At 37.8% G+C, this 72,089-nt stretch overlaps 1 protein-coding gene across 2 annotated transcripts; it reads left to right on the forward strand.

Moving 5' to 3' along the window:
* Window positions 1–4,378: 4,378 nt before the first annotated feature.
* Window positions 4,379–58,433, forward strand: UBQLN1 (ubiquilin 1). Of its 2 annotated transcripts, XM_069575838.1 has the most exons (11): window positions 4,379–5,067; window positions 35,035–35,186; window positions 36,838–36,953; window positions 42,104–42,366; window positions 42,946–43,104; window positions 43,274–43,508; window positions 50,145–50,287; window positions 53,214–53,297; window positions 54,511–54,626; window positions 54,877–55,045; window positions 56,435–58,433. In XM_069575838.1, exons 1-11 carry the CDS (start codon window positions 4,888–4,890, stop codon window positions 56,585–56,587), a joined length of 1,770 nt encoding a protein of 589 aa, XP_069431939.1. In that variant the 5' UTR covers window positions 4,379–4,887; the 3' UTR covers window positions 56,588–58,433. The 2 variants fall into 2 exon arrangements, with proteins under 2 accessions (XP_069431939.1, XP_069431940.1); XM_069575839.1 differs by lacking the exon at window positions 53,214–53,297 and having other exon boundaries at window positions 4,586–5,067.
* Window positions 58,434–72,089: the final 13,656 nt, after the last annotated feature.

The following is a 72,089-nucleotide window of genomic DNA, read 5'->3' on the forward strand; positions in this document are numbered from 1 at the left end:
AGTGTTCTTGGCTAGGAAATCCCAAGGACAGAGGAAACTGGCAGGCTACAGTCTATGAGGTCACAAGAGTTGGACACGACTTAGCTACTAAACCACCACCAGTATTTCTACTGGTTGTTGTTTGTGCTACCCGCATCTACTGAGCAGAGGTCAAGGATGTTGCTAAAACTCCTATAATGCACAGCACCTCCCCACTGCTTTAAACAAAGAATGCTGTGGTCTCAAATGTCAGTAGCGTCAAGATTGAGAACCCCTGCTGTATAGGAATGACAAAAAATGGTGAGACTGATGATGGAATAGTTCTGTACCTTGGCATCTAGTTATGGTTACACAGGATAAAATCGGACAGATACACACACATGCACAAATCAATGAAGATTTAAAAATATGATAAAAACTGAATAAGCCTTATAGCCCAGTTAACATGTCAATTTCCTAGTTTAATATTGTGCAGCAAAAATTTAAGATGTCACCATAGAGGAAAATTAGGTGATGGGTACACAGGACTCTTTGGAGTACAGTTTTTGCTGCTTCCACGTGAGTCTATAATTATTTCAAAATAAAAAGTAAAAAAAAAAAAAAAGATGAGACTGTAACAAAATAAGAACCACAGGTGTTTTCTTCAGAGAGGCTTGCTATATAACTCCTCTCGTGCCACTGGTGGCTGGCACAGCTGTGGGAACCAACTGAGCAGCTTGTATTCAAAGTGTATAGGGGCCGTAGATCTATTTGTAAATCCTACCCAGTGGTCTAGAGTTTTAGTTGACAAATTAATAAACAACCCTCCTCATCACAAACACTTCACAAGGATTAAGGCTCAGAAACTTAATGAACATTTCACCCTTTTCCCTTTGATTTGGAAGTAGCCCTAGAGATACTAATGGACTGTTCCTAGGCTGTGGACCACAGTTTAAGATCAGTGTCCTAGCAGAGTTTCTATTTCTCACCACTGCCTCTTTCTCATGAAGTTGCCCCTTTCAACACACTTAACCAAATCACATCCATTCCTTTACATGTGACTCAAATTCCTTCACTTCACTTTAAAATCCTTCTCTGACTTTCCTTCCTTCCCCTGCACCAAGCAAGAGGTGAAATAACATTTCCTTCCTCTGAAACTATTGTAAAGCAAATAAGGTTCCAGTTAAGTACTATATGTATGTATCGATATCTATCACTGCGACATAAACCTTGCAGGAGACAAAGGAGAATAAAATATGATTTACTGATTTAAATGAATTTCTTCTCTAGTGGTAAAAGGGACAGTTCAATAATCCATTAACTTTAGCAGAAAATGCTATCATGCCAAGAAATTAGCTTAGGCATTGTGTGGTACATATGACAATCAAGACTTGACCCTGTTTTCAAGGACCTTGTCTAATAAAACAAATGTGCACACAACTAAGTATAACACAAGGCCAAATGGGTAAGTGACACCAGAAAGGTAATAAAGTCATATGGGAATATACAGTATTTAGAGAACATGTCTGACCAAAAAACATTATCAGGGGAAAAACTGATAGGGAAGGTCTCATTTCAGGTAAGTCTTGATGGATGGGTAAAACAATGAAGTAAAAATGAGAGATAAGAATTTCAATTTGCAGGGAAAATGTTGTGTTGAAGCCTAGAGGCAGGAAAGCGCAAACAAGCTTGGAGTGCTTAGTGGACTCACTTGATTTAGGGTTAAGATAGGAATGAGATATTATTTTAAAACTCTGTGGAGAGCTAATAGTGACAATTATCTGGGTGTCATAATCAAAGTTTAGTTCTACAGGGATAACATATGGCACCAATAATAAATAGTTTTGAGGATGGTGACTTCAACCTGGAAGCAAGGGAATCTGGAGGAGGTTACTGTTGCAATCTAGGCCAGAATTAATGAGGGTGTGAACTAGACTGGTAACAGGAGAAATAGCTTTAGATAATAGAAGGTATGTTACAAGTGATGAATTGTCAGATGACGTGTACAAATAATTATGGTGGAGGTCAGAGAAAAAAATGATTCTGCTTGGGTGTTTTCTATTAGGGAAGCAGCAGTAATAATGGGCACGTGGGGGAGGTGTATTGACTTGAAGGAGTGATCCTAGGTGAGAAAAATACAATGTACAAGTATTTCTACAGATGAGAATAAACTTGTTTGACTGCAGCAGATCATTTCTATAGAGTAATGGGAGTGAAGCTTGAGAGACTAGGAGTTAAGTTGCGGAAGGCCTTGTACCTACTTAAGAAGCTTGGGCTTCATTTTTGAGACAATGGAAGCATGATCAATGCCTGTTATTTATACCACTTTTGGACATAGGTACCATCTTGTGTTACTATGTAAGTTCCTGGACACAGGATTAAAGTTTGCTCAATAAATTCTTGTTGACTGATTGAATCCATTGACTCATTTTATCAAGGAAAAATTCTTCTACCATGTGAATAATAACCTGTTATTATAGTTGAATTTTGAATACTGAGATTTAAAAAATGGGATCTATCCACTTACAGATGGCTCATATTCACTTATGAAAACTTAATGATAAAATGTCAGGAATTTTGTGAGCAAGGACCTCAAGTTGGTAGCTTGAGATTGGCCATTTTGCAAGCATTTACATCAAGGGGATTGGGAAATGCTAAAAAAAATATCAAAGCTTATTTTCTGATGAGTTGGTTTTTAACACATATCAGCATGACACTGCTTATCTCCCCCCTTCCATTTTTTACCCCACATCCAACTTGCTTCTAAGTTTTTTGAGGGCAGAGACTGAATCTTATTCCTCTGTATCTTCAACATTAATGTACTCAGTGTTTATAATGAATGAAGTATGCTCTTGTAATTTTTTTCTAGACTATTAAAAAACAAAAGATATTAAACAGAAAATGCCTCAAATAGACATTTAGACCTCCTGGGCCAAATTGGGGTTTTTTTGTAGTTTCACCAGGACACAGTGAGGCTCAGTCTTGTATGTATTGTCTATGGCTGCTTCGTGATATGAGGGCAGAGCTGAGCATTTGAGACAGAACGCATGGCTCACAAAGCCCAACATACCTAGGATCTAGTCTCTGAAAGTTTGCTAATCCCTGATCTAAACCCATGCCTCAAAAATTTCTTACAGGATAGGGCTGTTTCTAAAAAGGTCCATAATGAATTACTATACTGTATATGTTTACAGATAAATTATATTACTTCATAAATCGTGCATAGACATCAAAACTTTTTAGAAATTAATGTAAGACACAGATAATCACAGAGCAGTATCATAAGTGCAGAGTTAAACGGTTTCCAACGGTGGAACTTTCTACCTTGACGAGTAATGATTACTTCACATCTAAACATATGTAAACAGCCATTCTTTAGCAGAAAGCTCTGTGTAATTTCTTCATGTTGTTGAAAAATGCTGCCAGAAATTTCGCTGATATGAAATGACGTCGCTATAGCAATTTACACGTTCAGAACTTTAGACCCAGATTTCAGAGTGGCTTTGCTAAGAAGTGGACTTCATAAAAGAGTACTTAAAAGAGCCAGGACAGAGTTGGACGGTTTAAGAACAGAAATATAAAGTGTATCTTTGCACATCTGGGTCACGGTGTGGTGTCAAAGTTTACATTTGCGCAATACTGGTTTATAAAGTTTATGCCCAGTGTTGTACATTTCTTGCAAGCCATCTTTAAAGGCAAGTGATGAGGTCATTTCCAGTTTAATATTCTCTAGGGGAAAATTAACTTCCTGTTTCTTATTTACACATGTATTACACTGAAAATAATTTTTGAACCTTTTGTGTCACCTAAAGGCTGAAAGAGCAGTAAGTTAATTTGATAGAATATAAAATGAACACCTCAGCTACATTGTGCTGTCCCAGCCGGGAGGGCATGCCTTGGATACTATGTTTCTGCCCTAAACATCTTACGGGACAGTATTCACAGAGAATCACAGGTGGGCTAGCGCGCCATTGCCAACATAGGAGGCCTGATCACCTGACCAAACCTGGCTGACCAGGATGGGAGGCTCTGGCCCCAGAGCACTCACTACTCGGAATAGAGCAGGGTGGGCGATAGGGGCGTACTCCGTCCATGCGCACCGTGTAGTAAAAGCAAGCGTTTAAAATTTTTAAAGTACGCGAAATTTAAGCACATTTAAATATCAACTACAAAAAACCCTCGCGGGCATTTGTTCCAGACCCTCCTCCCCGTGGGGTACACCGTGAAGCAAGCTCAGGCTCCTAGGGGATGCGCACCGTAACCGCCAGAGTGAGGTGAGAGGGTGGGGAACTAGCGGGCCTGCCATCGCGCAGGCGCAATTCCGGCCGCAGAGCCCGGTGGTCTAGCTTCCTTTCCAGTAATTTCGCTAGCCGTGACGTCATCCTCGTGCGCCCTTAACGGTGCCTCCCAGAACCCCCCCAATTTATTTTTTGGTGAAAGAGATAAGAAGGAATGAACTGACCTCTTCCACCCCACTTTGTTTTTAGTCCTTCACTCTGGACGCACCTACGCTTTGAGCAATGGAGCAGGAGAGGGAAAGAAAAGCACTCAGAGAACCAAACCGCGCCGGCCAGGCATGACTCGGCGACGTCGCCAGCCGCCTTACCCAGCGTGCCCCGCGCGGCGCGGGCAGAGCGGCGTAGGGGGAGGGGCGGGGAGGAGGAAGCGGCGGTGGCAGTGGCTGCTGCGGATGTCGCTGCGACTCATCGCCGTCTGAACACACAGCGGCTGCTGAGCGCCCGACTCGGGCCTGCGCCGGAGCCCACGCCAAGCTCCGCGGCTCCTCGCCCGCCAGGGCGGCCCTGAGCCAGTTGTCACTGAGGTAGCGTGCCCCACATTCTCCGCTGCCCGGCCAGGCCGGCTCTGGCGTTGCCTGGCTCCCGCTCCCTCACCCGCTCCCTCCTTTGCGCCTGAGTCACCGCCGCCGCCATGGCCGAGAATGGTGAAAGCGGCGGCCCTCCAAGTTCCCAGGACAACGCCGCCGCGGCCGAAGGTGCCGGCGCCCCCGCCGCCACCGCCTCCACGGAACCCAAGATCATGAAAGTCACCGTGAAGACCCCGAAGGAGAAGGAGGAGTTCGCAGTGCCCGAGAACAGCTCCGTCCAGCAGGTGAGGGCCGCGCTAGGCTCGGGGCGGGGTGGGGATGGCGGCAGGACCTCCGCCAGCGGCAGGAGGAGACTGTTTTGCAAGGGCTTGAGGGTAAGGGGTCGTCTCCGGAGGTGCCCTCGGCCATTCTCCGGGGTCTGATCCCAAATTAGATCACACCCAGGTTTGTGGGTTTGCTCCTGGGGACACCGCAGAGGTTTGTGGCGTGGCCTCTTGGCCTGTTTATGGGGCTCGCCGATGCCGCTCTCCTCGGCGCCTTCCTCTTGCTCCGGCGTCCGCCGACCCCAGCCTCCTCCCTCAGCTCCCCGCCTCCAGCCGCCTCCCTCTGACTCTGCACAAAGGAAAGAGACCCGCCGCCTGGCTCGGGCGGAGTGGAGGCTGGGCGAGGGTTTGGCTTAGCCCGGTCTGCGGTTTTGTCTCTTGAAGAGGGGGAGAAAAAAAGGGGGTGCTCATTGTTTTACCTGCCTGGGGATTAAAGTAGATTTTTGGGATGAGGAGCACGTGTGCATTTAGTTCTGCGTTTTGACCGCTGAAATCTTTCCCACCTTCCAGTCTTTAAAGAAAAAAATGAGCTATGACGTAGAAATTGCTTTCAGCCAAATCTTAATAGAACTAGGCTTAAGGAGAAAGGTGGATGACTTTCGTTGACGACATGCTGGTTCTGTTTTTTTTTTTTTTCTAAGTGTATTTGTCATTCTTTAGATGCCGGTCGTTGGGGAGGTTTTTGTTTGATTTTAGAGGAATAGCAACGTTATTCACATGTTAGCAATTGCAGTCAGATGAAAGAGCACGAACCTGGAGTTAATGGAGGAAATTTAAAAGTAATTTACCGCTTAAAATCTATTTAGGAATACAGTTATTGCCGTTAATTAATGATCTTGAGGAACTTAAATCATTTTAGTTTTTGTTAAATATACGTCCCAGAATATTTCCGTAATTACTGAATTGATCTCAGACAGTTGGTCAGCAGATACCAAGACAGTGTGAACAGTTTATGAAGAAGCAAAAATGAAACGTACCTGTAAGTTTCCCTGAAGGAACAATAAATAATTGCGATATTTGTTTATATGATTATGAACGGTGGTGTGTTCTGTCAAGTAGTAAGAATGTGTAGAAACTTTGACCACCTTTTGAATCCCTATTTTTTTGTCTCTCAATTTTCCTATAAAATTCTCCCTTAATTTTTAAAGTATTTTCCAGCATACAGGAAAGTTGGAATAATTGTGCAGTGAACTCTCATGTGTCCATCACCTACATTTAGCATCTTGCTTTATTTGCTTTATCAAACAATTAATCATTTATTGGTCAATTTTATTTTTTGGATGCAATTCAAAGCAAGTTGCAAGTAGTAGTACATGTTACGCTTTTAAACTGTGGTGTTGGAGAAGACTGTTTAGAGTCCCTTGGACAGCAAGGAGATCAACCAGTGCATCCTAAAGGAAATCAGTCCTGAATATTCATTGGAAGGACTGATGCTGAAGCTGAAACTCCAATACTTTAGACACCTGACGCGAAGACTGACTCATTTGAAAAGACCCTCATGCTGGGAAACATTTAGGGCGGGAGGAGAAGGGGACGAAAGAGGATGAGATGGTTGGATGGCATCTCGGACTCAATGGACATGTTTGAGTAAGCTTTGGGAGTTGGTGATGGACAGAGAAGCCTAGCGTGCTGCAGTCCATGGGATCGCGAAGAGTTGGGTACAACCGAGCAACTGAACTGAACCATTGAGTTCAGGTTTTCAACTTAAAATTTTTGAAGGTAAATTTGACTTGCAGTGAAATGCAGTCGGTTGCCATTCCAGGAGTTTACACAAATACATACACCTGTGTAATCCGAAGTCTTCTGGTGTCTGCTTCTGAATGTGCTATCTAGGTTGGTCATAACTTTCCTTCCAAGGAGTAAGCAAGCGTCTTTTAATTTCATGGCTGCAGTCACCATCTGCAGTGATTTTGGAGCCCCCAAAAATAAAGTCTGACACTGTTTCCGCTGTTTCCCCATCTATTTCCCATGAAGTGATGGGACCAGATGCCATGATCTTAGTTTTCCGAATGCTGAGCTTTAAGCCAGCCTTTTCACTCTCCTCTTTCACTTTCATCAAGAGGCTTTTTAGTTCTTCTTCACTTTCTGCCATAAGGGTGGTGTCATCTGCATATCTGAGGTTATTGATATTTCTACCAGCAATCTTGATTCCAGCCTGTGCTTCTTCCAGCCCAGCGTTTCTCATGATGTACTCTGCATATAAGTTAAATATAGAGTTTCACATAAATGGTATACGGTATACACTCTGTTGGGTAAGGCTTTTTCATTCAGCTTAGGGTTTTGAGACTCATTATTATGTTACTCCTTGAAAGAAAAGTTATGACCAACCTAGATAGCATATTGAAAGGCAGAGACATTGCTTTGCCAACAAAGGTCCGTCTAGTCAAGGCTATGGTTTTTCCAGTGGTCATGTATAGATGTGAGAGTTGGACTGTGAAGAAAGCTGAGCACGGAAGAATTGATGCTTTTGAACTGTGGTGTTGGAGAAGACTCCTGAGAGTCCCTTGGACCGCAAGGAGATCAGTCTTGGGTGTTCTTTGGAAGGAATGATGCTAAAGCTGAAACTCCATTACTTTGGCCACCTCATGTGAAGAGTTGACTCACTGGAAAAGACTCTGATGCTGGGAGGGATTGGGGGCAGGAGGAGAAGGGGATGACCGAGGATGAGATGGCTGGATGGCATCGCCGACTCGATGGACGTGAGTCTGGGTAAACTCCAGGAGTTGGTGATGGACAGGGAGGCCTGGCGTGCTGCGATTCATGGGGTGGCAAAGAGTCGGACACGACTGAGCAACTGAACTGATTAAGTGTCATCAGTAGTTCTTTCTTTTTTATTGCTTTTTGTCTTCCATTGAATGAATATACCACCATAATTTATCCATTTTCATATTGAAAGTCACCTGGACTCTTTTCCAGTTAGTTGCTCTGAACACTTCTGTACAACTTTTTGTTGGATGAATGCTTTTATCTCTCTTGTTAATGCTTAGAAGTGGAATAATGCTTAGTGTGTAACAGGGAAGCTGAATGTTTAGTTTCATAAGGAACTGTGGGTTTTTTTCTAAGTGCTTGTACTTTACAATCCCACTGACAGTGCATGGGAATTCCTGTTGCTCCACATTCCTACAAACATTTGATAATATCAGTCTTTTTTATTTTTGTTACTCTAGTGAGTGTGTAGCCATGTTAACTTTTGAAGACCGTAGTTGTTTCTAGGATTTCAAGTTCAGGTCTCCATTATTCTGGCTGCTTAAAGCAGCCGTGTTTAAGCATTTTACTGTAAAAGATTAGAAAGAAAGTGAATATTTTGTAAATAGAAAAATTCATTTAGATCAGTTTATTATACTATTATCTGTGAGGATTTTTAAACTTTTTTGATGGTGAAACTAGAATTTCAAATTCTGTGCAAGTTTTAGTTTTACTCCTCTGTAACCAAAGTAAAATTTTAACAGGTAAAGTCTTTCTGCAGCAATTTTTTCTCATGGTAGTTGAATTTTTATTTTGATAAATACTTTCTTTTGAAGTAGAAAATGTGATAAAAATTTAAGCTTATCATTCATTGCATTAAGAACCTGAAGACAAATTGAACTACCTGTGGGCTCTGTTAGGGGAAGTACATTTGCAAAAATGTACAAGAATAAGAAAAGTAGTTTTCATGTGGTTTGAAAAATTCTACTTGAACACAAGAGAAGTTCTATCATCTATAATTTTAAGGTTTTCTCTAAGGGTTTCACAGATTTAAACTGTTTACTACAGATTAAAATTCGTCAATAAAATAAGCTTAATGACGTTGAGATTTCACTGAAAATTTTTTGTAAAAAAAATTGACAAGTATTTGGTCCTGAAAGTTCTTATCTAATTTTAAAGGTAAAAAGGATAAGCAGAAGACCTACAAAAAATAATATTGAAGGCTTAGGCTTTCTATTAAACACATCCCATTTTCTACAGTTTAAAAATCTGTTTTCTGTGTAATGTAAATTCTTTTACTACACTGTGCCAAAATAGTATTAGGGCTTCTGTGATAGCTCAATTGGTAAAGAACCCGCCTGCATTGCAGGAGACCCTGGTTCAATTCCTGGGTCTGGAAAATCCACTGGAGAAGGGAAAGGCTACCCACTCTAGTATTCTGTAGTATGTATATGAGTGTTCTAATTGATTGAATGAAATTATATTACATTTCTTGGATAAGGTATAAACAAGTTGTAAGGTGGTTACTAAGTTTCTTATTTTTCCCTCTGTTTCTGTTTGTAACAGGGGGAAACAGGATACTTTAATACAGTTTGTATTCAATTTAAACTCATTCCAGGTTGATGATAAAGCTTATAGTTTTTGAAATTAATGTGAAATTTATTTTTTCATTGAGTGCTCAATGGGGTAATGTTTAAATTTCTACCTAAAGGTTGTTGGAATATAAACTTTTACTATGTCTTTCCAAGGTGGTTTCATTAGTAAGGGTTTTCATGATATAAGTAAATAGATTTTTTTAAATGTGTAATGGCAAAATCCCTGTGTATGAGATTATGTTTTCTCTTACTTATTCATTATTTGCTATTGGAAACAGTTTGAGGATTTCTAAGTGTCAGCAAGCAAGATGAAGTCCAGAAGAATGTTGTGGTTAAAATTAGTGCAGAGAAAGGACGGGACTTCTATATACTAGCTCCTAACTAGGTTGCTCTGGGATTTTTATAGTTCTCTAGACTATAGTCTTAAGATTTTGAACTACAGTCATCTGAAGTAATCAGGCAGTGTATTGTAGTTTGGGGAAATATCTTCATCACTTGAGTCTTTTAGAAAAATATTAACATAATGTACATGTTATTAACGTACTTAGATATAAGGTACATATTGTACTGAATAGAATTGAACTTTTCCTTGATAGGGGAAATTACACTGACTCAGGGTCATTATCACAAACATCATTTAAAACAAAGACTTTATAGTGTAGATCTAGAACTTCAGTCCACAGGCATGCCTCAAGCCATGTCTAACTGTTGAGCCCTTAAAATGTGGTTGGACTGATTTGAAATGTGCTGAAGGGGTAAAATACACACCAGATTTTGAAAACTTGTGCCTGGTTTCTTTAGAAGCACAATGTTTCCAAGATTTATCTGTGTTGTAGCATGTATTTTACTGCTGAATAATATTCTAGCGTATGTCACATTTTATTTCTCCAGTTGATTCATTCATCAATTGATGGACATTTAGAGTGTCTCTGCTTTTTGACTATTATGAATAATGCCAAGGTGAATACTTACACAAGTTTTTTGAGGACATATTCTTGAGCATATGCCTTTTGAGTTGAATTATTGGGTCATGTGATAGCTGTCTATTGACCTGCTCTTGGGACTGCCAAACTGTTTTCCAAAGTGGTTGTACCAGTTTTTATTTCTGCCAACAATACATGAGGATTCCAGTTACTTGCCATTGTCTGTAGCGCTTGTTACTGCCTGTCTTTGTAGCTTTCCTGCTATGGAGCATTTTGTTGTGCTTACTTGACTTTCTATTACTCAAGCAGCAGTTCTTAATATGGTCTGGGGGTCCCCATAGCCCTCCTAGGAGGATCATAAGGTCAACACCGCTTTCATAATTTCCCGAGATATTTTTTTCACTCTAATTTTCTCAAAAACAAACTACATACTTTTTCAGAATCTGCAAGATGTGGGATACCAAGACAGATGTAAAATTCCAGTTGTCTTCCAGTATGAGACTGAAGTTATTTACAAAAATTTAAAGGTTATTCACACTAGGAAAATGGTTACGTTTGGTTAAAAAAAAATGCTTCTATTAATGTAATGAGTTTATTATTGTGAATTAATATTTTTAAAGATTTTTTAGCTTTAATTTCTAGTATATCAGTGGCTTTAACCTGCTTAAAAGCTCCATGGAGTTTCAAAAGCTCTGTGGGGTTTCAAATTTGTAATAGTGGTGTCCTGAGGCCAAAAATTGCTGCAATGGGGTATTTAATAGATTATGTAGGTAGTTTTAAGATTGAGGATTGACTTCACTAAGTTGCCATTATTGCTTATCTATAAACTATGGTAGCCTACTGGTCAGTTCCCTCCCTGCACCCCCATTAACTCCTAGAGCAGTCTCTAAAAAATATTAATCAGATCATGTTACCCTCTACATAAACTAACAACTCCCCACTGATCTTGGACTTGACTTTAATGGGGCCATGAGGCCTTGTGTGATAAGGTTCCTTTCTGCCCCTCCAGTCTGATGCCGTCTTTCCTCCTTGGTCACTTGGCTCTTGCCTTACTGACTTTTTAGTTCCTCGGTCTGCTAATCACTTTTTTTGCCCCCTGCCTGAGGATTTTTGTGCAGTTTGTTGTTGCTACCCAGAATGCCTCTCACTTCTTTGGCTATTCCCACTCAGTGCAAAGGTCACTTTGTCAAAGAAGTATCCTTGATTTTCCAGAGTAGGTTGAGATTCCCCATTGTACTTTCTCATAGTATCCTGGTTTGGGTCATAGTTTATTACAACTTAAAGCCTGTAATCATGTGATTATTTGATTAATTTTTTGTGTGTGCACTAGAGAAGATCTGTGGTGGTTCCCTTTGGTAACACTATTGGGAACCACCACAGATCTTCTCTAGCACACACACACAAAATTAATCAAATAATCACATGATTATAGGCTTTTTAAGTTGTAATAAACTATGACCCAAACCAGGATACTGTACGGAGAAGGCAATGGCACCCCACTCCAGTACTCTTGCCTGGAAAATCCCATGGATGGAGGAGCTGGGTGGGCTGCAGTCCATGGTGTCGCTGAGAGTCGGACACGACTGAGCGACTTCACTTTCACTTTTCACTTTCATGCATTGGAGAAGGAAATGGCAACCCACTCCAGTGTTCTTGCCTGGAGAATCCCAGGGACGGCGGAGCCTGGTGGGCTGCCGTCTATGGCGTCACACAGAGTCGGACACGACTGATGCGACTTGGCAGCAGCAGTACATGGTATGGGCTAAGTAAATATTTGTTTATAACTGAATCTAGACCATATGCATGATAATATTACTTAGGACTTCCCTGGTATCTCACCTGGTAAGGAATCTGCCTGCGATGCCGGAAACCCCGGTTCAATTCCTGGGTTGGGAAGATCCCGGAGAAGGGACAGGCTACCCATTTCAGTGTTCTTGGGCTTCCCTGGTGGCTCAGTCTGGTAAAGAATCTGCCTGCAATGAGGGAGACCTGGGTTTGATCCCTGGTTTGGAAAGACGTGCTTCCCTGGTGGCTCAGCTGGAAAGAATCTGCCAGCAAAGTGGGAGAGACAGGTTTGATCCCTGAGTCGGGAAGATATGCTGGAAAGGAAATGGCAACCCACTCTAGTATTCTTGCCTGGAAAATCCCACGAACAGAGGAGCTTGGTGGGCTACAGTCCATGGGGTTGCAAGAGTCAGACATGACTTAGTGACTGAACCACCACCAGTTACTTAGTGTTTACTGAGTGCAGTACAGTTGTCCCTCGGTGTTGCCAGGGATTGGTTCCAGGACCCACTGTGAATACCAAAATCTGCAAATGCTCAAGTCCCAAAGTCTCCCTCTGTGTTTGTGAATTTGGACAGCTGGCTATACATAATCTCATTGTTTTCTGCCCTCCTCTCATGGCTTCATTTGAAGCTGCTCTCCCTTCAGCTCAACACTCTTGACTGCCACAGGGTGTTCATTCTCGCTTCTAGTTACTGAAACAATTTTTCTAGAAGAGCCTTTCTTTCTTTCTTTCTTTTTTAGAGCAACCTTAACTGAGAAGCTTCATCTCAACCACAGAACCCAGAAAGATGTTAATCAGTTCATTTCAATCACTCAGTTGTGTGTCAGTTGCTGACAAAAAAAAAAAATGTTTTGAATGACTGTTTTTCCAGCCAATATGCTTTTAAATGCATAGGAGAGAAGTTAATTCTTTACCTAAGCTAAGTGGTGTGCTAGTAGATGTTTATCAGCTAGTTCTTTGGGGGGAAAACAGCACTAATTTGTAGTGTTTGCTGATTTCCATGGTAGTAAATACCTCTCCTTATGGAAGATTTTAGGCTATGACTATAAAACTGGTTTATTCGATTCCTGAAAATTAAGACTGAGCTGGTAGGAGCTGTTGCTTACAGTGAATGTCTTAAGGCAGGTGTCAGCCAACTAGCGGAGAAGGCAATGGCACCCCACTCCAGTACTCTTGCCTGGAGAATCCCAGGGACAGAGGAGCCTGGTGGGCTGCTGTCTATGGGGTCACACAGAGTCAGACACGACTGACGTGACGTAGCAGTAGCAGCCAACTAGAGTGAGCCAAATTCACCATGCCCATTCATCTCTATGTTATCTGTACTATCAGAACAGCCCATAGAGCTGAAAATATTTACTGTCTGTCCCTTTACCGGAAATTTGCTGACTCCTACTATAGGGCATTAGGTCTCACTAGATCCAGATTTTGTCACACGGTTCCTCAAAACCTTTCTTATTGGAAAATTTTGCCATGACTTAAGTTTAACAGCGTGACTGGTAGAGATACAATGCAAGCTGCATATATAATTTTTCTCGTAGCCACTTAAAAAATTAATTTTTTATTAGAATACTTAGAACATAAAATTTACCATCCTAACCATTTTTGAGTGTACAATTAGTTCAGTGACATTAAATACATTCATATTGTTGTGCAGCCATCACCACCATCCATCTCTAGAATTCTTTTCATCTTAAACCGAAACCCTGTACCTATAAACAATAGTTCTCCATTATCCCATCCTGCCAGCCTCTGGCAAGAACCATTCTGTTTTTTGTCTCTATGAATTTGACTACTTAGGTTTCTCATAAGAGTGGAATCATAATATTGGTCCTTTTGTGACTGCCTTATTTCACTTAGCATAGTGTCCTTAAGTTTCATTCATGTTTCAGCATGTGACAGAACTTCCTTCTTCTTTAAGCCTGAAGGATACTCCATTGTCTGTGTATACTATGGTATGTATATATCCCATTTTGTCTATCCATTCAGCTGTCAGTGTCACTTGGGTTGTTTCTGTCTTTTGGGTTTGTAATTGTAATATATATTTTTTAACCTAGTATATCTTAAGTATCGTTTCAACATGTAACTGCTATTTTAAAAATTAAGATACTTTTCTGTTTCATACTAGGTGTTCAGGATGTGGTGTGTATTTTACACGCACAGCATATCTTAATTTGAACTAGCCACATTTCAAGTGTTCAGTAGCCACTTTAGTTAGAGACTTCATAATTCGATAGCATAGCTAATAAGGTCTTCATGCTTTGTTTCCTACTTACCTGTCCCTGGTCATTCACTGCATTTCAGCTGTTTTTAAGTCTTTTCCTCCAACTATCACTAGCTCTTTGTCCTTTTGAGCTTTTGCCAATGCTGCTAATGACAGTAACATAATATTTACTACAGACTTACTATACTAAGGCATATTGCCTTAATACTTTTTAAAGTTTCACAACTTTATGGTGAAAGTACTATTGTTACCTGTTGTTTAAAAATAAAGAAACCAAGACTCAGGTTAGAAAAGTGGTTAAATGTATACACTTGTTATATAGTGAGCCTAGATTGAAATCCAGTGACTGATTCTGGAGTCCACACCTTCAAGATGCCTTGACTTTTCTCTGGTTGGCTTTTCAGCATTTAGGTTTATATAAGTATTAGTTCATTGAAGTTTGCTTGAACTTGCCACTGTAAATTAGATCAGTGACTATAATCTCTGATACCATTTTGTGATTAAATGGGCTTATCCTTCCCTCCCCATACTGTAATAATTTACAAAGATAGGGGCTATTTTGCTTACCTCTTAATCCCATGGTACCTGCCTAGTATTGTACTTGGCACACATTGAGTAATGCAAATATTTATAGAGTGAATGAGCAAATAGTGTGTTAAAGATTTTTTTTTGCAGTGTTTTGTGCTTAGTTGGGAATATTTTAACTGTGATTTGCTTAGAAAAATGTGATGTTTAGTCTTACTTTAATCAAGTGTCCAATAGCATTATTTATTTAAAAAAATATTTATCTTAATTTTTGGTTGTGCTTGGTCTTCAGTGGTGCACTTGGGCTTTCTCTAGCTGCAGAGAGCGAGGCCTGCTCTCTATTTGTGGTGTGCAGGGCTTCTCATTGTGGTGGCTTCTCCTGTGGAGCACAGGTTTGAGGCTTAAGGGCTTTAATAGTTGCAGAATTTGGGCTCTAGTTGTGATGCACGGGCTTAGATGCTTCACAGCAGCATGTGGAATCTTCCCAGATCAGGACTCCAACACATTCCCTGCATTGGCAAGTGGATTCTTAGCCATTGTATCACCAAGGAAGTCCCAATGGCATTATTTTAGTTGTTTCTCTTATCTGAGCAACTTCCACTGTAAAAAAAAAGAAAATCCCATTAAATTAGAATTGGGAGGTTTTTCAAGAGACTAATGTTGCTATCTCCAAATCTACTTGATGCAAAACTTAGTGAGTTAGCATATCAGATTCCGTTTATTATAGGTATGAACAATATAGATATATGTGCATCTATTTTGCAAATAATTTTCATCACCAGAACATAAGAGCTCTGGTTTGTTCCAGGTAAATTTATGCCGTTCTGAGTGAGTTTGATATCCCGTAGATATGACTAACTAGACTGCTTGATTTATGGATTAAGCAACTAATGTGTAGATTTCTAGACTGGTACGAGGTCTTTCATTAGATTTTTTTTTTAATAGCCTTTAAGACTCTCTCTAGTTTTTATAAAGAGTATGGCTTTATTAGTTTTAAAAATACAGACTGCAAGGAAAATGAAATACATCATGCATTCTGTTTAGGAAATTTCAAATGAGAAAAGTGTGAAATAAACATATATGTGTATGGCTGAGTCCCTTTGATGTTCATCTGAAACAGTCACAAAATTGTTAACTGACTATACCCTAATACAAAACTCAAAAAAAAAAATTTTTAAGGGAAACCCATTCTTAAGTGTGTATCTAATTCTGTTCAGAAAAATACTGATATATTTACCCATATGTAATTTTCTACTTATTCCTGTTAAGCAGATGGATCATTACCCACACTTTTACCTTACTCTTTATTTGTATCTTCACAGTCTTTCTATGTTGGCATATGAAGAGCTAACTCATTCCACTGTTATTTATTGATTATTTGTATTTATTAGGTTGGTGCAAATGTAATTGTGGTTTTGGACCATTAATTTTAATCATTATAACTAGGTTCAAGCACATCTTTATTAATCAAAATTGGAAACATTACAGTCAATACATTTTTGCCAACGAGAAGTAAGTTTGTTTTTTCTTGTAGTGTAAAAATCTGTGCTTTAGGATTTGATAAACTTTTGAAAAGCATTTTCTGCCTCCTGTTGGTTGTGGAAGCATTTTGCCCGCAAAAAAATTGTCGGTACTTGAAGTGGTAGTCAGTTAGCAAGAGGTCAGGTAAATGTAGCTAGTGAAACAAAACTTCATAGCCCAATTTATTCAACTTTTGAAGCATTGATTGTGCAGTGGGCTGTCGGGCATTGTCATGGAGAAGAATTGGGTCCTTTCTGTTGATCAGTGCTGGCTGCAGGCGTTGCAGTTTTCAGTGCATCTCATTAATTTGCTGAGCATACATACTTCTCAGATGTAATGGTTTCGCTGGAATTCAGAAAACTAGTGGATCAGACCAGCAACAGACCACCAAACAGTGAGCATGACCTTGTTTTGGTGCAAGTTTGGCTTTGGAAGTGCTTTGGAGCTTCTTAGTCCAAGCTCTGAGCTGGTCATTGCTGGTTATTGTATAAAATCCACTTTTTGTCACATGTCAAACAATCTAATTGAGAAATTGCTCTTCATTGCTGCATACAATAAAAGATGACGACACTTCAAAACGACGATTTTTTTGATTTACGGTCAGCTCATGAGGCACCCATTTACTGAGATTTTTCACCTTTCCAATTTGCTTCAAATGCCCAAGACCATAGAATGGTCAAAGTTGAGTTCTTCGACAATTTCTCATGTAGTTGTTAGAGGACCAGCTTTGATGATTGCTCTCAATTGGTTGTAGTCAACTGAGACCAACTGATGGCTGGCCACTCCTCTCATCTTCAAGGCTCTTGTCTTCTTGAACCACCACTGCACTGTACATTCGTTAGCAGTTCCTGGGCCAAATGCATTGTTGTTGCGAGTTGTCTCTGCTGCTTTGCAATTCATTTTGAACTCATAAAATTGCTCGGATTTGCTTTTTGTCATTTCCATAGTCTAAAATAAAGTACATAGTAGGTAATATTGCTAGCAAAAAGCAAAGTGAGAAATGCACATTTAAGTGATGTATAACATAACCACATTTAAGAATGTATTCCAGAATCAAATGGCAAAGTTTGATGCAAAGCCACAGTTATTTTTGCACCAGCCTAATGCATAATATTAATATTTTTGAAGAAGGGGAAAGGGTATTGTCATTAGGAATATTGTGGTCTGCATTTTGGAGAAAGCATTAACCTTGGAATACGACTTTACACCTCTGAGCCTCACTGGCCATATTCTTAACATGTGATTAAATACCTGCTGTACTAGATTATTTGAAGGATTTCATGAAACAATATGTAAAAGTACCTAACTCAGAGTTTATATACTTCACTTGAATTGGCTTCTAGAAAAAAGCTTAGTTTGCTAGCATGTGAAAGTGAAACATTTAGTTTGTAGTTATTTGTAAACTGTATGTATTTAAACATACAGTTTTTAAGAGTTTCCATTGATAATGCACTGTAACATTTTCGACTGTTCAGATTTATAATTATAAGAAGGTGCCCTTTTCTCATATAGCTGCTTATGTTTCTGTAGTTTATCTTATGCCCAACATGTTAATGTAAGATTTATGCACTGTTTTTTAATGAGGGTACTTTAAGGTTACTCAGACCTCAGGCATTTGGAGAATAATGCCTGAGGTCTGAGTAACCTTAAATGTATTTTTTACATTTTTTTTTTGAGAGATATAAGCAGTACTGAATAAAAAAACGATTAAAAAGTAGAGACTCTCAAAGGAACTGTGACTTAAAAATACTGAAATAGCAAATATTTGAATGCAGTATGTTATTCACACAACTATTCAGAAAATTATTGTTAAATGCTGTTAATATGTGGTTCTGCAGGAAATGAAATTACAGTGTTTTAATCTTTAGTTTTGGGGATTTTATTTTGAGCTTGCAAGATTTTTCTGTTTTTTGGTTTTTTTTTTTGGTAAGGATATTTAATATAAGCAGAGACTGGCTATTCAAAAGTAAATTTGGATTGTGGGATATTGGTAAGGGATGACTTTCATAAAGGCATATATTAACTCAGTATTTTAAAGAGTTTATAGTTCAGAGTTTATCCTCACACAGTTAGGTTAGAAATATTTAAGTGTTTGCCTGAGTGTACTATGCGCAGGTATATTATATTCATCACTTAATTGTCCCATTAGTCCTGCAGAATAATTATAATCTCCATTTTAGTGATAGAAAACTGAGGCTCAGAGACAGGTAACATCTTAGAAGTCATACAACTAGTAAGTGGCAAAAATAAGGTTTGAATTTAGGTCTAACTTGTCTCATAAACATTCTTTCCTAATATGGTAATGCTTTGTCTCCGCCCTACCCCACCATGTTTGTGTTTCTCATTTTCTTCCCCTAAACAAATCAGGAACAGGGAATAAATGAAATAGACCCTGAACAGATGAGATTTGTGTCATAAAAGTTGATACTGTATTAAATCTTAGATTTTTTCATTTCATACAGCATTCTATTTTATGTAGCCTTCTAATTCTTGATTATTTATTTGCCTCTTCTTCCTCAGATTAAAAATAGCAAATTTAGGGGGAAGAGAGTATGCTGTAAAGATAAGAATGTACTGGAAGATAAAAAGCAAATATAAGACAGTTTGAGAGTCTGGAACAGTATTTCTATATTGTAGGACAGCAGCTGATACTGTACCAGTAACTAACTCAGTATTGTCAGAAAATTAAATTGTATTGGGTAGAATGGGGAGCAGTTTTGGTTTTCACACAGGCGTGAACATTAGCTGGATAATCCACTGATGTGAAACACCTTACTTTGGATGATGTTGAGAAAATGAGAAGGCTACTGAATGTTTTGTAGATGGCTGAGTTGATTTCAGATCATTAAATAACTTACTTTGAAGTATGTTGAAATTTTGATTCTTGAGATACTTTTCAACCTTTCTAGCCTGTTGGAAGTTTCTGTAGGTTGTCAAGAGCAAGACCAGAGTAGGAAACTTACATTTATAAGAAATACGTATCCTTAGAAACTCATTCCAGTATGTTCATTTTGAACTGGTGGTGGCCACATGAGCGGAAGGACAAAAATAAGCATATCTATCAAGGTAGTATAGAAATAACTAAAGGAAATTATGAAAATCCTTTTTGGTTAGGGTTCTTCCCTAGGTATATGGAAGCATTTTATATAATTTGTTGCAATAAATTTTGTTTCTACAGAAGAATATTGTCTGGGCTGCCTCCTATCTAAAGCTGCTTTGAGAATTTTTAAGAATGCTAATCAAAGGATTCGTTTCCAAAGATATTTAAGCAGCTCATACAGCTCAATATCAGAAAAACAGCCCATCAAAAAATGGGCAGAACACCTAAATGGACATTTCTCTAAAGAAGACATACAGATGGCCAATAAACATGAAAAGATGCTCCACACTGCTAATTACTAGGGAAGTGCAAATCAAAACTACTATGAGGCATCACCCTGCACCAATCAGAATGGCCATCATCATAAAATCTACAAACAGTAAATGCTGGAGAGGATGTGGTGTTGGTGGGAATGTAAACTGATACAGCAATTATGGAGAACAATGTGAAGATTCCTTTAAAAACCTGGAATAGATCTACCATATGACCCAGTAATCCTGCTACTGGGCATACACCCTGAGAAAACCACAGTTGTATAAGACACATGTACCCCACTGTTCATTGCAACAATATTTACAATAGCCAGGACATGGATACAACCTAGATGTCCATAGACAGATGAATGGATAAAAAGTTGTGGTACATACATACAATGGGCTTGTGGACATAGCAGAGGAAGGAGAGGGTGGGATGTATACACTATCATGTGTCAAATAGATAGCTAATGGAAGTGTGTGTGTGTGTGTGTCTGTGTCTGTGTCTGTGTCTGTCTGTCTGTCTGTCTGTCTGTCTGGTGTCTGACTCTTTGCTGCTCCATGGACTATAGCTGGCCAGCTCCTCTGTCCGTGGGATTCTCCAGGCAAGAATACTGGAGTGGGTTGCCATTTCCTTCTCCAGGGGATCTTCCTGACCCAGGGATTGAATCTGCCTCCCTTATGTCTCCTACATTGGCAGGTGGGTTTTTTACCACTAGAGCCACCTGGGAAGCCAATGTATAATTATGACTGATTTTCGCTGTTGTACTGCAGAAAACACAACATAGTAAGGCAGTTTTCTTCCAATTAAAAAATAAATCTAAAAAATCAAACTTGATGCTCTTGATTTAAAGTTAAATTTTTCACTTAATGCAAAATTTTGATCATTCCATGTCGATAAATACAGCATTGCATTATTCTAAAAAAAACATTGCTAATTTTTTTTCCCTAAGTCAGTACTGCTTAGTTGCTGATTTTTTCCCTTGTGTTCAATAAAAGTATAATAGATAAAAGAGATAAGTTCAAATATTAGAGATCAAATTGGAAAATTTGAAGCCACTGTAAACTATTTCCTCTACCTTTTGTAGAGTGCAGAATAGAAGTTTAAGGATGTATGAAGTACATGCAGGATTTTTGGCTCTTCTGTAAAAATATAGCATCATATTTGGATTAAAATTTTCTGAAATGTAGCTTATTTGGGAAACTAGAGCATATCTGATTTGGTATAATTAAAATTAAGATTTACTAATTTTTGTTTTCAGTGGAGTGGCAGGCAGCTGAGAGTTATTGTTATACTTTGTTTCTGTAAAGTTTGTTCCAAGCTTTGAATAATTTGCTCAGAGTAAACCAATGTTAGTCTGTTTGGGAGTAGTTCTAATTACCTAAATTGTTTGACATCAGTTATTTGAAATTTAAAATTTATTTTTATAAGAATTGGGTTACACAATTTCTCTTTGTACCTTATCTCTTTCATAATGCTTTCCGATCTTCAACATGAAGTGCTATAAATTCTTATTTTGAATTGCCTTAGGTGCCCCTCAGAACCAAGAGTTTCATGAAGCTAGAGGATTCTAGTATCAGTGATGTTAATTTTCAACAATGCTGTAATTCTTTAGGAGAAAGTGATTTCTTTGAGTCTATAAGGACTTTGGTTTCTTGAGATTTTTGTGAAGATTGAATGAGACGATGTGGGGAAGTGGTTCGAGGCATGATGTAGCTGCTTAGTAAAATAATGATGAGTATGAGTGCATTTTGAACTGTGTGCCACTAAGATCTTAGCCCTTTGCATCTAGGATATCAGAGAAGCCCCTAGTATGTCCAGAGCGCCAAACTATCCTTCCCAACATTGGCAATTCATGGTTAGTAGGATTCTAGCCCTTAAATGTTACTAAGGGCTCAACTAAAGCATTCACTACCATTCTATGATAGAAGCTTTTAAGGTTGTGGCTGTTTTGGGATACCAGGTCTTAACTGTCTCTGCTTAATTATGCTCATGGATGACCGTCTCTTATTCTTGGGTGATCATCTGTGTTGTGATTTCTGTGTCTCATAGCCACTCTGGTCTGCTACCTAAAACTAGAATTTTTAGACAAACTTTATTTTTAAGGTTTTTATTGAAGCATAGTTGATTTACAATGTTGTGTTAATTTCAGGTGTACAGCAAAGTGAATGAGCTATACATATATATATACACACACTCTTTTTTTAGTTTTTTAAGTCCATATAGATCATTACAGAGTATTGAGCAGAGTTCCCTGTGCTGTTCAGTAGATTTTTATTTCAATAATTGTATTTATTTATTTTTGGTTGTGCTGAGTCTTTATTGCTGTGCAGGCTTTATTCTCTAGTTGCAGCCAGTGGGGCCTTGTCTCTAGTTATGATGTGTAGGCTTCTCACTGTGTTGGCTTCAGTGGTGGAGCCATATAGGCTTAGTAGTTGTGACTCTTGGGCCTTAGGGCGTGCAAGCTTCAGTAGTTGGCAGTTCCTGGGCTCTAGAGCACAGGCGCAGTATTGTGACACATAGGCTGAGTTGCTCCATGGCATGTGAGATCTTCTTGGACCAGGGATTGAACCCATGTCTTCTGCATTGGGAGGTAGATTCTTTACCACTAAGTCAACAGGGAAGCCCTGTAACAGTTTTAATATTGGACTATTCAGTGGATATGTCACTAGTTCTACTTTGCTTTTTACTTATTTATTTTTTTAAGCCATTTTGTATTGGGGTATATATGGTTGATTAATGGATGGAAGTTTGGGGGAGAATGGATACGTGTGTGTATGGCTGAATCCCTCTGCTGTGTGCCTGAATCTATTACAGTATTTTTACTTTTTTATTTTTTACATTTTGCTGCTCTGGGTCTTCATTGTGGTGCATGGGACTTCTCTTGTTGTGAATCATGGGCTCTATAGAGTGTGCGTGTTCACTGATTGCAGCACAGACTTCTTTATTTGCAGTGTGCAGGTTTGGTTGCCCTGTGGCATGTGGGATTTTAGTTCCCCAACCAGGGATTGAACCCGCATCCCCTGCATTGGAAGACAGATTCTTAACCACTGGACCGCCAGGGAAGTCCCATGTCAGAGGTTTTATTTATTTATTTATTTATTTTTCATGTCAGAGGTTTTAAAGTTACCCAATTATTTTAGGATTAGTCCCCTTCCTTTGTTTATTGGCCACTTAGATTTCATTTTTGTGAAGTTCTTATTTCAGTCTATTGACTGGTTTTCAGTTGGGTTGTATTTTACTGGTTGGCAGGCTATCTGTATAAAATCTGGGTTTCAAGATCTCTGTTGGTTTTTGGTATTGTAGATATTTTCAGTCTGTTGCTTAACATTTTACTCTGTTAATGATAGTTTAATTTATTGTGGCTTTTTTATGGCTAAATTTTTTTGTGTCCTGTCTGGGAAATCGTTTCCAGTTGAACTAGTGTTTTACTGATTTACCTTTTTGATGCTGTTTAATTGCATGGTAGGGCTTACTTTGTGGCTCAGTGGTATAGAATCTGCCTGCCAAACAGGAGATATGGACTCAGTTTGTTTCAGGATCTTCCCCTGGAGAAGGGTATGGCAACCCATTCCAGTATTCTTGTTTGGAAAATCCCATGGACAGAGGAACCTGGTGGGTGGTAGTCCTCGGGGTTGCAAAAGAGTCAGACATGACTTAGTGACTAAATAACAACTCCTCCATGGTTCTGTTTAGTTTGTGTGTGGAGTGCATGCTTTAAAAGATTTAAACTTATTGAAATATGTTGACATGCTTTATGGTCCACTATTATTATTGTTGTTTAGTTGCTGAAAAGGAAAAGTGAAATTGCTCAGTTGTGTCCGACTCTTTGTGACCCCATGGACTGTAACCTACCAGTCTCCTCAGTCAATGGCATCCCACTCCAGTACTCTTACCTGGAAAAGTCCCATGGACCGAGGAGCCTGGTAGGCTGCAGTCCATGGGGTTGCTAAGAGTTGGGCACGATGGAAGCGACTTAGCAGTAGCAACTTAGCAGCAAGTTCCTCTAAATACTGGAGTGAGTGGCCATTTCCTTCTCCAGGGAATCTTCCTGACCCAGGGATTGAACCTGTGTCTTCTGTATTGGCAGAGGATTCTTTACCTCTGAGCCACCAGGGAGGCCAGTAACCCAGTATGTAAGTTTGTAAATGTACTAGAAAAGAACACTTATTCTGTGGTTGTTGGATACAGTGTTTTATACATGCCAGTTGAGTCATCAGTTAATTAAGTTGTTCAAATCTTTTTTTTTCTTTTTGTCTGTTTTATTCTATCAGTTACTGAGGTAAATGTGCTATATAATATGTTTCTGTACTTTTGGATTAGTTTAATTTTCTCTGTAGTTCTATTTTATTTTTGCTTTATGTACTTTGAAGCTGTATTATGATATACATGTACATTTAAAGTTTTGTTGTGAATTGAACACTTCCTGATGTTGAAATGTCCTAGTAGCTTTTGTATTGTATTAAAGTTTGCTTTGTTCTGGGAACTATTCAGTGTCCTGTGATAGACCATAATAGAAAAGAATTTGAAAAAGAATGTGTGTATATATTTATATATTTACACACAGTAGGTATAATTGAGTCTCTTTGCTGAACAGCAGTAATTAACACAACATTGTAAATCAACTACACTTCAATTGTAAAAAAAAAAATTGTCAAGTAGCCGCATTAACTTTATTTGGTTAGTTTTTGCATAGCCTATTTTTACCCATTCTTTTTTTTTTTCTTCTCAGTAATTTATGTGTATCTTTTTTTAAGCAACATGAAATTGGGTTTTTAGATACAGTCTGGCAATTTTGTCTTTGTAACATGTTGTCTGTTATGTAATTATTGATACATTTGCTTTACATTTCCCATTTTACCATTGATTTCTGTTTTTCCTGTCTCTTCTATGTTGCTTTTTTCTCTTTTGATTTGTATTATTCCAGCTATTCGCCCTCCCCCTTTTCCAGTTGCCCCTTTTATTAGGTTGGTAGATGTATGCTGTTTATATTGTTTAGTAGTTGTCCCAGAGAATACCATATGCATCTTATGAAATGTCTAAATCAGTAAGTAGTTGTACTTCTTTGCTGTTATTACAAGAACCTTAGAACAATTGAGCACGGTTTATATCTGCCCGCAGACTATATTTGAACCCCCCTCCTTCCTTCCTTCTTTGTCCTCTTTTCCTCCTTCTAACACAAGACGTTGTTAATACTTTATACGGTCAGTTTTTATTTTGATTTATTCTTTCCATTGTTTTATTCCTTCACTTAGGAGAGGATCATTTTCATCTGTCTGAGGAACTCATTAACATTTCCTGTAGTCTGTATATGCCGGGTAACAAATTCTCTGTTTTTGTGTGTCAGAAAATGTCTATTTTGATTTCATTTTGGGGGAATTTGCACTGGATATGAAATTTTAGATTGCCAGTTACTCTCCCCGCTTTAAAATTTTTCTGAATTTTAAAGTCATGGGTAATTTTAAATACTTAAAGAAGTAGAGATAATAGTAAGTTGACTCCCCATGAATCCTTCACCCAGGTTTGACAATTAATCTTAGAGCCAGCCTTGTTTTAAGTGTACTTACCCTTAAGGCTCCTCTCAGTTCCATTATCTGACTCATCTCTCATGGATTATATCTCTTCATCCTTTAATATTTTAGCATGTATCTCTAAAAGATAAGGACCCTCTTTTAAAAAACAGAGTACATTATCCTGCCTTACCAATTAATACTGGCTAAATTGCACCAATCCAGAATTTCCCCATTGTCTCAAAATGACTTTTTAAGTGTAATGATAGCATGAATTTATTATATATTTTTGCCTTTTTAAAAAAAGACTTTTTAGAGCAGTTTCAGGTTTATAGTAACTTGAGCAGGAAATACGGAGTTCCCATACTCCTTGGGGCTCCCCCTACCCCACACACACACTTGAATCTCCCCATCAACATCCCACCCTGGGATGGTACATTTGTTACAATTGATGGACCTACATTGACACATCCTTGTCATTCAAAATTCATAGTTTAAGACTCACTATTGGTGTTTTGACAAGTGTATATAGTGTATGTGCTCTGCCTCTACCCTAACTCCTGGTAACCACTGATCCATTTACTGTCTCCATAGTTTTGTCCTTTCCAGAATATTGTCTAGTTGGAATTATACAGTATGTAGCCTTTTAGATTGGCTTATTTGACTTAGTATGCATTTAAGGTTCCTCCATGGTTCTTTTGATGGTTTTATGGCTTATTTCTTTCTATTGCTAAATAATATCCCTTTGTCTGGGTGTACCATGGTTTATTTATTCACCTGTGGAACAATTTCTTGGTTGCTTCCAACCTTTGACATTAATGAATAAAGCTGTCATATACACCTGTGAGCAGGTTTTGTTTGTCCATAAGTTCTCAACTCCTTTGGGTAAATACCATGGAGAGGGTCCTTGCTGGACCAAATGGTAAGACTTATGTTTAGTTTTGTAATAAATTGCTAAACTCTTGCCAAGTGGCTATACCATTTTGTATTCCCATTAGCAATGAATGAGAGTTCCTGTTTCATTTCCTTGCCAGTATTTGATGATGTTTCTGTTTTAGTTTAGCCATCCTAATAGTTATATAGTGCTCTCTTCTTGTTTTAATTGGCAGTTTCCTAATGGCCTATGATACAAATATGCTTCTTTGCCATCTGTGTATCTTCTTTGGTGAGATATCTGTTAAAATTTTTGCCTGTTTTTTAAGTTGTGTTCAGTTTTTTTTTAACCTTTATTTATGTATTTTGGTCTGCACTAGGCCTTTGTTGCTGCGCATGGGCTTTGTCTAGTTGAGTTGAGCTTGGGCTACTTGTCAGTTGTGGTGCACAGGCTTCTTGTAGTGACTTCTCTTGTTGTGGAGAACAGGCTGTAGGTGCAGGGGCTTCAGTCTTTGTGGTGCCTAGCCTCAGTAGTTGCGGCCCACAGGCTCTAGATGGTGGTCTCAGTAGTTGTGGCACACGAGCCCAGCTGCCCCTTGGCATGTGGGATCCTCCCAGATCAGGGATCAAACCTGTGAACCCCGCATTGACAGACTCTCAACCACTGGATCACCAGAGAATTACTTTAAATAACAGTCCTTTATCAGAGGATCATTTCTAAGTGTTTTCTCCCAGTCTGGCTTTTCCCATTCCCTTGCAAAAGATTTCTGTTTCAAGTGAGATGCAGATAAAGCTCATATATTGCAAGGAACTGATAAGTTTCCTATTTTTTCCTCTTTTGTACTAATTATGCATTTGTTTTTCCTGCTTTGTTGCATTGGCAGGAATTTTCAATATGATGTTGAATAGAGAGCAGACATCCCCCCTTTTACTAAAGTTTGTTTTTATTGTGGTAAAAGTCACATGATGTAAAACATAGCATTTTAACCATGTTTAATGGTACAGTTCAGTGGCACTAAGTACATTCACATTGTTGGACAACTGTCACCATCATCCATCCCCCCAATTTTTCACCTTCCTAAACTGAAACTCTGTCTCCATTAAGCTCTAACTCCCCATTGCCCCTCCATGCTTCCTGGCCCCTGGCATCTAGCAGTTAATTTTCTGACTCTGATAATTGTCTGTTCTAGGTATCTTGTATAAGTGGAATCAATTATTATTTGGAGAGCAGACATCCTTGCTTTGTTACTGGTCTTAGAAGGAAAACATTCAATTGGTCACCATTATTATTCCAAAGAGTAAATATTTTGTAGATGTACTTTATCAGGTCTAAGTAGTTTCCTTTTATTCCTGATTTCCTGGGAATTTTCTTAGAAATGAATGCTTTCTAATGCTTTTTTGTTATTGATTGTTAAGATGGTGTGGATTTTCTTTTCCTTGTATCAATATGGTGAATTATATTGGTTTTTCAAATGTTGAAATTTCTATGGTAAACCTCACTTGGTCATTAAGAGTTATTCTTGTTCTATATTGCTGGATTTAACTTGGTAGTATATTATGGAGCATTTCTGTCTGTGTTCATGAGGGATATTGGTCTGTGGTTTTTCTTTTCTAGTTTTGGTATCAGGGTAATATTGCCCTCATGAAATTAATTGAAATTGTTTCCTTTTCTATTTTCAGAAGAGAGTGTATGAGTTCTAGTAGCTTGAATCTTTCAAGATACCGGTCCATCCAAGTTGTCAAACACCTTGCATGCAGAGTTTTTCTTGAGCTTTCCTGGTGGCTCAGTCATAAAGAATCTGCCTGCCTGTGCAGGAGAGTTGAGTTCCATCCTTGGATCGGGAAGATCCCTTGGAGAAGGAAATGGTTCATGGGATCGTAAAAGAGTTGGACACAATTTAGCAGCTAAACAACAATAAGGAATAAGCAATTTTCCTCATTATCCTTTTGATTGTGAGGTCTGTAGTCATTTCCTTTTCTTGTTTCTGATATTGCTAATTTATATCTTCTGGCTCTTTTTTTGGCCTTTGTATCTAGATTCTAATCAATTTTACTGATTTTTGAGAGATGTTTTTCTTATTTTTCTGTTTTTGATTTCTGCAGTTTTGGGGGGGGGTTTCATTTGTTGTTGTTCTGTTTTCTAAAGGTTGAAACTTGAGGTTGCTGATTTGTGACCTTTCTTAAATTTATGTCTTTAACACTATAAATTTTTCTAGGTCTTGCTGTAGCTGCATCTTACAAATTTTGACATTATAGCTTCATTTTTGTTCAGTTGAAAATATTTTTTTAATTGTTCTTCAAGACTTTCTTTTTGACCCATGACTTATTTGGAAGTGTTTTGTTTAATGTGGAAATGTTTCAGGTATCTCTCTGTTACCGATTTCTACTGTTATTCCATTAGTGTCAAAGAATATACTTACATGGTTTCAAACTTACAATTATCAACATTTCCAAGGTTTGTTTTAAGACCCAGTTTATGATTTTATCTTGGTTGAGTGTCCCATGTTTACTTAAAGGTTTCATTTTCATCTATAGGTTCCTCTCTGCTTTTTCCTGTTAGCAAGTTATTTGTTAAGGACACCTTTTTTGTTGTTGATTTTAGTGACTGTTTCCTTTTAGTGTAACTTACTATGTTCATTAATTGCCTGCAAATTTGGGGGAAATTTATTAGACCTAGAGCACTGTCCATCAGAACCATCTGATCACCTGGGAAGCTTGTTAAACCATAGATTTAAAAAAAAAAAAAAACAAAAACCCATAGCTTGCTGGGCCTCATCCCCAGAGTTTCTGATTTGACTGGATCCTGAGAATTTGCATTTCTATCAAATTAACCTGGTAATGGTGAAAGTTGCTCATCTGGGAGACAGCACTTTGAGAAGTATAGCTCTAGAACAGTTTCTCAATCTCGTTATTGTTGACATTTGGGGTTTTAAAATCCTCTGTTGTTGAGGCTGAGCTGTGTGTTGTAGGTTATTTAGCATCTTCCGTCTCTACCCACTAGTGGTCCTTAACCCATGTTGTGACAACCAAAAATGTCCTCAAATATTGCCAGATGCTCCCCAGGGCAGATAGAGGCCTCCACTCACTTTGGGAACCACTGCCTTGGATAACTATCTAGTGAAAACCCTTAAGTCCTTATCTCTAAGTTCTTTTGTTTTAGCCTAGTTAGATTTTCCTTGGAGACATTGTATATTATTATCTTTATGCTTGGATGTTTAAAGTCCAGACGCCACTATTCCCTTTGATAGCTGTGAGGGGAATGGGGAAAGGCTAAGCATCTAGTATGTCTCTGTTGACTTAATCTTCTTGTTTTAGTGTTGTACTCCTGTTCTCGGTGTGTCTAGTATGTTCTTTAGTCTAGAGACCCTGTTCTCCTTCCAGAGGAAAAAAAAATCCTTCCTTCTTTTTGTTGGGTTTGGGGAGGAACGATTGCTTGCTTAGCATGCAGTGAAGATGTGTCTGCTTTGTCTTTCAAATCCCCTATTTTAGTCCTTCAGCATCTGTCACCTTATACCCTGTTCTCAGCCCCTGGTGGTACCATATTGAGTCTTCTAGGAATTCTGTAGATTGTGGGGATAGATTATGGGGATTGTATTAGCTTGGTTTTCTGTATTGCCAGTTGAGGATTCAGTTCTCCTGGGTCCATTGGATGTTTAGGATCAAAACTTTGTTCTAGTCAAAACCAAGAGGTCTCAATTTCTTCTATTTTATGAGTTTCTGCCTTGAAATATTTCTTCCTCCAGATCGTATTCTGATTAAGAGACATATCTAGAATATATAAAGAATTTTTATAGCTCAGTAATAGGAAGGCAAATAACCCAGTTAAAAAATGGGCAAAGGATGTGAATAAAGTTCTCCAAAGATATAAATATAAGCACATGAAAAGATGCTCAATGTCATTAGTTATCAGGGGAATGCAAATAAAAACTACAGCACATCTACTAGGGTGGCTATTAAAAACAAATTAGGTAATAAATATTGGTGACAGTGTGGAGAGATTAGAACCTTATACACTGCTGGTAGGATTGTACAGTAGTAGTAGCCATTAAATACTTAGGATAACAGTCTGATGGTTTCTCAAGTGATGAAGAATTAACAGTAATTTAATTCTGCATCTGAGTGTATACCCAAGAGAAATGCAATTATATGTCCACAGAAAAACTTGTACATAAACGCTTGTTGTTGTTTAGTCACTACGTCATGTCTGACTCAGGACCCCATGGATTGTAGCCTGCCAGCCTTCTCTGTCCATGAGATTTCCCAGGCAAGAATATTGGAGTGGATTGCTGTTTTCTTTCCCCAGGGGATCTTCCCCACTCAGTTTATAGCAACATTATTCATAAGAGCCCAAAGGTGGAAACAGCCCAAGTGCCCATCAATTGATGGATAAACAAAATGTTGTATATTCATACAATAGAATGTTTAGCCATAAAAAGGGATGAAGTATTGATACATACCACAACATGAATGCACCCTTCAAACATGTTAAGTGAAATCGCCAAGTGCTAACCACTGGGCCGCCAGGGAATTCCCCAATTAATGGTTTCTTATGGTTTGGAGTGATGAGGGGATAGGGAGGTCATAACTAAAAGGTATTGGTTTCTTTTTGAGAACATGAAAATTTCAAAATTGACCATGGTGATGGTTGAATGAAATCTGTGAATATACTAAAAAGCCACTGTACACCAGAAATGGGTTACTGAAGTGACTTAGCACAGAGTATAGTTAATCGGAGTTCAGTCGCCCAGTCGTGTCTGACTCTTTTTGACCCCATGAACCACAGCATGCCAGGCCTCCCTGTCCATCACCAACTCCTGGAGTCCACCCAAACCCATGTCCATTGAGTCAGTGATGCCATCCAACCATCTCATCCTCTGTTGTCCCCTTCTCCTCCTGTCTTCAGTCTTTCCCAGCATCAAGGTCTTTTCAGATGAGTCAGCTCTTCGCATGAAGTGGCCAAAGTATTGCAGTTTCAGCTTCAACATCAGTCCTTCCTTTAGGATGGACTGATCGGATCTCCTTGCGCTCCAAGGGACTCTCAAGAGTCTTCTCCAACACCACAGTTCAAAAGCATCAATTCCTCTGCACTCAGCTTTCTTTATAGTCCAACTCTCACATCCATATATAACTACTGGAAAAACCATAGCCTTGACTAGACGGACCTTTGTTGGCAAAGTAACATCTCTGCTTTTTAATATGCTGTCTAGATTGGTCATAACTTTCCTTCCAAGGAGTAAGTGTCTTTTAATTTCATGGCTGCAGTCACCATCTGCAGTGATTTTGGAGCCCAGAAAAATAAAATCAGTCACTGTTTCCCCATCTGTTTGCCATGAAGTGATGTGACAGGATGCCATGAATTTAGTTTTCTGAATGTTGAGCTTTACGCCAACTTTTTCACTCTCCTCTTTCACTTTCATCAGGAGGCTCTTTAGTTCTTCTTTACTTTCTGCCATAAGGGTGGTGTCATCTGCATATTTGAGGTTATTGATATTTCTCTCAGCAATCTTGATTCCAGCTTGTGCTTCCTCTAGCCCAGCATTTCTCATGATGTACTCTGCATGTAAGTTAAATAAGCAGGGTGACAATATACAACCTTGACGTACTCCTTTTCCTATTTGGAACCAGTCTGTTGTTCCATGTCCAGTTCTAACTGTTGCTTCCTGACCTGCATACAGGTTTCTCAAGAGGCAGGTCAGGTGGTCTGGTATTCCCATCTCTTTCAGAATTTTCCACAGTTTATTGTGATCCACACAGTCAAAGGCTTTGGCATAGTCAGTAAAACAGAAATAGATGTTTTTCTGGAACTCTCTTGCTTTTCCGATGATCAGTGGATGTTGGCAGTTTGATCTCTGGTTCCTCTACTTTTTCTAAAACCAGCTTGAAGATCTAGAAGTTCATAGTTCTTGTATTGCTGAAGCCTGGCTTGGAGAATTTTAAGCATCACTTCACTAGCGTGTGAGATGAGTGCAGTTGTGCAGCAGTTTGAGCATTCTTTGGCATTGCCTTTCTTTGGGGTTGGAATGAAACTGACCTTTTGCAGTCTTGTGGCCACTGCCGAGTTTTCCAAATTTGTTGGCATATTGAGTGCAGCACTTTCACAGCATCATCTTTCAGGATTTGAAATAACTGGAATTCCATCACCTCCACTAGCTTTGTTCTTAGTGATGCTTTCTAAGGCCCACTTGACTTCACATTCCAGGGTGTCTGGCTCTAGGTGAGTGATCACACCATTGTGATTATCTAGGTCATGAAGATCTTTTTTGTACAGTTCTGTATATTCTTGCCACCTCTTTTTTAATATCTTCTACGTCCTTTAGGTCCCTACCATTTCTGTCCTTTATTGAGCCTGTCTTTGCATGAAATGTTCCCTTGGTATCTCTGATTTTCTTGAAGAGATCTCTAGTCTTTCCCATTCTATTTTCCTCTATTTCTTTGCATTGATTGCTGAGGAAGGCTTTCTTATCTCTCCTTGCTATTCTTTGGAACTCTGCATTCAAATGGGTATATCTTTCCTTTTCTCTTTTGCTTTAATCTGAGTAGGTTGGTTCTTAAAGTCAGACCTAGATTTCAAGCTTGAAAAAGAAAAGTGAAAGTGAAGTTGCTCAGTCGTATCTGACTCTTTCCGACCCCATGGACTGTAGCCTGCTAGGCTCCTCCATCCATGGGATTCTCCAGGAAAGAATACTGGAGTGGGTTGCCCATTCCTTCTCCAGGGGATCTTTGCAACACAGGGGTCGAACCTGGGTCTCCGCACTGTAGGCAGACTCTTTAGCATCTGAGCCACCAGGGGCTCCAATTTCAAGCTTAACTTGACAGTTGATTAGCTGTCACTGTGAGAGGAGCATATTGAACCCCCCTCTGTTTCTGTATCTGAAATAGGATTAAAAGTCATCTTCAGTTACTGAGGTTTAAAGAGCTGGCCTTGTAGTAGCTACTGTTGATTAAACCACCTTAGACACCTGATGCTTGACTTTTACATACATTCTCATTCGGTTCTTGTAAAACTGTGTGCTGTGCATATTACCTTATTATTATTTCTAACAGCTGCCAGAGAGAGAAATGAAATGCTTAATAATGTGAGAATGGTTAATTCATGATTGGACTTAATCTTTTTATATAGAATATTGTGCTACTGGTGCTTTAGCAAAGATTTTCCTATTTTAAAATTGCTTATCCCATATAAAAGGGTTATATATCATATATTTTCAAAGGAAGGATAGTTCAGATGGTACAGGTCTGAAATATTTACTGCAGTATAATTTCACATTATATTTATGATTTTTAAATAAAAGTTAAGTTGAGTGTTACAACTTAGTTATGGAAAATTTCATTTATACACAAAGGTAGAATGTGATGAATTTTGGTTCAACTCTCTTTGACAGTGATTGACATATGATCTATCTTGCTTTATGTTTGTATTCCTCTACATCTCCCCTCCTACTCCTGAAAGAAAATGTTAGATATTATTTAATGTGTCTTTCCACTTATTGTGACAACCCGAAATACCCCTTATATTTCCAAAACATGGCCTTGATGATAGTGTTATTGTCTATTGAGACCCATTTCTGTAGGGCATTGTAATATGATGGGATTCTTTTAATTTCTTCACCCATCCTGAGATTTTCTGACTTCAACAGTGGAGTAAAACCTAAGTGTATAGGTGATTTTGGTGAAAGTGTGAGAAACTTAACCTAGCATAGAATAAGTAAACTTTTCTTATTTTGGTTTGGCCAGAAAGTTTGTTCTGGCTTTTCTGCAGGATATTATGGAAAAACTCAAATGAACTCAAAAGTCCAATAGTATGACACACTCTTCTGTTGTATGTTTCTGCATTTTATTCCCCTCCCTGGGAAGCCTTTCTTGAGGTTTTCTTGGCTTCTTCCTAATTACGTTTTACGAAAACTTTCTCTAACTAGCCTTTGTGTTTCCTCTGTACTTTGTGGTTTACTTGACTGCTCGCCTTTCGGGAGGAATTTTTACTTTCTGTTTCTGCATCATGTGTGTGTTCTTGTGTTCAGTTGCTCAGTTGTGTCTGACCCTTTGTGACCCTGTTGATTGTAGCCCGCCAGGCTCCTCTGTCGATGAGATTTCCCAGCAAGAATACTGCAGTGGGTTGCCATTTCCTTCTCCAGGGATCTTTGCGGACCAAGACTAACACACATCTCCTGCATTGGCAGGTGTACTTTTTACCACTGAGCTATAGGGCAAGCCTGTATCTGCATGATACTGCTTGTTAATAGATGTTGAATGAAAGAGGTGGGGAATAAAGTCAGTATAAGTGAGTGAGTGAAGTCGCTCAGTAGTGTCCGACTCCTTGTGACCCCATGGACTGTAGCCTGTCAGGCTCCTCCGTCCATGGGATTTTCCAGGCAAGAGTGCTGGAGTGGATTGCCATTTCCTTCTCCAGGGGAATCTTCCTGACCCAGGACTCGAACCCAGGTCTCCCACATTGCAGGCGGACGCTTTACCATCTGAGCCACCAGGGAAGACTCCAAAGTCAGTATAATAGGCCAATAATCAGGCCAATAATAAGAGGTTGGCTTTCTCAATATTGAAGTAGAAAGGAGCAGAATTTGAGATGGAAATCTGAGGAAAGGAATATTGTAAACTTGGTAAGAGCTATGTGTAGCTTGAACTACATTTAGTACCATTGATGTAAAATTGAATAAGGCTATGACAAAGAAGTGGATTTAGGCCTTGAATATAGGATATCTGCATCTGTAATAAAACGTTTGCATTAGAGATGAGTGAAATGGTAATACTCATTTCCCACTAAGATCAAGATACGGACACAGAAAGGATATGTCTTCATATTGTTTGAGTTATTGTAGTATCTGTAATTGGGGGCTTTTTGAAGTACTTCTTCTAGAAACTAGACTAGATTATGCTATGTAAACATCTGTAATACATATTAATTTTATTCTTACTTAGTTCAAGGAAGAAATCTCTAAACGTTTCAAATCACATACCGACCAACTTGTGTTGATATTTGCTGGAAAAATTTTAAAAGATCAAGATACTTTGAGTCAGCATGGAATTCACGATGGACTTACTGTTCACCTTGTCATCAAAACACAAAACAGGTAAGTTTTTAGAAACATTTTAGCTGTAAACCATGAATAAATGTTTATAATTCCCTTTTAAAAATAACTAGTCTTGCCGTTAAATGATTGCTGTCATTAATGTGTAAATAGATTAAAATTCATTGATTTGCTGCTGTTACCAGATGTTTTTAAAAAAGCCAGTATGATTCAGTAATGCTAATACTTAAACATTTGATATTTTAACGTGTTCATCATCATCATTATATTACTTGAATTACAGAATAAGAACATTAATGTTTTGAGCTGTGTTTTTTGGTCTCGGATTTTTGGACAAAGGTTAGAAGTGTGACTCATCTTCTTTGCAAACCACAAATTAGTAACCATATTTCATTAAATCTAAGGCACTATTCAGTTCTTAAGAGATACTTTTATTTGTGTACCAATAAGAAAAAATATAACCCATTAAGTTGGTATATTTTCCTTTCATTTAGAATTATTTTCTACTTAGTGAAAGCGCTCCTAGAGCTTCCTTAGACTTACTTGGATATGGTATTTTATCATCATTCAGATTAAGTGAGATTCAGAACTCTTAACTGGTGTCAGACGGAAAGGGTTTCTATTAAACTCCTTATTTTTTTGCTTGATATTAAGTAATAATGAGTTATTATTTGTATTGATTTTGCAGCCTTCTTTGGTCAAGTCTCTTTTTTTACTTTCAACATTTTTAGTTCTGAGTAAAACTGCTCCCTAGTCCTTAAGAACTTAGGAGATAGATTAAAAATTGCTTTTGGACTCAGAGGGAGAGGGAGAGGGTGGGATGATTTGGGAGAATGGGAATTCTAACATGTATACTATCATGTAAGAATTGAATCGCCAGTCCATGTCTGACGTACGGTGCAGCATGTTTGGGGGCTGGTGCATGGGGATGACCCAGAGAGAAGTTGTGGGGAGGGAGGTGGGAGAGGGGGTCATGTTTGGGAACGCAGGTAAGAATTAAAGATTTTAAAATTTAAAAAATAAATAAATAAATAAATTAAAAAAAATTGCTTATATAATCAGGCTCTGTGATTGTGATCAGTCATTCTTTTCTGTGAGGTGATCTATCTCCCTCTCTTAATCAATCAATATGATTGAAATGTTTATGACGTTTTTTATGTTGATGAATTTTTTATGAAATATTTACAAGTGTACTTGAGGTGGAGAAGGCAATGGCAGCCCTCTCCAGTACTCTTGCCTGGCAAATCCCATGGACGGAGGAGCCTGGTGGGCTGCAGTCCATGGGGTCGCTAAGAGTCGGATACAACTGAATGACCTCAGTTTTACTTTTCACTTTCATGCATTGGAGAAGGAAATGGCAACCCACTCCAGTGTTCCTGCCTGGAGAATCCCAGGGACGAGGAGCCTGGTGGGCTGCCGTCTATGGGGTCACACAGAGTCGGACACGACTGAAGTGACTTAGCAGCAGCAGCCGCAGTACTTGAGGGGCAATTGAAGTATAGTTTGGATTTCATGGGATTTTACTATATTTGTTTATATTTCATGTTCCTTGTGCTTAATTATCTCAGCATATATACTTTATGATAATTTGAGTTGGTTTAAAATCTTTATTTGTACCTATTGGAATTTCAGAGCTCCTTTTGAAAATAATTTGCTCAAATGTTTATATTATGGTGTAAATTATTTTTCATAGGCCTCAGGATCATTCAGCTCAACAAACAAATGCCAGTGGAACCAGTGCCACCACATCATCAGCTCCTAGTAGTAACTCCACATCTGGTTCTGCCACTAGCAACCCTTTTGGTTTAGGTAAGTATTTTTAGTCATTTTGCATAAGGATAAAAATAAGCAAATTTCCTTTTTCCCAGGATAGTTTTAAGTAAGATGACAGTTAAACATTAAGTCACTTTAGCAATGACAAAAACTTGTCTAGGTTATTTCTATAATTGTAGTTATTAAGGGGATATTTGAAGATGCAGATGTGCATGCTTAGGTTACATTAATATATAATAAGTGATCAGTAAGTGGCACATTTCTTTTTAATAATGAAAGAGATATACTGTATGTGTACCTGATTTGACCACCACATAATTGACTCTGGAAAAGATTAGCTAGTTGTTGATCATAAGCTAACCCCTTGAATAGTTTTCTCCTTTGTAAAATGAAAGGATCAGATTGCATTAGTGATTTTCTAACTGTTCTAAACTCACACAGAAAGGCCTGATGCAAGCCTGGTGGTTAAGGATCTTTTGCATCAGCCAAAACTACTTTTCTTACATTAGTTTTTACACTGAGGTTCTTAGGAAGGTTTAGTTGGGGAATGGAGTGATCTGAAGCTAACAGAAGTTGAACTAGATAGATAAATGGCTTAGTGCTTCTTTTAGTTCCTAAGTTGTATGACAAGTATAATACCTTGAAATGACATTTTATCTCATTATTGACTGAGGGACTTTTGGCAGAAACTAACACCTGTGACCAGCAATTTTTATTTTGGGTAGCCAAAACTTAGTTCTGTTATTTTACTAATACTTTGCAGTTTATTGCATTGAGTAGTTACACCTGACACACCTGTGAAGCCTTTTCTAGCACCGTGAGTTTTATTTTCACTTTCTGTATCAGAACCAGTCACTAAAGTTTTCTTTTTGTTGGTCTAATATTCACATCTTCTGAATCAGAACTGTATTCTAAAGAACTGTCATCATCTGAGACGGTAGCATGTATATCACTTGGACATTCAGAGAAAGTATCTGCGTAAAATTCAGCTATTAATTCTTCACTCAGAATTTCATGATGCGTCGTTAAAAAATTTTACGATAATAAATGTGAGTCTGTAATATACACGAGGTTGGAATAAAAACTTGACAGAGCAAAATGTGAATAATGATATCATAAGTTGTGTAATGAATCCTTATACAGTTTTCATGTATCGAGGCTCATATTTTCTTTCACTTCCAGAAAAAGTTTTTTAATAATTTATTGATACCAGTTATGTTGGAAACAACATTTAGGGCATGGCATTGATTCACATTCTCTCTCTCTCTTTTTTTAATGTTTGATTTAAACACATCTTGGGCTAAATTTGAGTTTTAGATGGAAAATTGATTAATAGGAACAATCTAGAAAGATTAGGATGAAATTATTTAGTGTATTATTGAGGTAAGTCTCTTCCCTCAATTTTTTTTTTTTTAATATTATTTATTTGGCTGTGCTGGGTCTTAGATGTGGCATGTTAACTGGTAGTTGGGACATGTGGGATCTAGTTCCCTGACCAGGGAGTGAACCTGGGGCCCCTGCTTTGGAAGCATGGAGTTTTAACCACTGGACCACTAGGGAAGTCCCTCTTCTCTCATTTTATAGGCAAAGAAATTAAAACCCGCAGAAGCCTTTAGTTAATTTGTCCCTTTGCTGCTTATTTCATTCCCATCCCCTCCTATCTTAGTTACTTTTCTGCATCAGTTACTCAGTTTACCCTGTCTATTTGGCTTTTTTTTTTGCTGTGTGTTTTCCTTAAGGTCTGTCCCATGTTTAAATGAAGAAGGCAGTGGCAGCCCACTCCAGTACTCTTGCCTGGAAAATCCCATGGATGGAGGAGCCTGGTAGGCTGCAGTCCATGGGGTCGCTAAGAGTCAGACACGACTGAGCGACTTCACTTTCACTTTTCACTTTCATGCATTGGAGAAGGAAATGGCAACCCACTCCAGTGTTCTTGCCTGGAGAATCCCAGAGACGGGAGAGCCTGGTGGCCTGCCGTCTATGGGGTCGCACAGAATCGGACATAATTGAAGCGACTTAGCAACAGTAGCAGTAGCAGCAGCATCTGCAGCATGTTTAAAAGCAACAGAATCCCACTACCACCTTTCTTTTTCTTTCTCAGCTATTTTTGGAAAAGATGTATTCTGTTTTCTGTCTGTATTTCTCTTTCACTTAAGTTTGCTGTGCTCTATTTCTTGCCCCCATCAGTTCCCTTGATAAAGTCACCATTGACCTCTTAGCTTGCCAAATTTAATGGACACTTTTTTAGATTTTTAGATACTTAGATTGAAAGTGTTTTAAAATCTAAATTGCTGTCTTCTAATGCTTATCAGTCTTTCCTTGAAATTTTTTTTCTTTAATTCTTGATATGCTTTTTCCCTGGTTAATTTTCTGACCAGTTTTTTCCTCTCTCATTTGTGGGTCTCTTCTTCCTATTCCTTTAATTAGTATTGTTCCGCCATCTGCCTTCTCTTTTTCTGTTCTTTTATTCTGTTTTCCCCAGTGACAATATCCTAACTGTAAATTGTTGACTCTCGAATCTTTACCTAAACCCACATCAATTCTGAACTCCATGCCTTGTATTCAGCTCTATGATATTACCTGATGTTACTCTTAAAGTACTTAGAGTACTTAAAGAGTACTTAGCCTGTATGTTCCTTCTTAGAAAGCAAAGAACAAAACAAATAAATAAATTCATCATCTTGTCTCAGACTACAACCTCTCTCTAGCCAAGTCTCTTGGTCCATAAACATCTTTCCTCTCCCACCCCATGTAATGATTCTATTCTGTTGCTACTTCCTTGATGTAGCTCCTCAACTTTTAAAAATGTTTATTACTCTGTCATTTCCACACTGTTACTATAAATATCTTAAGTGACTATCTTGCATTTGAAATATATCAAGATTTTGTGATGTAGCCTCTCCATTTTCATTTAACATTCTGTACAAGTTACACTAGGATAGGCTGTCCTGAGGTAATGTGTCTGCTTAGTTGCTCAGTCATATCCGACTCTTTGTGACCCCATGGCCTGTAGGCTACCAGGCTCCTTTGTCCATGGGACTTCTCCAGGCAAGAATATACTGGAGTGGGTTGCCTTTTCTTCATGACTTTTTTTTTTTTACTGAAGTATAGTTGATTTTACAGTGTGACAATCTGCTGTACCGCAAAGTGACTCAGTTATACACATATATACATTTCAAGAAAATCCTTTTGCATTATGATTTTCCACAAGATGTTCAATATAGTTTCCTCTGCTGTACATTAGGACCTTGTTTATCCATTCTAAATGTAGTAGTTTGCTCATGCTTCGTGTCAGTGGTCAGTGAGGCCTCCATCTACATAGTCCTCAGGGACTCAAACTAATGGAATTCTACTATCTTGAAGCTGCACCATTTGGAATATGGCAGAAGATAGAGCTAAAGTGTTTTAAGCTGAGCCTTATGTTCTAAACTTGGGCCAGAAGTGCCACATAACGATTTCTTACAGTCTTCTGGCCTTAACTAGTCACATGGCAGTCTGTCCAACTGCCAAAAGGAAAGGAGACTGCACAGGAGATGTTTGGTGAGCACTGTTGTCTGCTCTTTTGGTCATAGTGAATTTTTTGTGGTTTAAGAATGCATCAGTTCTCACATTGATATCTGTGCTTTTATAGATAATGTCTGTTGTGCCTAGTATTAAATCATCCTCCCAGCTCTCCCTACTTCTTGCCAACTTACTCATTTTCCAAATTTGTTAAATGGCGTTTTGTGGAAAAGTAGCCATTTTGCTTTTAATATATTATCTATTAATATATTAAGGTACTGTTAATATATTATCATGATATTCTGTGACAGTCTCTGTTGAAATACTTATTCTGCATTTATTTTGTCTTTCCTACCAGATTGAGTTCTGAGGGTATGCTTGTCTTTCTTGTCACCTTATTCCCAACATATAGCACAGTACTCAGTAAGTGAGAAATGAATGCATTTGGTTGGTTATATACAAAGTTTTATAATAAACAGTCACCCTCCTGAATCTGTTAGGTTTCTCTATGATTTAATTCCTTCAGAGAGACATCTGTTTCCATGATGGGCAGCAGCTCTGTTCCAACCAGTCATCGGTGAATTCTACTTGTTAAACTAGTCACTGGTCTTCTGGAAAGAGATTATTAGAAATATAGTCTACTGTATATTTTTCATTTCTTTTAGTGGGCATATTCTGGGATTTTTTTTCTTCCTGATACCAGCCAGTTCTCCAAACACTGCCTGGGTGGCTATCCAGTAGTTCAGTTCTGACACTAACACCTGGAGTTAGTGTTAGATCTTGCAAGTTAAAGGACTTGGTCCCCTGTGACTGCCCCTACTTCAGATACCAGTCTAGTCCCAGGCTACCTGTACTTCTGACTGACAGGTGGTAAATTGGGGGTTTCCACAACCCCTTATCAGGTTTGATGATTTACTCAGATGACTCACTGAACTCAGGAAAACACTGCACGTAAATTTACCAGTTTTTTATAAAGGATAGACCTCAGAAATAGATAAGTGAAAGAGGGAGAGAAGCGTAGGGCAAGGTATGGGTGTGGGGGGAGAGTTTAGAGCTTCTTTGCCCTCTCTGGGCATGTCACCCTCATACAATGTAAATTTGTTCACCAACTCAGAAGTTTGTGAATCTCTTTGCACAAGAGTTTCACAGAATTCCATCTCTAGATCCTATTCTAGCCCTGGAAGTTGGTGAATGGGCTGAATGTTCCAACTCTCAAAAAAATCACATGATCTTTCTGGCGACCACCACATTCTGAGGCTATCTGGGGGCCCCATCCTAAGTAATATCATTAACATAAATGAGGTATGATCTAGAGGGATTTGTTACAGATAACAAAAGACATTCCCTTCTGTCAGGAAATTCTAAGGGTTTTAAGAGCTTTGTGCCTGGAACCAGGTGCAACAAACAACCAAATAATGTTTTTGTATTATACTGTGCATAGGAAATATATGTTTATTTGGTTTTATTATTTAAATATCATAGTGAACACGTTTATTACTAGTCTCAATTATAGAAATTAAACATGTACTTACGAAAGTAATAGGAAATCTAATTTTGCCTTAAGCTGAATGGTTTTCTGTTAATAGGCTATTGATTCAGTTAATATTTTTGCTTCATCTTCATATTTTAGCACAGTCATATTAATGATAAAATTTCATTTGTGTTTTTTCCCTTTATCCTCTTAGGTGGACTTGGAGGACTTGCAGGTCTGAGTAGCTTGGGTTTGAATACTACCAACTTCTCTGAACTACAGAGCCAGATGCAGCGGCAACTTATGTCCAATCCTGAAATGATGGTCCAGATCATGGAGAATCCCTTTGTCCAGAGCATGCTTTCAAATCCTGACCTGATGAGGCAGTTAATTATGGCCAATCCACAAATGCAACAGTTGATACAGAGAAATCCAGAAATTAGCCATATGCTGAATAATCCAGATATTATGAGACAAGTATGTGAATAGTTTCATTTAGTTAAGAAATTATATACTTATTTTTTATTTTCTGTATTTAAAGAGCTTGCCAAATACATAAGCTAAAAAAAATAAACCCTAATCCTTGTTCAGGAAAACACAACTGAACTTTGAATTTTGAGCTGTATTTTAAAGATTTTTTTTATAAATAGTTATTTTGCAGGTCTAAGGAACAAAGAGTCCAGTTCAAGAGATGGACATTCCTGCAGAGCACAGTGTTTCTGTCTTCATGTTATTTGAATGTTAGCTTGGTGTTTGAGGTGCTTTTCAGCAGGAACTATTCACAATCATTTTCTTTTTTAAAAAAAAATTTTAATTTTTTTAACACCAAAAACATTTTGTTTTGGAGTATAGTTAATTTACAATGTTGTGATGGTTTTAGGTGAACAGCAAAAGGACTCAGCCATACATATACGTATATCCCTTTTCCCCAATTCACAGTACTTTTCTGATTTAAGTATTGAAGATTGCTAATTCAGAGAATTAGAAAACTTAGAAAATTAGCTCTGACAGTTAATCTCAGCATCTTTTACCTCCCTCTGGAAATCTTTTTCTTAGACATTGGAACTTGCTAGAAATCCAGCAATGATGCAGGAAATGATGAGAAACCAGGACCGAGCCTTGAGCAACCTGGAAAGCATCCCAGGGGGATACAATGCTTTGCGGCGCATGTACACAGATATTCAGGAACCCATGCTGAGTGCTGCACAAGAACAGGTAATGCCACTGCTCTGTGCTTCAGGGCAAGGCTCCTGTTTTAACACAAATACATCTATGATTGAGTGTTGTTTTTGTATACAAAAATGCAGTTTTCATTAACAAAGATTTCTAATCTGTTATTTAAGACAAAAACTTGTTCTTTATTATTTTTTGTCTTTTATTACAGTTTGGTGGTAATCCATTTGCTTCATTAGTGAGCAATACATCGTCAGGTGAAGGTAGTCAGCCTTCCCGTACAGAAAATAGAGATCCATTACCCAATCCTTGGGCTCCCCAGGCTGCTCAGAGTTCATCAGGTTCCAGTGGCACCAGCAGCACAGTGGGGGGCACTAGTGGCAGTGCTGCCAGTGGTACTGCGGGGCCGAGTTCTGCTGCGCCAAGCTCGGGGCCTGGAGTAGGAGGTATGCTCGCAACAACTGATGCCTCTTCTCTCCTTATCCTGTATGCTTTTGTGTGTGTTCGAGGAACAACTTTTATGAACTACCTTTTCATGTTGTAAGATGCTTTTTTTTTTTTTCTTAAGGATGCTTTAAATATGTAATGATGAGTATTAACTTGTGTGCATTGTAGTTCAAGAGGTTACCAAAGATTTCCAGAGGCAGTTTTGTGGTTTTGTCTTCTCATAAGATGGCTTGGGAGAAGTGGATTGTCTTCTCCTTTCAACAGCTTAGGGAAAGTGAACTGTAGGGGCAGCACAGTTAGCTATTACTCAATTAGTGGGCACATTTTCCTTGGCTTTAGTCCAGTTTTGTGTTCTCTTACAGGACTCAGTGGGTATCCAGTCCTGACACCAGGGCTAAACTTAGTAGCATCAGAGCACCTGCTGGCTTTGTTTTAAAAGTTAGCTTTCTAAGTCTTAACCTCAGACCTGTGATTCAGAATCTGCCACAGTGGAGTTTAAGATGTGTGTGTGTAACAATGCTAGAGATTCTGATCTGTAAACAGGTTAGGAATTTACTTTCAGTCATTTTTTTGTAGACTAGGTTCAATAAGTGGCTATCCTTTTCAGTTATTCAGATATTTACATGCTAAGCATTAGGTCCAAAATCAGTAGCTAGAGTGATTATTTTAGTCTTAATACTTAGCATTTAAATGAGAAGAAATGAAAGCATGAGGCCCTTCCCTCAGATGAGAGTGATTGGGTATATTTTAAAAGATAACTGGGTTTTGGCAGTGAAACTGGAAAGATGAGATGCTGTATAAGGAATTAAAAAAAATTCTTTACTGAAAGTCAATAATCAGAATGGTCCCAGAAGTGTATATTCTTTTATAGAATACAGTGAGTATAATGCCGTTTTTTGATAAAATATAAAGTGAAAGTGAAAGTTGCACAGTCGTGTCTGACTGTTTGTGATCCCATCAACTGTAACTTGCTTGACTCTTCTGTTCATGGAATTCTCCAGGCAGGAATACTGGAGTGGGTTGCCATTTCCTCCTCCAGGGGATCTTCCTGATCCAAGGATCAAACCTGGGTCCCCTGCATTGTAGACAGATTCTTTACCAACTGAGCCACTAGGTAGCCCTACCTACAAATTTTTACAAAACTACCTACAAAGTAGTTTTGTAAAAATTTAAATAATGCCATTTTTAAAAATTGAGGTATTATTGACATAAAACATTATATTAGCTTCAGGTGTCAGGTGTAAAGTGAAATGATACAGTATTTGTATTGCAAAATGACTACTGGGGTAAGTCTTAGTTCAGTCACTCAGTTGTGTCCGACTCTTTGTGACCCCCATGGACTGCAGCACACCAGGCTTCCCTGTCCATCACCAGTTCCTAAAGCCTGCTCAAACTCATGTCCATCCAGTCGGTGATGCCATCCAGCCATCTCATCCTCTGTTGTCCCCTTCTTCTGCCTTCAATCTTTCCCAGCATCAGGGTCTTTTCCAGTGAGTCAGTTCTACGCATCAGGTGGCCAAAGTATTGGAGTTTCAGGTTCGGCATCAGTTCTTCCAGTGAATATTCAGGGCTGACTTCCTTTAGGATTGACTGGATGGATCTCCTTGCAGTCCAAGGCACTCAAGAGTCTTCTCCAACACCACAGTTCAAAAGCATCAGTTCTTTGGCACTCAGCTTTTTTTATAGTCCAGCTTTCACGTCCATACATGACTGCTGGAAAAACCATAGCTTTGACTAAATGGATCTTTGTTGGCAAAGTAATGTCTCTGCTTTTTAACATGCTGTCTAGGTTGGTCATAGCTTTTCTTCCAAGGAGCAAGTGTCCTTTAATTTCATGGCTGCAGTCACCATCTGCAGTGATTTTGGAGCCCTCCAAAATAAAGTCTGTCACTGTTTCCATTGTTTCCCCATCTATTTGCCATGAAGTGTTGGGAACAGATGCCATGATCTTCATTTTCTGAACGTTGAGTTTTAAGCCAACTTTTTCACTCTCCTCTTTCACTTTCATCAAGAGGTTCTTTAGTTCTTTGCTTTCTGCCATAAGGGTGGTATCATCTGTGTGTCTGAGGTTCTTGATATTCCTCCCAGCAATGTTGATTCCAGCTTGTGCTTCATCCAGCCTGGCATTTTGCATAATATACTCTGCATATAAGTTAAATAAGCAGGGTGACAGTATACAGCCTTAATGTACTCCTGTGTCCAGTTCTAACTGTTGCTTCTTGACCTGCATACAGGTCAACTTATCCAAAGTTAAGTCTAAAAATCCAAATAAACCATGTTTAAAACAAGGAAAATACTATCCTATTCTGATTTTATCAAATGCTTATTTGATTTTTACTGATAAACTTTTGAGAGAGATGCTTCCTTCACATTTTAGAGGTCTAAGAGCAGAGACAAAGGTTTAATAAGGTTTCCCAGCTGATAGACAAATTATTTTTAATTGTAGCGTGGTGTCTATAGTAACAAATTTGTCTTACAAACAAAATGGTCTTATAACTTTTTACTCAACTTTTTAATTTAATGGCTTTATATGCTATTGAAGATTTCATGTTAATATTTCCATCAAAGCAAAACAAGAAACAGAATAGTGATTGTACCATGATGGCCTAACATTATTAGCATATTTTTATACTGTTAGGACCTTTACTCAGCTATTTGAAGTTAATCACACATATACCCGAAAGGTGAAATTCTTTACTCTTCTTTTGCCCTGTAAGCACTCACGCTGGAAACTGAGGAAATTGTTTGCAAGAGTCAGCAAATTTTTCTTGCAAAGGGATAATAATACTTTAGGCTTTGCAGTCCAAGAACCAAAAGAACAAAATCAAGACTATTTTATTAAGAAGAGAAGGGAATTCCCTGGTGATCCCAGTGATTATAACTCCTTGCTTTCATTGCATAGGGCACGAGTTTGATCCCTGGTCAGAAAACTGGCCATGCGGCATAGCAAAAAAAAAAAAAAAAGTATTAGAAGACCAATCTCCACAAGTTCTGTTATTGATGGAATTAAAAATATAATAATTGGGTATAATACTATTTTTGTTGTTCAGTCACCCAGGCATGTCTGACTCTTTGAAACCCCATGGACTGCAGCACACCAAGCTTCCCTGTCCTTCACCAACTCCTCGGGTTTGCTCAAACTCAGGTCCACTGAATCGGTGGTGGATTATATTGTTTTACACATTCCCTAATCATAGGAGTGAAATTCTTTTTAGGGATAACATTTTGCGTAATTACAGTTCACAGTGTTTCCTTTCGTCAGCTGTGAATCATTTGTAAATGTTCATCTATTAATACTGATAAGTAATGAGATTTTACTCTTTTTCATTTCAATTATGTATTGATTCCAAAATATGACTATAGCATATTCATTAGTTGGAAAGCATTTGTAGGATTCTGTTAGAGTCTTCTTGGTTTTTTAACATGTCATTGCAGATTAATCAATTCCAGTTGAAGATTAGGTCATAGTGCCTCACTTAAACAGTGAAATGAATTTTAAAGTATGGAAATTTCTTTGTACTTGCACTAAGGTCCAAAAAATGCTGCTGGAACAATAATATAAGCTCAAAACTATATTTACTGCAAGTCTGTGAAAAGAGATCTTGTTAGTTATTTTAGCTTGACAGCACAAGAATGTATAAAGCAGCTTGACATTTCATTGTTTGTGATTCAAACAGTTTCACTTGTCTGAATGCACTTCACAGTATGGGTTTGACATGTAAATATTGTTTTGTTTTCTAATTTAGGGAATTCATTGAGAAACATTACCAGGTTCTAGCAAAAGACAATTTCCAAAGTCATTTAGTGTTTGATAATGGTGATTGTGTGGTTCAGAAGAATTTCAGTCTTAGCTCTGAGCTTAAAAAAAAATTGCAATAAAATGGTATCTTTTTAAAAACAAAACTAGAAAACTACTACTCTTAAGCCATCAAACTGCCATGTGCTTGGGCAAGTCAGGATATTTCTGACAAAAGTTCATGAAATTGACTATAGCTCAGTTCACAAGAGTGAAATGAAATTTATTATTGATAACTTTTATCAATTGAGTAATGTTACAGTTCAAAATATTTTCCAGAGTACCTGCTGATGAATCAGTGGATCAGCTATTGTCTAAATACCTTGTATTTTTATAAGCAGTATGTCTTTGTCCAACTAATCCTTTTAATACTTAACGTGTTTTTATCATCATGAGATGTAGCACATCTTAGCAGATTCTGCTTCAGGTTGTACCAAATGAATGTTCTCTTAACTTTGAAAATAGTTTTGCTTGTTGTTATTTCATGCAGACTATTTATAGAAGCTAATTTTAGTTACTTCCATCTTGACATTGTTGCCCCACAAAAGAACTAAGCAGTATCAGTAACATTTATCTATCTATTCATTAGGAAACAGGAATACTACTCAAAATAATTCGTGTTTTTAAATTATCAGTTAACAGCTCAATGTCCCTCACTTTTGAGAAATTGTCCTCCTTGAAAGGCGAGTAGCCTCAAACAAGTTTATTTTCCCAGCACACATTTCCCTGGGTGCTGCAGTCAAGATTTAAATAACCATACTAATTAATCATAACTAGTATGCTGTTTTCCTTGCTTGGCTAACAAGTAAACCATTTAGGAACCTAACTTTGGTTGCAGCTTTATTTTCATTTTTTATTTTTGTGAAGAAATTTGGCTCTGATGAGATAATTATATTTTATTTTTTAACTTAGTTACTTTTGGCTGTGCTGGGTCTTTGTTGCTGCACTCAGGCTTCCTCTAATTGCGACAAGTAGGGGCTACTCTCTAGTAGTGGTGCGGTGGCTTCCCTTATTGCAGAGTGTGGGCTTTAGGGTACATGATCTTCAGTAGTTGCAGCATGTGGGCTCAGCAGTTGTGGTGCAGGGGCTTAGTTGCTCTGCAGCATGCGGGGTCTTCCCAGATCAAGGATCAAACCAGTGTCCCCTGCATTGTAAGGGGACTCTTAACTATTGGACCACCAGGGAAGCCTCAGTAATTGTATTTTTTTGACTTGCTTTGCTGTGGTAGTGCTTTGTCTAACAATGTTGAAGTGTATTTTATTATTTTAGTATCATTGCATAGTAATATGTTTTGCCACCTCATTTGATAAAATAATTCATCTTCTACTGTGCCTTAAAAGGAGGCACGCATAGTCCCGGTTCTCCCCCTTTTCTTCTTGTTCTGACATAAATAGTATACACTGATAATGAGAATAGAAATAGCAGTATGCTACAGTGATTCATGGGGCATAAGGTATAACTGAGTTACTGATTAGTGGTTCACCCAACAGCTGAGTAGAGTATGATAGTGCCACATGGGCCTCTGTCCAAACTTCTCGTCTACTATAAAGAATAAATAAGGGAACATAACTGTGTCCCAACAAAATGTTATTTATGGAACTTGAAGTTTGAATTTCATACGGTTTTCACATTTCAAAAAAAAAATTTGTGTGTGTGGAAAAATTTTTTTTTTTTTTTTGCTATAGTAATTCATGGGGCATAAGGTATAACTGAGTCACTGATTTGTGGTTCATCCAACAGCTGTGTAGGGTATGACAGTGCCACATGGTGCCTCTGTCCAGACTTTTTGTCTGCTATAGATAGATAATAAATAAGGGAGCATGACTGTGTCCCAATAAAATGTTATTTATGGAACTTGAAGTTTGAACCTCATAGTTTTCACATTTCACACACAAAAAATTTTTTAACCATTTAAAAGTATAAAAACCATTTTTAGCTCATGGGCTGTACAAAAACAGGTCATGTGCCGTGTTTGCCCTGCAAACTAGGTTCATCCGCTGTCTTAGAATATCCTTAGTCTCTGGAATGTGGCGGGGGTGGGGGAGTAACGTAAATTGAAATAATGTGAGAGAATAGGACAAGCAAAAATTACTACAGAAAAACTGCAGAATTATTAAAAACTAGAAAGTTAAGTGGGAAGAGTCAAATGCTTTGAGCCTGTTAAACTGCACTGAATAGAATAAGAACAAGGGGAGTGAAAAAGTTTGAGAATATATTTGAGTTTATCTAGTTGGCAAGTGGATATACGTTGAACAGATTAATTTCCAGAGAATATGGAATTCACATAAATTTAGCTATAGCTCTCTACAAAAAAAATAATAATAATAGTAGCAAATATCTACATTTTGCAGATGGGGAAACTGAAGTATGAAGAAGGCCCCTTAATTTGGGGTTGAATTCATTGAGTGCCAGGATTCAGTGAAAATGTCATAGAGGCCTGGGTGAGAAGGCTCCCTTCTCTTTTAGGTGGGAACATACTGAGTGCTGAATATGATTCTAGTTAAGCGATTCTGGAGGAAAAGTTGGCTCAGACATTTTCACTTAATGAGATTTTTCAGTAGTAAATTTTGCCTTAAATTGATTTTTTAGAACTTAGCCTTTCCATAAGATGTGATTTTCATGTAAATGCAACTAGAATCTTTAAAGTCAGTAAACCCTCCTTAATTGGTATACTTTGAGTACGTAGTTTCAGAGATCTTAGTTTAAAAAATTCTTTAATTCAGTTGATAACTAATAGGTATGTTTGTCTAAAATTGCCAAAATTATTGTGTTTTAAAACTTTGTTTTGTTTATTTATCTTTCCCTTGATAAAATGTCTTCTTTTTTAAAAAACTTCCAGCTAGTATGTTCAACACACCAGGAATGCAGAGCTTGTTGCAGCAAATAACTGAAAACCCACAACTTATGCAAAACATGTTGTCTGCCCCCTACATGAGAAGCATGATGCAGTCACTAAGCCAGAACCCTGACCTTGCTGCACAGGTGAGTTTATAATTGTGAGCACTGTGTATCGAAATGGCCTAACCAATCATTGTGATTTTGGCACATTTGTTTTGTGTGTGCTGCCTTAATACACTAGAGAAGCAAATTGCATCTCCCAATTTTTTGGACAGTTTGTTTCTTTACAGTAAATTAATACTTCATAGTATAATTAAAACAGCTTCATTTCCTCTGTCCACTGGGTAGAAAGAAGTTCAGGTTTACTTTATATCTACATACGTTCATGTAGGAGATGAATAGAAAAGTTTCTGATTGCTCTCCCTTTTGAAGCCTATTCTTCAAAATAGTGCTTCAGAATTAGTACTCTTTAGCATAATGTAGATCTTGAAAGTGATTAAGAAGTGTTAATACATTTGAAAGACTTTTATTTATTAGATCACACAGATTCTGAGTGTTAGTTATGTTCAAAATAGCAGTTATAAAATAGCCTGAAATTGTTCAGTGTGGGCAGAGAGATTTGTGGGATCAGTATTCTCATTCTTTCTACTATAGATCTCCATCCAAAGTTAGTACACTGGTCCTTCATCAAGTAATTATTTTCTAACTTGTTCAGAAGAGACGTAACTAAAAAAATAAGTGAATCTCAACCCTAGCTGAATGTTTAGGATAACTTCGGAAATTTTAAGATAAAAAAACTGTTTTTTAGCCCCACTCTCAGACAGTTTGATATAACTGTATTGGATTTTTTTTTTTCCAAGTTCCCTAAGTGATTCTGATGTACCCATAAGTTAAGAACCATTGGGCTTGAAAAACCTTAGAGAATATGAACTAAACCTTGATCGTCTATAATTTATATTTGCTGTTTATTAAAAATGGTTTCTGTGGAATGTTGGGAATTTAAAATAGTTTCCTGTAATCTCTCTCCATTTCCAAAATTTTAAAAGCTCTTAAAGTTAAATCACTTTCTTCATTATATCAAATGAGCTAGTTTTTACATTTCTAAAATCTGGAACCATGTTGATTCAAGTATATAGCAGATATGTTTGAGTTAACAACCCTCAGTAATAACTTCTGTTCTCTTAAAATTTGTAAAATTGGAAATAAAGATTTTTTAGGTACATTTTTATATATTTTTAATTTGTGTATTGTAGGTATACTTTATAAAATATTGTTTTATTCATTAGAAAATTGAGTTATTAGTATTAAATGCTTCAGCTTACTGTGATGATAGCACTTTAAAATAAATGTGGAAAATATGTATCAGAGTGTTCCTGTTTGTATGGTTTTAAATACATATTTGCCTATTTATTAATCATTAAATGTGCATCTTGCTTTAAAATTTTGACTCTAACAAGCACATTCCCAGCCATTTAAACTAACAATTTTACATTTGTAAAGTGACTTGAGCACTTTTGTATGTTGCTTTTTTTACTTTAAAGCAAAAGGTTGAAACAAAAGTAAGCTAGATGTGAGTTGGCTTTTACAATATTGATAGATAATTGTTAGAAACATTTACAATGTATTTTGGTTACCAGTGTATTAAAGTTTGTAGTTTCTCTATTCTAATTTTCATTTTTAGGTATTCAAAAAGGTCTGATTGTAAAAACTGTTTATACAGTCAGGTAAGTTAGGAGAAAAATCTGAATCAAATGTGATAACAATTTTCTGAAAAAGTATGAATCAGCTTAAGTTGACACACTTTTTCAAATAACATGAATCCTAAAAGATAAATGTGATAACTTTATTGACTGGAGCCATTAAAAAAGCAGGTTTGTTGGTCTCAAGTAGATTTTACTTTATTTACTGTGAACTTACTGGTCACTTCAAAATAAATGCTGTATATTCATAAAACTTGTCTGACTTCTTCCTGTCTTATTTTGTTGAAATTAACTAAATCTACTTTGCAACAGTAGATAAACTGAGGGAGGGAGGGAGGAATTCTCTCTACTTTTAGCAATTAACATGTAATTACTCTCACAGTAGTTAATTATTAATACTTGAGGGCAGGGATCATCCTCCACACCGCTTCCCCACCAGACTTTGGATGTGGACTGGTAAATAGGCTATCAGTAAATCATTGTTAGTTGACTTTTCACTGTTTGGGGAAACTGATATAAAATTAGTCTTTTTTTGAAGCTATGAGAATTTACTAGTTTCTGGTTATGCTATTGTGTATTGTAATCTTATTTTTAGTATTAATTGGCCCATTAATATTGGCCCTGACTCTGACTTTTTAACTCATTTAACTCACCCATTTGAAGGTTAGCCATGCCATTTTTTCCATCTCTGGTAGTAGTGAGGTGAAATACAGAGGCTAATTTTGGTGTTCTCAAATGATTTACATCGTTTAGGTCTTATTAAAGCATTTTAATACTTTATCCCCAGAGATCTATCGGTTCTATTCCTAGGCTGATTTTCACCTGGCAGCTCCATTTCTCTGGCAAGTTGGTTGCTGTTCTGCAGTGTTATTTTTCTGGACCTAATATTAGCTCTTTTGCAGTAGGCAGGTAGATAAGTTGTTCCAGATCTGGATTTTCTCTGTGCTTGCCACTTGTGTGTTGAGGTGTCTGTGCAAGCCATGTATAGTTCCATGTATTGACGCTTACGTTTATTCTGTGAGTGTAGCAGAAAATGTATCTTCATGAATTTCAGTTACTCCCATTTTTCTTTCAAGGGCAAATATTCACCTTTACTCAAGGAAAAGCCTAAGAAAATGATTGCTTTTATTTTTTAGGATATCACATGACATTATCATAATCACCATACTCATTGAGAGAGAAGATGCCTCATTTTTGTTTTTTCTGGAGATCCCTCTTATGGACAATATCTTCCCTTTTTTATTCATGTTCTACCTTCCTCCCTGTTAAGTGCCAGTTTAGGCACTGGAGGGGAAGATAGACTATTAAACAAGGTACATTACTTGTTTCAGATATTTCCAGTTAAAATTGTTTGAACACTTGCCCCATAGATGATGCTGAATAATCCCCTATTTGCTGGAAATCCTCAGCTTCAAGAACAAATGAGACAACAGCTCCCAACTTTCCTTCAACAAGTGAGTAAGAAAAGATGCTAGCTGTCTTCGGTAATGATTTGCTTGAAAAAGTTTGATGGTAAACATTTTCCTTGCTTTTTCTCTGGCTGATAGCAAAATGTAGAATAGAGTCTGCTGTCAATTTGCAGAGAATTCAGCTTGATTTTTAACTGAGCCCCATTTCACTGCTGACCTTTTGCTTCTATTTTTAAAAATATAAATTCTGAGGAAAGGACCATTTGGTTTTTGCTTTTGAGGATTTTGAGGATTTAGAATGCTTTGTTAATATCATAAACCATTTCCTTTCACTTTACTAACTTTGAAGTGCTTCATTGTGTCATGTTATGCTTTATGGTTTAACTAATCTCGAGTAACAGGAAGAGAGCTACCCTTTACTTGTTTGGTTTCTCCGTAATGTTTTAATTCCTCCAAATTAATAGAATGCCTGTTTTCCAAGGGGTAGATCTCATTCCTCAGACTTGGAATTAGCAAGATTAAAATTGTCAGTCTTGTCATAATAAGGAAGTTATTTTAATTAAAAAGTACTTGAGATTGCCATGGTATGTTACTATTTAAAAAGAAAAGAAGAGTCAGTCTTGGTGTTTTGAAACTGGTAGTTCTAGGGAGGGCTTTTAAATATTATCCAAATGATCCTCTGACCTATAAACCATTGTCTAAGGTTAGTCAGTGTCTTTGGTTTATTGTAATGATGTAGGCCTATCTTTTTTGGTTAGTCAGGTGGTGTATATTTGGAAGTAGCGAAGCTGAACCACCGCATGTGTTACTTCAATTTTGGAACTATTGTCTTAGAGTGTATCTGATTGGTAAAATTGTTCCATCAGCAACAGATTAACACTTGGTCAAGGAGGAATATGTGACTTTCACCATATTACCATGTGATATAAACTGTGCATTTGGAGGTCGTCTCTTAGAAACAACAATTTTTATCTGTTGGAAAACGAGGAACAACTATGGCTTCCAGAGGAGCTCCTGATTGTGTTTCATTATGAAAAATGGTTTTCACATTGGACTTGGGAGGTCAAGTGATGATTCGCACATGAGATTGCTGTCAAAAGGGAGGTGCTTGTGTTTATATTGGGAAAGAAATTACAGATTACCAGTGTCTAGGAGTAAGGTTTTAGATTTTCTCAAGAAGCATAGCAAAGAAAACATTTCCATTTTACCTTCACTAATTTTAATTCCCTTGTAACCCCTGGTTTTCTTTCTTCCTTAGATGCAGAATCCTGATACGTTATCTGCAATGTCAAACCCTAGAGCAATGCAGGCCTTATTACAGATTCAGCAGGGTTTACAGACCTTAGCAACTGAAGCCCCCGGCCTCATCCCAGGGTAGGCTTATTTGGAAAAGATTGTGAAAGTGCACAGTGGTTACTTTCTCTGAGAATTTCAGATTTAATGGCCATTCTTTTTTTGGGTTTAGATTGTTGGTAAGAGAGTTTTCAAAGTTAAAAAATGCTTCTTTTAAGAAAATAACTTAGCTAACATTATATTAAATTATAACTGATTTGCTATTAGCCAGCCTGGTCTGGCCTCTTATTTTTAGGAGTTTAGATTTACCAACAGTTGGTGCTTTCTCTAGGTTTACTCCTGGCCTGGGGGCATTAGGAAGTACTGGAGGCTCTTCAGGAACCAATGGCTCTACTTCTACATCTAGCGAAAACCCAAGTCCCACAGTAGGAACCACCGAACCTGGACACCAGCAGTTTATTCAGCAAATGCTGCAGGCTCTTGCTGGAGTGAATCCTCAGGTAATGATTCTTTTCTGCTCTTCTTAATGGTAGAAATTTCAAAAAAGTAAAGAAAGTGGTCATCTTTAGGGGCTTAGCTTGTAATGAAAAGTTTGTTCTTAATTATATTGATTCTAAAAAATAGGCATTATAATGATTAACCTTAGTACTATATTAGACATTAAAGGAAATGTTGTTATAGTTGTAAACTGCTTTTTAAAATGCATTCTTTTTTGGAGTCCGTGTTAGAAAACTGAAATAGATTATATTTTATAAAAGTTTGTCAGGGAGGAATAGAAACTGATTATTCCAACAACTATATTCTATCTGCTCTTTGTATTTTGGCTTAAAAGTTGTAAGTACTTCACCCCACCTGCTACTGCTTCCTATGGTAACTTGTGTTACATATATACACCTCACAAATATGGCTAAAAAATGTGAACTACTAATGTTCTTGCATCTAGAATCATTTATTTACTAAGAATATGCCATTTTTACAGATGATTGCAAATTCAAACCTGTTACAGTAGATTGTGCTCAAACTACTACATGGTGAAAATACAGCATAGTTTTTTATTTTAAGCCTTATTCAATACAATAAACAGGTCAGAGTTTTATCTTACATGAGGATTTGTATTCCTGATAACTAGCATGGCTTGCTGGCTCAGTAAATGTTCTTCGAATTAATACGAAAAAGCAATTTCAGGTATTGGGCAGAATTGTTATCTAAGTTAAACAATCTATAGACTTCACCATTATCATGTTGCCCAGAATTGAGTGATCATTTATGTATTTCTGTAGTACATCATTTCTGAAAAGGAGATGCAGCTGAAAAAATGAGGAGTATAGTATGTACATCTGAAACTGGAACTTTTTTCTGAAGACTTTACTGGCTGATACAGAAATTAAAGACATTTTAAGCCTCATTAGATTAGAACTTCAGAATTTTGTACATGAGAACACTGGCTTTTACAATTACCCAACTGGTTGATAGCTCCAAAACTTTTTAAAAAATTATTTTTTTAATAATAAGAGTATTTTATTTTTCCATTATTTATATATTTTTAGTTTCTTGAATTTTTTAATCAGATGATAATTGCTTTACAATGTTGTGTTGGTTTCTGTTGTATAACAATACGAATCAGTGATAATTGTATGTGTATCCCCTCTCTTGAGCCTGCCTCCCACCTGTCTTAAGTTGTAACAGAGCACCAGGCTGGGTTCCCTCTGTAAATAAAGTACTAATTAGACTTTTAAATATGTTGAATATGTTTCAAGAGAGGCCAGTGGTTTTATATCGCTTGATAGATTAGCAAATGTTGAAAAGCAATTAAAATTTTAAAAGATTATTTAGGTGTGACATGGACTGATTTTCCTTAGAGCTTTGGTTTGTTTGTTTTTGTTTAATAGCTACAGAATCCAGAAGTTAGATTTCAGCAGCAACTGGAACAGCTCAGTGCAATGGGATTTTTGAACCGTGAAGCAAACTTGCAAGCGCTAATAGCCACAGGAGGTGATATCAATGCGGCTATTGAAAGGTTACTGGGCTCTCAGCCATCATAGCAGCATTTCTGTATCTTGAAAAAAATGTAATTTATTTTTGATAACGGCTCTTAAATCTTTAAAATACCTGCTTTATTTCATTTTGACTCTTGGAATTCTGTGCTGTTATAAACAAACCCAATATATGATACATTTTAAGGTGGAGTGCAGTAAGATGTGTGGGTTTCACTGTGTTTGTTTGTTTTTTGTTTTCCTGGAACAGTGGGAATCAATGCTTTTTCATTTAAGGCTACTGCATGCGTCAAACACTTCTGCATTTATTGTAATTTTTAAAAAACATATCACCTTTTATAGTTGGGTGAACAGATTTTTGTCCTGCATCTGTCCAGTTTATTTGCTTTTTAAACATTAGTCTCTGGTAGTAATTTATGTAGAATAAAAGCATTAAAAAGAAGCAAATCATTTGCGCTTTATAATTTGTGATACAACATTGCTTATTGTGACTTTGGCATGTATTTTTGCAAACAAAAATGCTGTAAGATTTATACTACTGACAGTTTTTGCTTTATTTGTATACAACGTATGTATGCACATTTGGGACAGCATCTCTAGAAACATACTACAGTAGATCATCTGAGCAAAACATCTGTAATGGAAAAAATAAAGATAAGAAAATACTTCAAAGCAGAGTATTTCTTAATTGTGTAGAATCTTACAGCATCTTTGATGAACATCTCAGCAAAAGTACTGGTTAGTGAGGCTTGTTGAAAATACAGTAGAAAAACTGATTCTGGTTGTCTCTTTAAGGACGTATTAATTGTACAGACAAGATGATGTAACATTGTCTCAGCATTCACAGATTGACTGTAAATTACCTTAATCTTTGTGCAGACTGAAGGAGCACTGTAGTATAACCCCAAAGTGCATTTGCCTAGGACTTTCAGCTTCTCCCATAGGTAGTTTTAACAGGCATTACAATTTGTAATTGAAATGTTGCTTTCACTGAAAGTGTCTTGATGTTTCAGTTATTTTTAATCACCATATAAAAATAGAACTATCTTCGGGGTTTATCAGTTTTCTCATGCACAGGCAATACACGAATTTAAAATGATTTGTGAGCCACTTGTTTCTGAAGTGTTTTGGTAGTTCTATTAAGAAATAGTTAAATATTGTGCTTTTCAGAGCCTGAGAGAAGGGGAATTTTGGGGGTGGGGTGGGGTTCTGTCCTGGATTGGGCCAGCCTAAATAATACTGGCAACCAAGATTCTGTTAGGATTTCTGTGCATATAGTGTAGTAAAGAAGTATCATTCAGGGGTGAAAACAAAGAGCCGTTTTAACAATGTTGAGTACATTTGGCTGTTCTACAGCTTTTTTCTTCCCTCCCCAAGGAAATTCTGTTTGCCTAACTCAAACTATTGGGGTGGTACATTCCTTTAGGACCAATTAAAACCTAACTTTGGGGTCAGTAATATATTTGGTTGACTCTGGTTCAGTATTCTCTTAGGTCATTATATTCTCTCATGTACAGTTAAGGGAAATTAAAATGTTAAAGTAACTAAAATTAATTCAGACCAGTAAAATCAAGGGAAATACAAGTTGAATTCCATTACTTCTGTAAGTTGCTTGCTATTAAAAAAGGTGAAGAGGCAGGTTGCCCACCATTTCGTGCACTGTTTTGACACTGACCCCTGGAATAAAACAGGTACAAAGGTTAATGAAGATGGAGGCATGACTAAAAGGAACTCGTTAAGGATGATATTTGTGCGTCTCTGCTCTCTCTGCCTTATGCCTCAGTATGGTTTTAAAACTTCTGTACTGGCAATTGGTGGTATACAGTGTGGGGTAGTGTCATAACCAGTTTGACAATTTATTAATCACAAAATAACAATAAATCTCTAGCTTTTACACTTGTTTGTCTTGCCTTTTTTGTAGAAAGAAAAAGATGTCTTCAATTTACTTTCGGTAATCATGTCTTTTAAAGACTACTGGAATTGATTGACCCCCCAGATTTTCCTACACTTGAGATTATTTTTCATTAACTTTTTTGTTTCCTCAGTTAAATTCTGTGTGTATATACTATATTGTGTGTTAGAAAGAGAACCAACTGGGACATCAGGTAACTTGGGCTTTTGCTTGCTCTTTTTGGTTCTTGACTAGTTATTTGGAGTCACGGCATCATGACTGAAAGTAGTGGTGAGGCCTGTTTGACACACCCACCTAGGTGATTCTAAAGAACATTTTAGTTGTCGCCCTGGTGTGATTTTTTTTGTTGCTGTTTGTTTCTGATACATTCATCTTAGATTGAAATATCTTTTAAGGAGTTTAAGATACTTAAAATTCTCCAAAGCCTTAAAAACAAACCAAAAAACCCTCCTAAAATACTGTAGACTTAAATTGTTCTCATATTGGGTTGAGTGGTGAAAATAACATTTCAGGATTTTATTTCCCAAGTGGAATACTTGTGATCCTACACAAATTTTAGCAAATGAGATAAATGACAACTGGCCTCTGTGTATTCAGAAATAGTGTTTCAGACTTGGCCTAAATGTAGTCATGAAAGGAGTTTTTTGTTTGAGAAACATTATTGCCATGTTAATTTAGTAGACAAATTACAACAAAATAGGACCGATAAAAATGTTACTAACATTAGTGATAAAAGTGAAGCTGGAGCACGTGTCTGTGTCCTTGTGCAAAACAAATTTATATTGTTAAGGCAGAGAAATAACATGCATATTATACTTCCTCTCTTAACATTAAACATGTTAATTAAGTCAGTAAGTCCTGCATTAAGGAAACCTTTATAATACAGCTTTGTCCTATTCTCTACTGTCCTTTTCACTTAACTGTTCTTGGTAGATCCAGTGAAAGAAAACACACTTGGGGAAAATTATACTTAGCAAATGTCTGCTTCTCTAGTATTGCACATGGTATTCTCTCCTTTGGAATTTCATCTGTCGTCTTTGGCTTATATAAAGCCTAGTGCGCCTCTGGGGTCAGTTTTGTAGGTTTTCTAAACTTGGCTAACCAGTTGATATACTCTGCAATGTTAACTGCTGCATTCTGCTTCTCTCATTCACTTACAGTTTGGAGGATTTTTGTTTGTTTTTCTGCTCTTGAAATCTTCTTGGCAGTTACTTAAGTAACATGAAGTGGTTCTCCTCAACTTCTTTTTATCTTTCCTCTAGTCAACCATATGCAACCATTTTGCTTCAGAAAGTGGACATTTATTGAACATCTGTTGAGTAACAGGTTCTTTTCTAGTTGCTCAAAGCATAGGAGTAAATAAACTTCCGTCCATATGGGGTTTACATAGTGGAACGTAGGGAAACAGTAAACAAAACACATATATGGCCAGTTAGGTAGTGATAAGTGCTCTGGTGAAAAACTAAGATTAAGGAGACTAGTTCAGGAAAAAGGTATTTTATTTAATATAGGGTAGTCAGAAAAGGCCTCACTGAAAAAATGACATTTAACTAGAGACTTGAGGAATATCTGGAAGGGTGAATAGCTTTTCAGGAAGAGAGGCAGCTAATGAAAATGTGATGTAATGTGAATGTTCTGAGTGTGTTTCTAGAACCCAGGCAGTTCAGTGTGACTGTCAAAGTGAGCTACAGAGAAAGTGGTGTAGAGATTGATTGGAGAGATGGGGACAGGTAAGTGGTGCAGGTGTTTGATGTGCAGAGCTTAATGCCCTAAAATTTTTATGGCCCACCCCTAGAGTTTCTGATTTGCTAGTTCTAGGCTTGCAGGAGAATGTTCATTTCTAACAAGTTCCCAGGTAAGTAAGAACCACTGAACCAGGGTGGAAGCAGAGAGACTGTTAGGATTTCAGAGTTAATACCAGCTTGGGTTGGACTGGTAGCAATGGCGGTAGTAAGAAATTGTAGCCAAAATGTAGTAAGAGGATCCTCTATGATCCACCTCCCAGAATTCTGGAAATAAAAGCAAAAATAAACAAATGGGATCTAATTAAAATTAAAAGCTTCTGCACAACAAAGGAAAATATAAGCAAGGTGAAAAGACAGCCTTCAGAATGGGAGAAAATAATAGCAAATGAAACAACCGACAAACAACTAATCTCAAAAATATACAAGCAACTTATGCAACTCAATTCCAGAAAAATAAATGACCCAATCAAAAAATGGGCCAAAGAACTAAATAGACATTTCTCCAAGGAAGACATACGAATGGCTAACAAACACATGAGAAGATGCTCAACATCACTTATTATTAGAGAAATGCAAATCAAAACCACAATGAGGTACCACTTCACACCAGTCAGAATGGCTGCGATCCAAAAACCTGCAAGCAATAAATGCTGGAGAGGGTGTGGAGAAAAGGGAACCCTCCTACACTGTTGGTGAGAATGCAAACTAGTACAGCCACTATGGAAAACAGTGTGGAGATTCCTTAAAAAATTGCAAATAGAACTGCCTTATGACCCAGCAATCCCACTGCTGGGCATACACACCGAGAAAACCAGAATTGAAAGAGACACATGTACCCCAATGTTCATCGCAGCACTGTTTATAATAGCCAGGACATGGAAACAACCTAGATGTCCATCAGCAGATGAATGGATAAGAAAGCTGTGGTACATATACACAATGGAGTATTACTCAGCCGTTAAAAAGAATACATTTGAATCAGTTCTGCTGAGATGGATGAAACTGGAGCTGATTATATACAGAGTGAAGTAAGCCAGAAAGAAAAACACCAATACAGTATACTAACACATATATATGGAATTTAGGAAGATGGCAATGATGACCCTGTATGCAAGACAGCATGTGTGTATAGTGGACTTTTGGATTCAGAGGGAGAGGGAGAGGGTGGGATGATTTGGGAGAATGGCATTGAAACATGTATACTATCACGTAAGAATCAAATCAGCAGTCTATGTCCGATGCAGGATACAGCATGCTTGGGGCTGGTGCACGGGGATGACCCAGAGGGATGTTGTGGGGAGGGAGGTGGGAGGGGGGTTCATGTTTGGGATCGCATGTACACCCGTGGTGGATTCATGTCAATGTATGGCAAAACCAATGCAGTATTATAAAGTAAAATAAAGTAAAAATAAAAATTTAATTTAAAAAAAATGTAGTAAGAAATTGGGGTATTTTTGAAGGCAGAGCCAGTAGATTTTACTGATGAATACAAGTGTGAGAGTTGAGAACAAGAGAGATGCCAAGCAGGGTGAGCAGGGTACATATGGCTTGGGGTGTATGTCAGAAGTCTAGTTTTGATGTGTTAAGTGAGATGTACTTGATTAGATATATAATTGGAGATAATGAGAAGGCAGCATGAGGAGAGGTTCAGGCTACAGACAAGTTATACAGCCGCCAGTGTATATAGATAGTATTTAAAGCCAAGGATGAGGTCTGTGGTTCTCAACCAGAAACGACAAAGGGGGGTTTTGACAATGTCTAAGAGAGACCTTTTTGATATCATAGTTAAGGCTACTGTTGGCATGCAATGAGTAGAGGTTAAGGATGCCACTGAATGTTCTCTGATGCACAGAGCAGCCTCCCACAGCAAAGATACCTGGTCTCAAAATGTGAATAGTGCCAAGGTTGAGAAATCCTGACTAGAAGAATTTTAGAGTGTGTTGATAAACACACTTTGGGAAGATTTGAGTCCTGGTTTGCTGTTAACTTCAGCTTAGAGAGATGAGAGTAAACCAGCAAAGGACATGAACAGGCAGGTAGGCTGAAAGCACGTGGAAAATTTTTTCACAAGGAGAAAGATGGTAAAGAAGTGTGTTGAATGCTGTTGCCATTAAGTACTCATCATGGATTGACTATTAACCTATGGATTTAGTAAAGGGAAGAACCTCTGTGACTATAATAGGGGTTTTAAAGTGTGATTAGGGTAAAATTCTGATTAGAATGAACCTGGAAAATATCAGGATACACAGAATTTTGAAGTAAAGAGAACCAAGAGAAATGGGGAACAGTAGCTGGGATCGCTAAGAGTTGGACACCACTGGGCGACTTCACTTTCACTTTTCACTTTCATGCATTGGAGAGGGAAATGGCAACCCACTCAGTGTTCTTGCCTGGAGAATCCCAGGGACTGGGGAGCCTGGTGGGCTGCCGTCTATGGGGTTGCACAGGGTCGGACACGACTGAAGCAACTTGGCAGCAGCAGCAGCTGTGGTGAGGGAGGTGGTGGCAGTGTAGAGGAAGTTTGCCTTTTGTGTTCTGTTAAGATGGGAAGGGGTGTGTGTGTGTGTGTGTGTGTGTGTGTGTGTGTACGGGGACTCTATTTTGGAGGAGAATATGGAGTAATTGTTTTCTACTAAAAACTATAAAGAAAAAGGAGTTAACCATCACCTTTGATCCCTAGAATAAATTTGACTATAGCTCTAGATAAGCACCCAGACACAATTGTTGCATGGGCTAAAGTGCGAAGGAGAGGACTTCTGTGTCCTTCAAACCATCATTTTCCTTAGCTAGGTAGCTAGCAGCCTTTCCTTGTCAGTAGGAGTGCTACCTTCCCAGCCCATCTGAACTGCTATTTATGGTCAGCCCTTTTGGAAATGGAGGAAAAGCATCTCTTTCCAACACCTTTGTGTTGATGAGATTGAATAGAATAAGGTGGAGATTTTTTCCAGAGCTGAGGTAGTAATGAAGCACATTCTCATCTCAGTTTGTAATTCCAGTTTATAAGCTGTTAACATTTGTGCCTCAAACTCCTTAATTATGATGTAACCTCTCCCAGAGCCACAATCCAATCTGTCTTGCTTATGACTCTATAAACTAGGCATTTATGGGAGTTCCCAGTATATTTTCCCTCAGAAGGCCAAAGCTGAATGTGGGGGCTAATTCTTTCATGAGATATATAGTAGCTGTATATTCAAACTAATTTTTTCTTTTTCTTAAAGCTATTCAGACCCATTCTCCACTCCTAATTTCTAGAGAGGGAAGAACATTTCCAGTGTGTTATGGTTATTTAATGCTTCATAACAAACTATCCCACAGCACAGGGGCTTAGAACAAAAATCAGTCATTAATTTTATTCATGATTGAGCACTTTGGCAAGGATTGGTGAATACTGCTGGAGCAACTTGACTGGGTCTGGAGAATTTACTTTCAAGAGAACTTATTCCTTAGCTGTCTTAATTACTATGTACTTTCATCTGGGAGTGCAATTGGGGGTCTCAGTTCCTCTCCACCTGGGCCTTCCTACAAGAGCTACTTGTGCTTCCTCACAAAATGGTGGCTAGGTTTCAAGGGCATGTATTTCAAGGAAAAATGAAAGCGGTCAGTTTAAGATGTGCGCCCCCGGCCCCCAAACTGGCCCAGTGTCATTTCTCTTGTATTCTACTGGTCAAGCTTAACTTGCCCAGATTTAAGGGTCATAGGCCCCAAACTGCTTGATAAGTATAATATCACAGAATTTGTGATCATCTTAATCTGCAGCACACCATCATGCCAGAAGGGGGAAAATGTTGGAGGAGCACGTTTTTGTTTCTCAGTATTCACTGTTTCCCAAAGGAGAAGTGGTGACTTGACTGCTTACTGAATATTGTACAAGGAGCAGGATACACTTGACTGAGCCCCTGTTCTTTGGGAAGCAGTCTTCCTAAAGGAAGCGTGCATTGTAATTGGCTGTCTTAGCATGTGGTAGTAAGGTTAGTGAGAAAGCTCTTGTGGGGAATGCCTGTGGTTTTCATTTTTGCCTTTAAAAAATATATATATATATATAAAAATATATATATATAAATAAAACAAATTTTACTATTGTAACCATTTAAAAATCTATAGTTCAATGGTATTTAAGTACATTCACAGTGTTGTGCAACCATCATAATCATCCAAAACTTCATCACCCTAAGAGGAAACCCCAAAGCCATTAAGAAATCACTCAGTATTCCCCTCTTAGCCCAGCCCCTGGCAACCACTTGTCTGTTTTCTGTCTTCTATGCATTTACCTATTTTGGATGTTTCATAGAAATGTAATTATATAATACAGGCAATACCTCAGAGATTATATGGGTTCAGTTCCAGACCACCTTCATAAAACTAATAACAGTAAAGTGAGTCACACAAAGTGTGTGTTTTTCCAATGCATATAAAAGTCATGCTTACACTATACTGTAGTCTATTAAATGCACACTAGTGTTAATGTCTAAAAAACAGTGTATATACCTTAATTAAAATATTGCTAAAAATGCTAACTATCTGTGCCTTCAGTGAATCGTAATCGTTTTTCTGGTGGAGGGTCTTCTCTCGATGTTGGGGCTGCTGATTGGTTAGGGTGGTGGCTGCTGAAGGTTGTGGGGTGGCTGTGGAAATTTCTTAAAACAAGGCAGCAATGAGGTTTGACGCATTGACTCTCCCTTTCACAAGTGATGAACTTCCTTTCACAGTTGAACTTCTTTCAAAATTGGAATCAGTACTCTCAAATCCTGCCACAGCTTTATCAACTAATATATGATATACTGAACACTTTGTTGTCATTTCAACAATCTTCTCCGTTTCTTCACCAGGACTACTACATAGGTCTCATTTCAAAAAATCATTTTCTTTGTTCCTCCATCAAAAGCAACTACTTATTCATTAAAGTTTTATGGGGAGATAGCAGACATTTGGTCACATCTTTAGGCTTCGGTTCTAGTTTTCTTGCCATTTCCACCACATCTGCAGTTACCAAGGCCACTGATCACAGATCACCATAGCAAATACAGTAATAACAGAAGAAATTGAAACATTTCAAGAATTACCAAAATGTGACACAGAGACATGAACAAATGCTGTTGGAAAAATGGCACTGGAAGGCTTGCTTGACACAGAGTTGCCACAAATTTTCATTTTGTTTTAAAAAAAGTATTTTCAAAGGACAATAAAGTAAAATACAGTAAAACGAGGTGTGCCTTTCTGTGGTCTTTTATGTCAGGTTTCTTAGTTTTCAAGGTTCATTCATATAGCATGTGTCAGCACTTCATTCCCTTGAATGGCTGAATAATACTCTATTTTATGGACATACCACATTTATTCATTCGTCTGTTGATGGACACATCACTTAGATATTATGAATAATGCTGTTATAACACTAGTATTTGTTTGAGTCGTCTTAATTCATTTGGATATCTACCTCGAGTGGAATTGTTGGGTCTGTTTAACTTTTTGAGGAACTTCCTATTTTCCACAGCAGCTGTACCATTTTACATTCCCATCAGCAAGGTGTGTTTCCCGATTTTCTCTGCCTCCTTGGCAACACTTACCATTTTCTGTTTTTCTTGGTTTTGTTTCAGACTTCACCCATTCTACTGAGTGTTGGATGATTATCTCATTGTGGTTTGGTTTGTATCTCGCTAATGAGTTAATGATGATGAGCATCTTTTCTTGTGCTTTATTGTCTGTACATCTTCTTCAGAGAAAGGTCTTTTCAAGTCCTTTGCCTTTTGAAAATATTTGTTGTTGAGTTGTGGGAGTTTTTAAAATATATTCTGGATATTAAACCCTTTCAGTTACAGATTGTCTTTTCACTTCTTGATAATGCCCTTTGTACAAAAGTTTTAAATTTTTAAAGTCAAGTTTTTCCTTTGTTCTTCTTTTGTTGCTCCTGATTTTGGTGCCATATATAAGAATTCATTCCCGATCCAAGGTCATGGAGGTTTTCCTCTATATTTTCTTCCAAGAGTTTTATGGATTTAGCTATTATGTACAGGTCATTCATTGATCCATTTGAATTGGTCCCATTGTTCTGGATTTGCAAACAGTACACAGGAGGTGGGGTTCCCTCCCCCCATTTCAGTCCCTCTCTTTTAAGAAAAAGAGAAGTATGCCTCAAAGAGAACATGATAGGTATTAAAATGTAGCTGGTTGTAGACCATGCTCTTGGCCAGTCTTGTTTTTCCCAAAACGGTCTTCAAGTTCTTCATTTTCCTCTTCTCATTCCTGTTTCCAGTACTACCCAATATGACCTCCCATCTTCTAGTTTCTGGATCAAAGTGTGATATGTTTCATACTCAGGCACTAAACTTAGAGTCTCGTGTACAAACTGTGAGCACTGATCCCAGCCATAATGTGGCACTGTTGTAAGCCTAGCATAAAATACTAAGCAGGCAGTGGGTGCAGACCAGCCTGGAGATGGCATATGGGTGAAATCTATAGTAGAAAGTATGTTTCTGATAGGGTTTCCTGATAGCAGGTAAAGAATCTGCCTGCAATGCAGGAGACACTGGTTTGATCCCTAGATGGGGAATATCCCCTTTTCCCACCCCCACAGCCCCCTGGTGGACTACAGTCCAAAGAGTTGGATACAACTGAATGTCAGAGCACATGTGTTTTGTTAAGGATTCCTTTTCAAGTGACAAAGACTTGAAATATTGATTAGACTGCGAGGCATGTGGATGGGGATAGCTTTGTGGAAATCCTCAACAATTTTAGGAGATAATTAAGGAGCTGTAGAACATGTTAATCTTCAAAGAGGAGGTGGTAATTCTCAGCCTTGGCTTCACATTGGAGTCAGCTAAGAAGACTGAAAAATAAACCTGCCCTAGACTAAGTGGAATTGTCATATGTATAAGGCTCAAATGTAATTTTTATTTTATATTTATTTTTCTTCCTTTTCTATCTTTTAAATTATGAAAATATGATACATTTACAGGAGACTTGGAAAATACAGAAGTTACATATAGTTGCATTGTATATTACAGTTGTTTAAGTAGATAAATTAAGATTTTTAGTTGAAATTTCAATATCAGACTCTCAGAAATGAATAGAATGAATGTACAGGAAGTAGAAGAATATAGTAGACCTGAAAAGCATTACGAACCAATTTAACATAGTTAAGATTTATACAGTTTTCACATAAGAAGAAGATACAAATTCTGTTCAAGTTCCCAAAAACTATAAGAGGCACTGGAATATATACAGAGACATTAGACCAGGTGCAGAAATCTCATGGTCCAAAGGTATTGAAATCATAGAGAGTCTGTTCTCTTATTTCTGTGAAATTATGTTAGAGATCAATATCCAAAGATACTTGACAGGGGATATATATATACCTAGGGCTGATTCATGTTGAGGTTTGACAGAAAACAACAAAATCCTATAAAGCAATTATCCTTCAATAAAATTTTTCTAAAAAATTAAAATTACCCCCCCCCCAAAAAGATACTTGAAAATAACCCCATATTTTCAGTGCAGTGTGACATTTAACAAGGGAGATTTTAGGCTTAGCCATCAAACGTTTGAGTAAATTCAGAAGACAAAGAACAGAGGATGGTTACAGAGAAGAAAGCATTTAAATGAGAAATTAATATCATGGATACCTTAAAAAAGCTCATGTACTTGGAAATTAAATGTCAGGTTTTGAATGAGTATATCTAAGAAGCCATTACAAGGAAAATTAAGAAAATATTTGTAATAGAATAAAAATGAAAAGAGAATTTACCAGAATTTGTTGCATGCAGCTGAAACTGCTCAATTAAATACAAATTGGAGTCTTGAATGTATGAAGACAAATGACACTAGCATAAAATTTTGTGAGATTTGAAGAAAATCTGTACTTTAGTTAATACTGTCACATAATTTCCTGTTTTTTTTTTAACAACATTTCTTTATATTCTCACAACTGGATTAGAAGTTTCAAGCCTCATTTAAATTTTTTTAATCACAAAGATAATACTTTCTAGACTTTGGCAGTAATACTAGATGCCTAAATACATGAAAATATAAAAATTCTGAGTGAATATGAATTAGGAATCTGGCATTCTGTTCATACTAAGTCAAACAAGTGGAATCAAAATGTCAAGTTTTTTAGCTAGGCAAAAATTCATAAAATTTCTAGAATATATATATTATACATACTATATATACACACATGTATACAAAAGCTTTTCTACTGTGCTTGGTAAAGGCTTGAGAAAGAACATCAAAAGAGACGGAGAAATTAGAAAACAAACTGAAATGGGAACACTGAATATGAAACAAACGATAAAAGATCATCACATAGTCCAGTTGTTTTTAAACATGGCTGTTCATTAAAAATACATCTGGAGCTTTAGAGAAGAACAACAATACCTGGGCATTTGTATTTTTCAAAAAATAACATAATTCGGATATGTATCTGGATTTTAAGAAGTGATTATAGTTTTTCTATTAAATGGTAGTTTTAGTGATCATTGAGAGTCCCTTGGACTACAAGGAGATTCAACCAGTCCATCCTAAAGTAGATCAGTCCTGAGTGTTCATTGGAAGGACTGATGTTGAAGCTGAAACTCCAATACTTAAGCCACCTGATGAGAAGAGCTGACTCATTTGCAAAGACCCTGATGCTGGGAAAGATTGAAGGCAGGAGGAGAAGGGGACAACATAGGATGAGATGGTTGGATGGCATCACCGACTCAATGGAGATGAGTTTGAGTAAGCTCCGGGAGTTGGTGATGGACAGGGAGGCCTGGTGTGCTCTGGTCCATGGGGTCACGAAGAGTCAGCAACTGAAGTGAACTGACCTTAGTGACAATTCTGTTATTTTCTGTTGACTAATCATGATATGGGCTTCCCTGGTGGCTCAGATGGTAAAGCGTCTGCCTGCAGTGCAGGTGATCTGGGTTCGATCCCTGGCTTGGGAAGATCCCCTGGTGAAGGAAATGGCAACCCACTCCAGTATTCTTGCCTGGAAAATCCCACGGACAGAGGAGCCTTGTAGGTACAGTCCATGGGGTCGCAAAGAGTCGGACACAACTGAGCGACTTCAGTTCAATCATGATATAATATTTGTATTAAGCAAAAATGACAATAGTAGAAGACATTTATTGGTGTTTACAGTCAATAGCTAGACAAAAAAGATCATTACTATTGCAAGCCATAATGGAAACATGATTAACCCAACAATATAAAATAATTACATACAGTTTGAGGGGTTAAGTAGAGTGATGTAAGTGGGAGTGCACACATGCACATGTTCTCATCCACCCAGCCAGTCTATCTTGGTTCTTGCATTTAATCCATTTACACTTAAGGTAATTACCTTATCAATATGTATGGTCCTATTACCATTTTCTTAATCGTTTTGGGTTTATTTTGTGTAGGTCTTTTCCTTCTCTTGTGTTTCCTGCTTAAAGAAGTTCCTCTAGCATTTGTTGTAAAGCTGGTTTGGTGGTACTGAATTGTGTTATCTTTTGCTTGTCTGTAAAGCTTTTGAGTTCTCTGTCAAATCTGAACAAGAGTGTTGATGGGTAGAGCATTCTTGGTTGTAGGTTCTTCCCTTTCATCACTTTAACTATATCATGCCATTCCCTTCTGGCTTGTAGAGTTTCTATTGAGAAATCAGCTGATAACTTTATGGGAGTTGCCTTGTATTTTGTCATTTTTCCCCTGTTGTTTTTAATATTTTATCTTTGTCTTTAGTTTTTGTCAGTTTGATTAGTATGTGTCTTGGTGTGTTCCTCTTTGGGTTTATCCTGCCTGGGAGACTCTGTGTTTCCTGGACTTGGTGGACTATTTCCTTTCCCATGTTAGGGGAGTTTTCAGCTATTCTCTTCAAATATTTTCTTAGGTCCTTTCTCTCGTCTCCTTATTGGACCCCTGTAATGCAAATGTTGGTGTGTTTAATGTTGCCCCAGAGGTCTCTTAGGCTGTCTTCATTTCTTTGTTTTGCAGCCATGATTTCCACCATTCTGTCCTCCAGGTCATTTACCCATGCTTCTATTTCAGTTATTCTGCTGTTGATTCCTTCTAGTGTATTATTCATCTGTTTGTCCTTTAGTTCTTGTACGTCTTTGGTGAACGTTTCTTGAATCTTCGTCATTGTTTTCCTGATATCCTGGATCATCTTCACTATCATTATTCTGAATTATTTTCCTGGAAGGTTGTCTATCTCCACTTCATATAGTTTTTCTGGGGTTTTATCTTGTTCCTTCATTTGAGACATAATTTTCTGCTTTTTCATCCTAATTGACTTTCTGTAATGTGGTTTTTGTTCTAGCTGCTGTGGGATTGTGGTTCTTGCTTCTTCTGTCTGCCCTCTAATGGAGGAGGCTAAGAGGCTTGTGTAAGCTTCTTGATGGTGGGGACTGGTGGTGGGAAAAACTGGGTCTTGCTCAGGTGTGTAGAGCCATGCTCAGTAATGCTTTATCTATGGTGGGTAGGGTTGTGCTCTTTCCATGTTAGTTGTTTAGCCTGAGGTGACCAAGCCCTGGGATCTGTGGTGTCTACGGTAGGGGTTAGTGGTCCAGGACTGATGCTCCCAGTGTGCCTGTCCCCACTACGAGCCACTGCTGACCCATGACTCCACAACACACCCTTCAACAGTCACAAGTAGGTCTGGTTCAGTCTCCTGTGGGTCACTGCTCCTTTCCCCTGGGTCTTGGTGCAGACAAGATTTTATTTGTGTACACCTCCAAGAATGGAGTCTGTTTCCCCTAGTCCTGTGGAAATCCTGTAATCAGATCCCACTGGCCTTTAAAGTCAGATTTCCTGGGGAGTCCCAGTCCCTTTGTTGGATCCCCAGGCCGAGAAGCCTGACATGGGGCTCGGAACCTTCATAACAGTGGAAGAGCTTCTTTGGTATCATTGTTCTCCAGTTGGTGGGTTGCCCACCCGATGGGTATGGGATTTGGTTTTATTATGATTGCTTCTCTCCTACCATCTCTTCGCGACTTTGTCTTTGTCTTTGGGCTGTTTTTTGGGGGGTGGGTTCCAGTGTCCTCCTGCTGATGGTTGTTGAACACCTAGTTGCAATTTTGGTGTTCTAGCAGGAGGAGATGCGTGCACGTCCTTCTGCTCTGCCATCTTGAACCCACTCAGACTTAATTTTTAAAAGCTGAAGTGACTAGGGCCAGGGTTAGAACCACTGATTTAAAGGTATAAATAGGAATTTATTAGTAATTTAAAGCAGTGCTTCTCAACTTCATTGTGCATACAAATCACCTGGGATATTATTACACTGCATATTCTGATTGAAGAACTCTGAATGGATCTTAGACATAAAAGTAAGCTAAAACTAAACCTCTTAGAACCTAGAAGAAACCATAGTGTGAATCTTTGTGACCTTGTACAAGCAACCAATGGAAAATAAGTTGGACTTAATCAAACTTAAAAATTTTTGTGCTTAAAAGCTGATCAAGTGAAAAAAACCCACAGTATGGGTGGAAATATTTGCAAATTGTATATCTGGTAAGTCTCCAAGTTATAGAAAGAACTCTTATAACTCAACAATAAAAAGACAATTAAATGTGGACAAAGGATTAAAATATATGTTTCTCCAAAGACGATAAGCAAATGGGCAATAAGCACAGGAAAAGATTGTTGTTCAGTTGCTAAGTTATGTCTGACTCTGCGCTCCCATGGACTGAAGCCCGCCAGGTTCCTCTGTTGATGGGATTTTCCAGGCAAAAATATTGGAGTAGGTTGCCATTTCCTTTTCCAGGGATCTTCCCAACTTAGGGATCAAACCTGCATCTTCTAATTGGCAGGTGGATTCTTTACCATTGAGCCACCAGGGAAGCCCAATGAAAAGATGAGGAAAATGCAAATGAAAACAATGAGATGCCACTTCATATTCCATTAGGATGGCTGTAATCACAAAGAATAACAATTGTTGACT

Source organism: Ovis canadensis, chromosome 2 (assembly GCF_042477335.2).
Source record: "Ovis canadensis isolate MfBH-ARS-UI-01 breed Bighorn chromosome 2, ARS-UI_OviCan_v2, whole genome shotgun sequence".
Lineage (NCBI taxonomy): Eukaryota > Metazoa > Chordata > Mammalia > Artiodactyla > Bovidae > Ovis > Ovis canadensis.

Excerpts from the sequence above, each read along its gene's own strand:
- UBQLN1 (XM_069575838.1), top strand. The coding sequence starts at position 4,888 with ATGGCCGAGAATGGTGAAAGCGGCGGCCCTCCAAGTTCCCAGGACAAC. Across the intron at positions 35,187-36,837 it reads GTCATCAAAACACAAAACAG|GCCTCAGGATCATTCAGCTC; the intron begins GTAAGTTTTTAG and ends TATTTTTCATAG. Across the intron at positions 36,954-42,103 it reads TAGCAACCCTTTTGGTTTAG|GTGGACTTGGAGGACTTGCA; the intron begins GTAAGTATTTTT and ends TTATCCTCTTAG.